The sequence below is a fragment of the Choloepus didactylus genome, chromosome 27 (genome assembly GCF_015220235.1).
Source record: "Choloepus didactylus isolate mChoDid1 chromosome 27, mChoDid1.pri, whole genome shotgun sequence".
In the NCBI taxonomy this organism is placed as follows: domain Eukaryota; kingdom Metazoa; phylum Chordata; class Mammalia; order Pilosa; family Megalonychidae; genus Choloepus; species Choloepus didactylus.
The window spans coordinates 4,442,657-4,514,745 of NC_051333.1; the positions used below are offsets into that span (position 1 = coordinate 4,442,657).

Below are 72,089 nucleotides of genomic sequence, written 5' to 3' on the forward strand. Positions count from 1 at the left end.
CACTCTACCCGCCTCTCATAGCACTGAATGTTGGATGCTCTGGGCTCAGGGAGGAGAAAACATCTCCACCAAGCTACTGTCTTCATATACATTTCATCATATAATCATTGTCCTTCTGCTTGAAACACTTTCTACTTATGAAGTGCTAGCCATACATTTGAGAGCCACATTTAATGCATGCACAGGTTTTAATAGTTATTAATTAATGTAATAGACAAATATTGAGCACCCACCTAATGTGAGATTCTTGAAGGCATAGAAATGAAGAACACATGCAAAGGCAAGTAGGGTTGAAAGGCTGGCATGCAGACAAACGGCAAACGGTGCACTGGAGTAGAAAAAGATCAAACAAAGTGTGGTCCCCCAAAGGAAGGTGGAACAATCTGTCAAGGAAGGGGTTACTGTCACAGAGAGGGGAGACTTCCAAGCAGAAAGAGGAATGTGTGTGAAGACCTAGATGCCCCAGTGTATCAGTTATGAGGGAAGAACTTCTTCTATGTCACTCTCATCTAGAGAGATAACTCTGGGGATTGGTCTGGAGAATTCTAGATCAGATCGAGAGGGGTCTTGAATATTGTCCTGAGGAATTTGGATGTGAGGGGAAGGACAGAACCACACATGCCTTTTGGAGAATTACTGGTGGCAAAGGAAAGAGTAGGGGGTGGGTGTGGATGGTCGGAGGGTGGGAAACAGACCAGGAAAGCTTTGAGGAGCCCCATGGAGGTAATAAATGTGCCACGTGATGAATGCCAGAAATCGAGAAGAGGACACTGGCTTGGGAGTTATTCCAGAGATAAGATCACAAGATGCCTGCAGGAGAGATGAGGGAGGGGAAGGAATGTAGGATGGCTCTGTCTCTGTGCCTGTCACTGGGTGGGGTCCTCATGGAGAGGGAAGGGAAGGCAGATGTGAGACATGGCACACGTGAGCATGAGAAGTTGGAAGTCAAGAAAGAGATCGGTCTTAGGAGTCCAGGATTTGTGAGTATAGCAAGAGGTGAATATTTTGCAGACCATTTTTCTATGTTTGTTTGCTTGTTGATGTTGTTATGTGACCAGAAAAGATGTGTAGTCTATTTTGAACCAGTTCAATCTGAATTATTTTCTTCTGTTCTCCGTGCTATCCACACGCATAAGATTCTACTCCCATCACACTGATACTGAACAAAAGTAGTGGGTTCTCTGCCCCATGAACATAACAGCTAATCTATGACGCTGGGGTTGCAAAGACAGAAGTTCATTGCTAGGGGTGAAGCAGGAGATAGGTGGTCTGTTGGCTCCCAAATCTGTCTCCCCCACTTTAAGGAGTTCAGGACTTTTATGAATTCAAACAAGGCGGGGATGGAGTTATTACCATTACAACAGTAAGCATATACAAGGTTGAGACTAGGTGAGAATAACACTAAAATAGCAAATGTAAACAGGGCTGAAACCAGGCTAAATAACCATTACATTAGTAAGTATGAACAAGGTGAGACTAGGCTAGAATAACCATTACAAAAGTATAAACAGGGCTGCGACTAGTTGAGTTTCAGTAATTTCAGGTATTAACTTCTGCCTATTCTACTATATAGAAAGAAAAACATCCATATAATGATTCAGTAATCATAATCGTTTGTTAATTCTCAATTTCTTGGTTACAGTTTGTCACTTTGTGTTAATGGTCTATGTGTGTATCTGTACGTGTATGTGTATGGACATGTATGTTTATACCTGTATGGATGGATGCATGTACACACACGCGTGTCTGTGTGTGTACTGCCATTAGTAGTTTAGGGACATTTCTGTGTCATTTTATGCCTCTATCATCTAGCGCAGGGCCAGCTGATTTGCAGTTCATCAATAAATGATTATTCAATAAATGAGTGATAGTGGATGAATTAGAGTATGAATGATGATGAACCAGTGACTATATGAATGGATGAATGAATTAATGAGAGAAGGAAAGAGGAGATTTCAGAGGGAATGAAAATTTAATGAATGACTGAAGCATTAATTTTCCAGGCTCGGACAATACTAGAGTCCCAGAGCTCCTTGAGACAACACCCCATTCCTTTCGATTAGAAACAAAAACAAAACAAAGCAAAACAAAAACACTCTTGTACAGCAGAAAGAGCCCTCCTCTGAGGGGTAAGACCAAGCTGGGTTTGAACCTTGGCTCTGCCATTCCTCATGTATGTGGTTTTGGGTTTTTATCTGGGGTCTCAGGTCTGGACTCGATCAGCTTCCCCTTTGTGAGTATTAGTTTTTTCCTCTCCAAAATGAGACTACCATCTTCTCTGCTCTTTCCATTAATGATCTGTGAAAAGCAAACAGATCTCGGATATGAAAATAGTTTGTAAATTTATACCATGTAAACATCCATGAGGATTATTAAAATAGTAACATCTTCTCACTCTGTTGACATGTTTCATTTCCATCGGTTCTAGCCAATGACAATTTATTATCACCCAAATCTGAAACAAGGTTTATTTGGCCCTGAACCTCCAGGTAACGAGGCTACCCTCGCCCAGCTCCGTGGGTCAGGCAGCCTGGGGACTCTCATGGCTTCAAAGAACCCCCCAAGGAAGCAATCATCAGCCCCCTCCACAGTCCCATTCCAATGCCTGCCATTAGCACCGGGCAGCTCTCCTCAATTCCTTCCTCTATGTCCCCAGCCCTCTCCCTCCTGCCGCCCCCCAGCCTCCCAGAGAACAGCCTGACTGACATCCACAAGGCAGGTAAGACGTTGATTTTACCTGGAATTTACACAGCCTCCTTTATCAACAAGGGGTCAAAGTTCTGATTCTGGAATTTTTCCAGAGAGGCATGGGATATGGAACATGGACAAAAGGAGATGGTAATCAACGAAATCAAAAAGGACAGAGGCAAAGAGAGGGACTGGAGAAGGAAAGAGACAGAGACACAAGGACAAAGAGACACTGAAAGAGAATCGCAGGGAGAACAAAGATTCAGATTGAGGAAGAGAGGCAAATGGAGAGAGAGAGAAAAGTCAGAATCAGTGAAGGAGAGAGAAAGCAAAGGAAACAATGAGGAAATTTAAGAGACAAAACAAGAAAAAATAAGATGAAGAAAGATAAAGGGAAAGAAAGACAGAAAAAGAGAAAATTAGAGATCAGAGAGCCATTATGAGAAAAAAAAGGAGATAAAAAGTGGGGGAGAAGGTCTTTGAGATCCTGGATAAGATCCAGTGGTCCCCAGAGCCACTCTAATTCCAGATTCCAGGTCACACCCCGAGTGGAGAAGTTGGGTTTCCTTCCTTCCTTCCAACTCCTCCTACCCCAAGAGGTGACAAGTGGGAGTTTGGCTCAGGCCTCAGGGACTCAGGAAACTTTGAAAACTCCTAATCATCCTTTAGAGACTGATTCACCCAACTTTTCTCAAACTCAGCTTTGCTTAAGGGAACTTACTTGGGGGCTAAAATTTTTGGAGAGATTCTTTTATTCTTCTGTATTTTGTTATTCCCCAGGAATGGACTACGACTAGACTGGATTCAATTCATTTTCAATTCTGCTTCTTGCTTTTCAACACAATATCAATCAAAATCACTGGACTAAGGGAGCTGTGATTATTTTTACCTCTTGCATCTCTAAGATTTATCCCTGTAATAATCACCTTAATCTTTACCATTGATTAAATAAATGCTATAGTTGACATATGTACATTTTTGGCTACCAAGTTCCATCTCCTCTTTGTAACAAAACCCTGATAAACATCTCTTGCAAATATGTGACAGAAACTGTTGACTCTCCCTCCCTACTTCTTTTCCCTCCAGGACTCTGTTTTGGCAGGGTCCATGGTACAAAGAATAAAGACTACATCTGTCAGCCCCTTTCGCAGGTATTCATGGCCACTTGACCAAGTTCTGGGCAATTGGATGTGGGCAGCAGGGAGTGTATAATTTCCAGGTCAAATCCTGAAAAGGAAAGGAAGAACTGTTTCCTTCCTTCTTTCCACTGCATTTCCATCAGGATTTCAGCTCGCTGATGGAATGTGGTCACGGTGGAAAGCCCTCAGGGATCACATCTGTCCACACCCACTTCTTCACTCCAATTTAGATGTATGGCTAGCTGATAAAGAGTCCAAATTATAAGAGCAGGGAAAAATTGCAAGACTTTGAAACAGACTAAAAATATTCGTAGGTGCCTTCAGTAGATAATAAGCACACATTCTGTATAGCTCTGTTATATTGTAGGAAACTGATAATAATGCAAAATATACTTGTCCATATTAATGGAAATGAATGGTGCTGGTGGAATGCAATTGATTATTTCTTTGTGGCTATATCAGTTTTGGGTGTATTTGGAAATTTATTTCAGCCTATATATATATGAGGTTTCTCTGAATACTCCTTAGAACTGATTATGCAATCTTAGTGGCTCCCTCATTAATCAAAGAGTTAAATACAATCTCTGACACGAGTTCAAATAAATTTGTAAGACAGTCATGATTTCATGTCTAAAATTTTTTCTTCAAGTTTTAAGAATAAGAATTAACCTTTGGATAATATTAATTGAGGGCATGAATATTCCAAAAGTGGCAGAGTAGCGTACTCTAAAATTCTGCCCCTCTCTAAAGCAATAAATAAGGTGGCAACAGATGTCAGAATCAACTTTTGCAGAACTCTGGAATCTAATTTCGAAACCTACCACAAAGAGAATGCTTATTGAAGAAAGAAGTTGCTGAATTTCAGCTTTTAAGGAACTCTCTGTAATTAGCAGCTGACCATCCTGTGCGTTTTCTTTTCACTCTCTTTCTGGTGTCCTTTGATGCCGATGCACAAAAGTTTTTAAGTTTAATGAAGTCCAATCACCTATTTTTTTTCTTTTGTTGCCTCTGCTTTTGATATCATATTTCAGAATCCATTGCCTAATACAAGGTCACAAAAATTTGTCCCTATGTTTCCTTTCAAGAAATTCTATAGTTTTAGCTTTTAAATTTAGGTCTTTGATCCATTTAAGTTAATTTCTGTACATGGAGTAAGGTAAGAGACCAAATTTCATGCTTTTGTATGTGGATACCCAGTTTTCCCAGCATCATTTTTTAAAAAATACAGCTTTATTGAGATATATTCACATACCCTACAGTCATCCACAGTGTACAATCAACTAGTCACAGTACCATCATATAGTTGTGCCTTCATCACCAGAATCAACTTTTGAACATTTTTCTCACTTCAAAACTAAAATAAAACAAAATAAAAATAAAAGTAAAAAAGAACACCCAAAACATTCCACCACCCCCACCACCACCCTATTTTTCATTTAGTTTTTGTCCCCATTTTTCTATTCATCTTCCATACACTGGACAAAGGGAGCTGGCATCATTTTTTTAACGTTCTTTTCCTTCTCCCTGTGAACGGTCTTTGCACTCTTGTTGAAAATCTGCTGACCATGATTTAAGCTCTCCTTCAGCATATAGTCCTCTACCTGGGGTGAAAGCAGCCCAGATTGCTGAAAGTTCTGCAGTTACTGAAGAAGGGGCACGTTCCAAATATGGGTACATTGTTTGGTGCAACTAATAGAAGTCATGTGGAAACTGGCTGAAGAGGAAAAGATGGTTTATTTTACACCAGCAGGAAGACAGGGGAAATTTTCCCAAATCTGCCTCTCCAAAGTGTTTCTCCAATTCGGTTTTATACCCAGGTTCAGAGACAAAGAGAGAGAATCATTCAGCTAACATGTAACAAGAGTGATAGACAAAAGGCTCAGTCTCCCAGTAATTTTTTAATTGGCTAAACCCATTAGAGACAAAGGGAGTCAACTATTTTAGTTAACATGTAACAGGTTTGGAGAACTTCAGTAATTTGTTATCTCCTATTTTCTAGGTGACACCTGGGAAAAGTGCAAAGGTTACATTTGCCTATGTTTGCAGACCTTACATTTACAAATTGCTCCTTTGTGAGAATAAGAGCTTGCATTATACCTGTTTCCAGTTTTGAAGGTTACATTTTACAATTATCTTTTTGCTTACAGTTTTAAAATTATATTTAAAAGGTTACTGTTACATTACTAGAGCTTGACAACCAGCCAAAGACTAATAAACATATATACAGAGAGCAGGTAATGGTAGTACCTGACTTTGGGACGCTTTGGAAACAAAGGGGGTTTCTCACCCAGTTGGAACCACCGCCAAAAACAGACAAGTTAAGGAACTATTGTTGTATGAGACGGTCAGAGCGCAGCCTCTGCCTTTCCCTGTGGCCCAGAAAGAAACCCTCTGCTCAGGACCGTGTTAGCCTGTCCTCCAGGAAGGGATGATGAATGCGGTTGTGCCTTCTGGGGAGGGCCTTGAGTATAACACCCGCCTATACCAATGGTGACCTGACACACTCCTCCTATCAGGCCTCCGGGGCCTGCAAACTGCCTGTCAGGACTGTAGGAGGAAAACAGAATTGCTGTGGTCAGTGTGGTACCCCCTGGTCCCCTAAACCTACTGAGCACTTCCAAATGGGCCTGGCTGGGCAGAAGAACGGAACTTCAAATTTTATTTAAATTTAATACATTGTACTTTAAACTGAAGAATGGAAACAGAGTAAAATTTTTCCCATGATGTAACTATTGTTCTGGTAGTATTACATTTCACTTCAACCATTGAAAATTTACCATCCAAATGAAGGTGCATTCTAAATGATTTCGAAGACTGAGTAACAATAAATAAATAAATAAAATCTCATTAGTAACTCACATTTATAATATGTTGAAAATGGTAATATTTTAATAAATTGTGTTAATATATATTAAATTTAATTTCCTCTCTTTCCGTTTTATTCTTTTAAATGTGGTTATTAGAAAATTTAAAAAATACATATATGACCTGCTGTAGGATAAAATTTCTGTTTCTCCTCAAGTTTATTTAAATATTTTTTCTATTCAAGTTTTACCTTAATACAATCTTTACCAAAATACAATTGATAAAAAGAAAAACTTTCCAAGCAATTTAAGACCTGACAGTTTTATTAAGTGATTCCTGAATTGGGCAGTATCCCATTCAGAAAGAAGGGAGTGGAAAGGGGAGAGACACCTAGGGTGGGCGGGAATCAGTGAGGAAATGTTCTGATTGGCTGGCATTAAGTTTCCATTTTACATGCCGGGGGCGGGGAGGGGGTGTCTTACAAAGTGGGAGCAGATACACGTTCATTAGTGTGGCCTGCTTGTCCAAACTGATAAGCTCTCTACTGGCCCAAAACAAGTTCTAAGACTTTTATCACCAGGTGATGCTTATCAGCAATCTTGTAGGTATGTTACATTTTCTTGGAAAACCCCTGCGGGCAATCGTTTTCGTCTTCCAAAAAGCCTTTCTGGGAAAGAGGCAACATCCAGTGCAAGGGGCCATTTTATTTTACCTACAGTTCATATACTGTAATATGATAATGCTGATGGTTTCCACTTGCTGGAGAGCTTCCAGTGTGCTTTATATATATTTACATATTTAATTTTCACATCTATGTTACAAGATGGTAATAATAACAGCTAATCTTATACAATGACTAGTATGTTCTGTGCATTTAGCTACATGTTTTAACACTATTAATTCTCAAAATATGGAGGTAGATACCTATTTTAACCCACATTTACACAGCTGATGAAACTGAGGCAGAGGTTAAAAGGGGAAATTTTCGGTTGTAGATTGTTACTAGAAAAAAAAAATTAAAAAAAAAACAATGAAACTGCACAGCACAAACAATGAACCCTAAATGAAACCATGGACTATATTTAATAGTACAACTATAAAAATGTGCTTTCAACAATTGTAACATTTTTTCCACACCAATGCAGGGTGTTAATAATAGGGTGATATTGGGGTTCCTGTATTTTATGCATGATTGTTCTGTGAACCCACAACTTCTAATAAAAATAAATAAGTAAATAAATAAATGAAATGGAAAACAAACAAAACCCAAATCACATGGATAATTTCAATAAATTTCTTAAGGTCACTGAGTACTCTTTTTCCAGAGTCCATGTGAAATTTATACATAAATATAGATTTGGTTTTGTCCAGAAGAAAACGTTTCTATTGATAAGGGAGTCTAATTGGTTTATAAAATGGGAACTGGGATGAGGAATGGGAGGTTGGGAATCTGGGATTTGAGGTCTAAGATGAAGCGTCTGCGTGATGCATTCATGGGCTCTGACTGACTCGCGTTTCCTTCCTCTACAAGGGGGACGCTGACGCGCTAAGGTGAGGTTGGGGGATGGAGGTGTTACCGGACTAAGGAGACGGAGTTTTTTGCCCAATGCGCTCAGATGACCAATTCCTGAGACTCCAAGTTTCAAAGAGAGAAACAGTTTATTGCTAGGCACGAAGCAGGAGCACAGATGGCTTAGTGCCCCAAAATCTGTCTCCCCAAACTGCAGTAATTCTAATATGGGCAGGTTTTAGGATAATGAGCACAATGGCCCCCAATGATGTAATTAGAAGTGATCTAATTATTAAGCATGTGCAGATTGATTACACGCTTAGTCACAGAATGTACGTAAGAAAGTGGCAGCCTTAATATGATGATGGGCATGATTGTTAGTATTATAATGAGGTATAGGTGACTTGTAGATTAAAGTCTAAATTACTGCACATGTCAGGTGGCCCCATTTTGGTTAGATCCAGCTTCAGTTATCAAGATAACTTTGGACTTGGGGTGGGTTAGTTCTGGGCTGACCCAAGGCCCTTCATTAATAAATATTAGGGACTATCGTAAGTGATCATAAGACTTTGAAGTAAAAAAACTGGATAAATAGGTACTAGTGAAGGTTAGTCCCAAGGTTTTCACAATCATTATCAGAGCTCAAGGCAGCTGGATTACAGTTCAGGTTTCAGGTATTTCCCTCTGTCTACTCTAACACATCAGAAAGTAAAAAGGAATATCTATATACTGATTCAGTCATCATAATCAGTCCTGAAGTCCTAACTTCTCCATTACAGATGGGCTTCAAAGAAACTGAAGGTTAAAGGAAGGGCAAAGAATGGATGAAGATCTAGATAATGGGGATTAGATTTTTGAGGCAAAAGTCTCCTAATTCCCTTTTCAGTCCTAAGAAAGGCTGGGAGGAAGCGTCTACCCCAAAAGATTTTTTTTTTTTTTTTTTTAAATCATCATTTTATTGAGATATATTCACATACCACGCAGTCATACAAAACAAATTGTACTTTCGATTGTTTACAGTACCATTACATAGTTGTACATTCATCACCTAAATCAATCCCTGACACCTTCATTAGCACACACACAAAAATAACAAGAATAATAATTAGAGTGAAAAAGAGCAATTGAAGTAAAAAAGAACACTGGGTACCTTTGTCTGTCTGTTTCCCTCCCCTACTTTTCTACACATCCATCCATAAACTAGACAAAGTGGTGTTTGGTCCTTATGGCTTTCCCAATCCCATTGTCACCCCTCATAAGCTACATTTTTATACAGCTGTCTTCGAGATTCATGGGTTCTGGGTTGTAGTTTGATAGTTTCAGGTATCCACCACCAGCTACCCCAATTCTTTAGAACCTAAAAAGGGTTGTCTAAAGTGTGCATAAGAGTGCCCACCAGAGTGACCTCTCGGCTCCTTTTGGAATCTCTCTGCCACTGAAGCTTATTTCATTTCCTTTCACATCCCCCTTTTGGTCAAGAAGATGTTCTCCGTCCCACGGTGCCAGGTCTACATTCCTCCCTGGGAGTCATATTCCACGTTGCCAGGGAGATTCACTTCCCTGGGTGTCTGATCCCACGTAGGGGGGAGGGCAGTGATTTCACCTTTCAAGTTGGCTTAGCCAGAGAGAGAGGGCCACATCTGAGCAACAAAGAGGCATTCAGGAGGAGACTCTTAGGCACAAATACAGGGAGGCCTAGCCTCTCCTTTGCAGCAACCGTCTTCCCAAGGGTAAAACTTATGGTAGAGGGCTCAACCCATCAAACCACCAGTCCCCTATGTCTGTGGTCATGTTAGCAACCATGGAGGTGGGGTAGGCGAATACCCCTGCATTCTCCACAGGCTCCTCAGGGGGGCACTACATCTTTTTTTTTTTTTTTTTTTTTTTCCCCTTGTTTGTCTTTTTTCTTTTTTTCTTTTTTTTTTTTTTTAACTTTCCCTTCTTTTTTCAAATCACCTGTATGAAAAAAAAGTTAAAAAGAAAACAAACATACAATAAAAGAGCATTTCAAAGAGACCATAGCAAGGGAGTAAGAAAAAGACAACTAACCTAAGATAACTGCTTAACTTCCAACATGTTCCTACTTTACCCCAAGAAAGTTACATAATATAGCAACATTTCAGTGAACTTGTTCCTACTACAACCATCAGAAATTAACAGACCATAGTCATTTCTGGGCATCCCCAGAACGTTAAATAGCTTATCTGTTCTTCCTGGATTATTGTTCCCCCTTCCTTAATTGCTCTCTACTGCTAGTTCCCCTACATTCTACATTATAAACCATTTGTTTTACATTTTTCAAAGTTCACATTAGTGGTAGCATATAATATTTCTCTTTTTGTGCCTGGCTTATTACGCTCAGCATTATGTCTTCAAGGTTCATCCATGTTGTCATATGTTTCACCAGATCGTTCCTTCTTACTGCCGCGTAGTATTCCATCGTGTGTATATACCACATTTTATTTATCCACTCATCTGTTGAAGGACATTTGGGTTGTTTCCATCTCTTGGCAATTGTGAATAATGCTGCTATGAACATTGGCGTGCAGATATCTGTTCGTGTCACTGCTTTCCGATCTTCCGGGTATATACCGAGGAGTGCAATCGCTGGATCGAATGGTAGCTCTATACCCCAAAAGATTTTAGTATCAAAAAGAGTTTAGAGCGATATGTAAATCATGGTGATTTAAATTTCTTATGAAGGTCAAAGATCCAAGAAGAAAAAAGGGGGGTGGGGAGAAGAATTTTCTGAGTGTTTACCAAAACGAACCTTTTTCTTAGTTTCTAAATTCCTTCCTGTAACATAGATTCAAACAAAAAATCCTTTAAATACACTCATTTACTCAACAACAAATGTATAGACAAATATAAATTGAGCACCTACAATTGCCGGGTTCAGCTAATGGGTAGTAAGCAAGGGAGACAGTCTCTCTGGAAGTCTATCAGGAATGAAACACAGCAAAGGACTAAGATGAGGATGAGGTGTTGAAGCAGGTAGAAGGCTTTTCTGAAGTAACTTCTGTCTAAGCAGAAGTTAGGGGGAGGAGGAGGTGGGGATTCTGAAGGTAGTTCTCCAAGTGGAGAAGATGGCACAGGGTGAGATGGTGCCCAAGCCACTGAGGTTCTGAAAGAAAGTATTAAGCTCCTTTGAGGACATTACACTGATTGGTGGTGTTAGGGAGAACTTCAGTTGGAGGTAGGGACTGAATTGCTTATGTGAATTCCAAAAGGGCAAGGAAGTTGCCTTACTCACTTCCCCAAGGCCTGGGGACATGCCTGACACATAACTGTTGCCCATTTAATATTTGTTAGATGAATGAATGAATGAATGAATGAATGGTCATTTGCTCTGCCTTGAAGATCTATGGAGCCCCACTGAATGGTTTTAAGGCATGGAGAGACTTAGAAAACATCCCTACTGTTCCCATTTTACAGATGGGCATGTGAGGTCCTTCACAGGGAGAACAGATGACCCCAACTCTCCCTATACACAGCTGGATTGAGAGGCAAGGCGGAAAATACTGGTGAAGAAAGAAGGCAACTGGGAAAACTAGAAATAAAGTAAAGTGAGAAGAATGTATGAATCATCTTGAACATTTTACACTTCCCCTACAGGATATACATCTTCGTGTGAGAAGTCACACTTAACGTGTGAAACTTGCACGTCATCACAGTCCTTCTGAAGCCTTGTTCAGTTGGCCTGAGCTGCTTCCGTGTTTGACTTCCCAGCAGTTTGGCAGCGCTTTGAGGACAGAGAGTTCTGAGTGCTTGGTATTGGCTGATCTGCCAATTAGGAAAACTAAAAAAAGTGCTCATTAAATAATAAACTCTGTGAATGAGTCTTGAAACAAGGAATCTGGGCAAGCTTGAGATTTGGTCACTGGGCTTGTTTCCAACTTATAATAGTAACAGTATTCTAATAATAAGTTAACATTTATTAGGCACTTACCACTACAGGCCAATTGCTTTCAATGGATTGTTTGACCTTCACACTAATCCTGACAAGTTGCTGATATTTTTACTCTCATTTTCAGATGAGAAACCCGAAGTTTAGAAATGGACTGAAACAGTATCCCCAATGGTATGTGACCATCCAGGTGGTGTAACTCCAGATCCAGAGTTCTTAGTCTCCGTTTAAATGGCACTGCTGTTCTTCATTCTTGTTCATGTGTCCCCTGCCCAAACTAAGCCTGACAGCAGAGAAGTCACTTGAAGAATTGTTGGGTAGAAACCTTTGGATTCAATGGTTCTCAATTGTAGCCTGTGTCCTTCCCTCAGGACTCGCCCTAGTGGCCGAGATAAATAGTGCATTTGTCCGATTTAGGGAGCCTATGGCTGAGGAATACAATCTTGTTCTGCTTATAAGAGATTTGCATTCCAGTCTACAGTTGCCAAATAAAATACAGGATGATCAGTTAAATTTGAATTTTTAAAATCACTTCTATGTATATATGTTATATTCTACAACTAAAAAATATGATTTTTAAAAAAAGGTAAGTATGCACCCAAAAATTGTATGGGGTATGTGTGTGTGTATGTATATATTCTAAACAATTCTTTTGTGGTCTATCTGAAGCTCAAATTTAAGCAGGCACCTGTATTTTTGCATGTTAAATCTGAAAACCCTGATCTAGTCACAACCACCCATAATGGAGCCCACCCTTTCCCCCTAACCCTTGGGTCACCATCTGGGTCTCTTGATCCCATCTCCTAAATATATTCCAATTTATAAAATTTTTCCATCACTGTTGTCAACATCCTGGAGTCATTTCTTGCTTGGCTGATGGCAAAGTCCCCCAACCCACTTTTCTACGGTCACTTTTGCACATCTAAGTCATTCTTCACATAGCGAGTAGAGTGTTATTTTCAAAATACAAAGTATTTCTTCAAACTTTATTATGAATGTTTCAAACTTCTAAAAAACAGAAGAGTATATGATTTACCAAACATACACATGTATTTATATATATGCCTGTAAACCTATGCACAATTTGTGAGGAGTGAAGAAATTTTTTTAATTTTTATTTTCAAGTTAAATGTGTTATAATGTAAAAAGTCTATGGTACATCATTATTACGAAAACCTGCAGTTTCTCGACAACTCCTACCCGCCCCCCCATTTTTTTTACCCTCACATTCTGATCATTACAAGCAAATGCTTTCAACTTTTCAGGTTTTGCATGGGTGTCTGTTTATTCCCCCTCTCTAAATAACACAATTCTATTTATACTTCTCAGTTTTTCAATTTGAGCATTTTCTAATAATTTCTCAACCTCAAACATTAACTAACACGCCCTACAACCTGCATTCACATTTCTCCCCTCCCATTCTCCTGAGAGAATATTATAATTTTGTATGGATTTACATTTCTTGTTCACATATGTAAATTTTAATAACTGCCAAGTTATTTAACAAACTATAATTATTTCATTTGGGAGACATAATGTTACCATTTTCTCTGAAGTTAATAATTATTTTGTTTGTTTGCTTAGTTTTCTGTGGTCTCATAATTCCTAAAATTTAAAACATCTATCCCCCAATTATCTAGAGCTCTCCTTGGTACATTCACACACATCAGGCTTCCTGTCAATTTTGTCTTCTTGAAGTCATAATTCTTGGAGCCTTGATTTGCCCCAGTGTAACATTGTTTTGGCCTGATGAACACCTGTAATTTGGCACCTTCTTTACCATATTCCTGGAGAATTCCCGGCCTCTAGGAATCCAGGATGAAAGATCCATCTGCCCACTGGCCCCGATGAACACTTTATGCCCTGCTGCCGTGGGAATTGGTGAGCAGAGACCCAGAAGACCGACCTCCAGTCTTGGAGGGTTTTTCAACCCTCCCAGCCAAAAGGCAGAGCCCTATTTACCTCTGAGTGAGCTGTAGCTCATTTTCTAGAGAAGAAATCCAGGACTCAAGATGGGACCAAAAGGGACCCACTGAAATCCAGGGAACCCTGCACAATATTATAGGGGAAATCAGGATCCTGCCTACAGAGGAAGAAAACCTGTTTTCCAAATACAAAGAAAACCCTCAACTGTGAAGAAAATCAAAAGCTCCCCATGAGGACTCAGCATCGTGGGATTGAGAATATCTTCTTGACCACAAGGGGGATGCAAAATGACACGAAATACTTTCAGTGGCTGAGAGATTCCAAATGGAGTCGAGAGGTCACTCTGGTGCACATTCTTATGCACTATATAGATAACACCTCTTAGGTTTTAATGTATTAGAATAGCTAGAAGTAAATACCTGAAACTACCAAACTCCAACCCAGTAATCTGGACTCCTGAAGACGATTGTATAATAATGTAGATTACAAGGGGTGACAGTGTGATTGTGAAGACCTTGTGGATCACACCCCCTTTATCTAGTGTGTGGATGGATGGGTAGAAAAGTGGGGACAAAAACTAAATGACAAATAGGGTGGGATGGGGGGGATGGTTTGGGTGTTCTTTTTTTACTTTTATTTTTTATTCTTATTCTGATTCTTTCTGATGTAAGGAAAATGTTCAGAAATAGATTGTGGTGATGAATGCATAACTAATGATTGTACTGTGAACAGTTGATTGTATACCATGGATGATTGTATGGTATGTGAATATATTTCAATAAAACTGAACTTAAAAAAACAAAAACAAAAAAACTCCCCATGAAACGCCCACCCAACCTCCAGCTCCACCTCCTCCCAGGCCCTCTCACACTAGAGAATTCATAATCTCTATAGATTGGAATAGATTGTGAATACAGAATTCATAATCCCTTCCAGAATGGCTTCAATCTTAATTAAAAATGACTTCATATGAGGACAAGAAATCCCAACGAATCACATAACTGATATCACACAGACCATATTTTCTGATGCAATGCATATAATAAAAATGCAATGCAACGCAATGAAAAATAAACACCAACTCCTGAAGATGTCCACCCCATTCATTTGGAAACTAAATGAAAATGAGAAACATAGGAACAAGTGACAGTGAAATATACATTAAAACTTGTGAGATACATTTAAAGCCTTCAACACATGTAAGTGATTAATTAAACAGGAAAGTAGGAAATGATAAAAATAAGACAAAAATTTTTAAAATACTATGAAAGGGTAAATAAAACAAGCTTTTTTCAGGGCTAATAAACATCTGTAAATATAGAACAAGAAAAAAGAAAATGCATGAATAAACTGTATTAGAAATTTTAAAAATAGACAGGTATATATCTCTAATATATAGAGATATATTAGAAATTATTAAGCATAAGAATTAAAACCTAAAAAGCCTTTTGGATAATAAATTTGAAAAAGATGAATTAGACAATTGGCTAGAAAAATATTAACTACTGTATCAAGTTTATTGATCTGTGATGAAACGGACAAGGGGTTGATAAACTTTCTGTCAAGAGCCAGAAGGCAAATATTATTGGTTTTGTGCTGTGGAAGCAAAAATTAAGTCATCCTTGCCTGTTTAACGTCATCAGTGCAGATATTCTTTGGCAGTTTTGCAGACTGAACCGTATGTGCCAGGACTACTGTATTAATTTGTCAAATACAAAAGCAGCCAACAGCTATATGTAAATGAACAGGCAACGTCATATTTGGACAGCTGTACTTCCTCAACCTCTGAAACAGGCAAACTAAATTGATTTCTAACTTTTGAAAGTAACTGTAGCAGTAATAAAAGGAAGACACCCTCAACTCATTTCTCCCGTCCCTGAGCATCACAATAGCTAGAAAGTGGTAGAGTTATTGAAACAGAAACAAAATCACCCAAAATTCATGAGCCTACTGTCACCTTGAAAATGTAGATTACTATGGAAAAGAAAATTATAGACAAACATATTTTTGAATGTACATTCAAAACAATAAGCAAAATTTTAGTTGAGCCCAGTGATAAATATTAACAAAAATAACAAATGTAATGACCCATAGTGTGCATATTCGCAATCGAAGACTGGTGAAGAGTTCACATCTTTATGATGTTGAGAGTCTATCAGAAGGGATGGGGGCATTGTATACTTAAATGTGGTTAAAATGGGAAATTCTTTGTTGTATCTATGTTACAAGAATAAAAAAAATTAAAAACACATAAAATTGTTCAATACAGAGTGAACCCCAGTGTGAGTTATATATAATATAAACTACAGACTTTAGTTAATAATCTAATTATAATATTATCAGTTGTAACAAATGTAACACACTAATGCAAAATGTCAATAATAGGGGAAACTGTGTATGGAGAGGGAGGTATATGGAAATTCTATTTTCTGCATGATTTTTCTGTAATCTTACAATTGATCTAAAAATTAATTTTAAAAAGTTTTTTTTTTTTTTTAAAGAAGAGATGTGAGATGTCCTTCCACCTGTTCAAGTCTTCGTTTGTTTCTTTCAGGGGGACTTTAAAGTTTTCATATACAGGTTTTGCAAATTTCTTGCCAAGTTTTTCCCAAAGTATTTTATCATTATTGCTCAGATAAATGGGGTTCTCTACCATTTTATTCTCTAATTTGTTATGGTTTGCATTTATGAAGGATATTGATTCCTGCATGTTAAATTTACATCCTGCTACCCTACTGAATCCTTTTATTGAAGGAGTTAGTTTCATCACTGATTCTCTAAGATTTCCCATGTATCTCTGTGAAACCAGAATTATAGTGGCTTCCTAAATCTGCATCTCCCCAATATATCTTCTAAAAGCAATTCAGAAGGAAAATAAATGAAACTAATAGAAAATCATGCCCTCAACATGGGGAATCTTATTGAAGTGAAGAAAAATGTTAGACAACCTAGTTATGGTAGTGGTTCCACCACTCAGTAAAGTTAACTGAATTTTACACTTGGCTGAATTTTATGATATATAAAATATACCTTAATAAAGTTGTTTTTTAAAAAAATCAACCTAAATTTGTCTCCACACTACTTATATGATCCATATGTGCCCATGTCATATGCATGCTAGCTTAAGTTAAATAACTTATTGATATTGATAATACTTGAAAAATATTTGCATGCCTCCAATACATCCTTTCAGTTTGGGAGATAGATGGAGAAAGGATATAGAAGATAGAAGGCAGAGGATGTCCAAACTTCAAATTGCCTGTAAGGAAAAGACCGACCAAATCCTACAGCCCCCCTTCTGAGCTTCTCAGCAAGCACATGCATCTCAGGAGAGATGCATACAAAAGATAAAAGATGAGCCAGCAGGAGTGCTAAGATTGATCTGAATCCACTGTCTGAAAAAGAAAGCCCACCCTCACTGTGAAAATGCAGAAAAAGTTTCCAAGTAGATGAGAGCACTGAGCACAGGGAAGGGACTTGCTAAACACACATCCCGGGATTGTCTTCAGGACACATTGCATCTGGGGGAGACACAGACCACAGGGTGGCAGAGGCACCTTTGGAGATTGAGTGCGGAGGGAAAAAGAAGTAAAAGGGAAAGAATAAATCCCTGCAAAACAAAGATCATCATCATCATCACCATCTTCCGAGGACCCAGAAGCCCTTCCCCGGTTACTTTGCTAGACTGACAGAAGGCGGCAGTATTACACTAGCAATCTTGGAAACTACCCCAAAACCACAAAAATGAGAAGCAAAACAGTAGCTTTGAACAACCTCAGTTTAACTTTATAAAATGTATACTTATGTAATGATTTAATTAAAACACATGCTTATGAATGGAAACAAATGCTTGTAAAAGTGGAACAAAATAAAAGAGTTTCATCAGTTTAGTAGATTAACAGAGGAAAATAATAATGTAACTCCACCTTTGTAGACGCAGAAAAAGCATTTGCTAACATTTGGTATCCCTTCGTGGCTTAAAATATTAATACATACTAAAAAATAAGTAAAATTAATAAAACCTGATAAAAGGAACTCTACCAAAAAGTTATAACAAGCAATTCACAGAATTGTTAAAATATCATGCATTTCCTTGAATAACAGGCACAAGACAGATTTCTACCATGGAGTCACAACCAAAAAGTGGGATAAAGGAAATTTGAGGGGAAAAAAGAACAAACTATATTTATTTGCAGATAATATTTGTCTACATTTTTTAAAAATCCAGAAAATTTACAATGTTATAGATTTCTCCAAGGCTTCTGGATAACAGATAAGTCTCCCACAAATCGAAGGAGAGCTATTCATTAGCAACAACTAATTTAAAAAGTGATTTCTTTTTAAAAGGGCCCACTCACAATAAGAAAAAAAGTCTCTAAGCCATTTAAGAATAAATCTGCCTTATAAAAATTGTAACAAATGTAACACACCAATGCAAGGTGTTAATAATAGGGTGGTATATGGGAACCCTGTGTTTGATGCATGATTTTTCCATAAACTCACAATCTCTATTTCAAAAAAAGAATAAATCTGCAAATAACTTCAAGTTATTTCTGCATAAAATGGTAAACCTTTATTGGAGGACATTAAATATATGAATATATGGAGAGATACAGCATGTTCATGGGTGAGAAAGCCTAATATGAAGATATTGATTCTTCTAAACTCATTTGTAAACTCTGAACACTTCTGATCAAAATGTTAACTGGGCTTTTTTTTGGGGGGGGGGGTTGGTAAAGTTTTTCCCAAAAGCCAAATCGAAGAATAATAAGAAAGAAATTCCCAACTATTCTAAAATTCATATGGAAGAATGAGGAGATTTTGAAAAACACGGAGGAAGGGCTCTCTCCTTTGGCCCATGAGACAGGCAAAATGATTAAAAGCTGGATAATGCCGAGGGTTGATGGGGTAAGGGCTAGAGGCCAGATATAGACTGGGGAGTCCACTCTGCTTTTTCTAATTAATTTAACACATTTAAAATTTAACTGAACAACCAGACTCCTAGGAATGGATGCTGGACCAAGCTGTCATACTGGTCAATGAGAGAGCATTGAGGAGGTGCATGGTACTAAGTACGGAAGGCAACCTGTGTGCATCGCTGGAGGAAAAGGACAGAAAACATGGGAGGTGTACATGACCGAGCAACGGTTGCAGCACTTAGAGCCAATGGGACAGAGGAGCACATTGCTACACAGATAAAAACAGGGGTGAGCAAAGAACAAACAGTGAGATGTAAAACACAATTCCATTCAGATATATTTAAAGTGTTTGTACCTACTATAATGGTATAATGTATATCATCCTGGAAAACAAGGAATAAAATGAATAAAAGAGCTCATACAAATCCGGGAATGAGCAGTTTTTGGAAATTGGAAGAGTTGTCTGTGGGATGGAGGGAGAATATGAGAGAGGGGAAGGGGATTTAAAGCAAATGAGAAAATAAAATGACTTGGAGCAAATCAACCCTAGCAGAATGACAGCTAAAAAGGTGGGGAGTTGTCTGGGGAGCCAAGCCGGGGCAGAGCTGCCAGACAGGACCCCCAGTTCCTGGGTAGCTGGATGTATTAGGGATGTCTTAGCATACCTGTTGCAGAGTGTAACTGGGATTCCACAGGAGGTTTAGCAGACAGGGTTATTTACGTCTAACTGAATGCCTGAGACTGTTAAGCTCAGGCAAGTACATGATGGTACTAGCTCATAATTACAGACAATATGCAAAATAATCCATCACATTTCACCTAATGCACTCCTATTTCTCAGGGAGAAACGGTCTCGAAGTCAGGATGTGATGAGTGACAGCCAATTGAGGATGTAGAAGCCCCAGATCTTCCTCGCAAGACATGTGACTGTAGAAAGTGGAAGACCTCGGGGTCCCTAAATATTCAGCAGGGGAGGTGGTCAAAAGGAGGGGAGTGCACTGAACGGGGAACCTTCTCTCTGGACCATTCATACTCTGCACTCCGACCTCACTGGTTCCTGAGATCCAGTGCACCTGATGGCTCTGGATTCCTGGTTGCATCAATGGACATGGCGGCAGCAGATGAAGGGGGAGCTCCTTCCCCAGGGGGTATGGAGAGCACCTGGGGACAGAGCACCCGCATTCCTTCTGGGGCCCTGGGGGTTACCTGGGGTCCCTGGGGGGATCGATGGTGTCCACGCTGTAAGACCACTGCTTGGCGGGACAAGAAACGGATTCCCAGGCAGGAGGATGCAGAGTTGTGCCACGTTCCAGTCCAACAAGACGGGACTTCTCAACAGGAACTCAAGAGCTGGGTTCCAGAGGTCAGAGAAAGGGCCCCCTGAGCGGGCACCGAGAGCAGGGCCGTGGGCCTCAGGGCCCGGAAAATCCGCTCCCAGGACGTCAGGGCGTGGAGACCCGTGAAGACGCGGGCGAGGACAGCAGCTCCGTGGGCGTCCCCGGCGAGGAGTCGGGCGAGAAGAGCGCGCTGGTGGGCGATGGAGACCCTGAGGCGGGTGACAGGGGTGGCGTCGGGGGCACCGGGGGTGTGGGGTCTGGTGAGGAGGCGGGTGTGGACGCGCCGAGCGGGGTCGGGGGCGTGGAGGGGAGCGAGGGGCCCTGCTTTGTGGGCGTGGACGCGCAGAGCGGGGTCGGAGGCGTGGAGGGGGGCGAGGACACCCGCCCCGAGACCTGCTCTGCGGCCGTGGCAGGTGAGGAGGGGGGCGAGGCGACTTCAGGGGGCTCAGGACGGACACCGGCTGCCTCTGCGGTCCACCCTGCCAACCTCTCCACTCGGGCCTCTGTCTCTTGGCTTTGACCTTGGTGACATTTCACGGTCTTTTCCTGCCGTTCTTGAACCAAATCTGGGGTGGAGATAAAATGTCAGATGGGTGAAGAATGGAAAAAGTTCCCAGGGGGGGCACCATTTTTCAAGAAAGAAGCTGCATTTGAAAATAGCAGCATTCCCGTCCCTTTTTCTGCTCCTAACTGGGGGACCAGCTCCTACCTGCAGCTATCACTCACGTTCCAAGGAGGGAGAAAAGGGATGGGGTGAGCGGGAGGTGGAAAAAGCCACAAGGGTTCAGGGACATTGTAGCGGCATTAGGGAAATCTGGGAAGTCCAGGATGGAATTGGCTGACTTTCCCACAAGAGAATCTGGGATTGGGGACAGGAAGGCCCTGGCTTAGGGACTGGTGGAAGTGGCTGACTTTTAGGTCCTTCCAGGGGTGTTTCTGGAAACATGAGTGGGCGTAAACAGCAGAACTGAATAAAACAGCCGCAGCAGACCATATTACAGTGATTATGCAGATTGAGTATTCAAGAGTTTCTTAAGTTGGGGAATGGTTAGGCACCAAGTCTTATTGAACATTAAGTCAACTATTTAGCTGGTCTGAATTGAAAACAGCTCTGGCTGGTGCTGCAAACTTTGCTGTCTTAGGGAAGGAGTGAAGCAGCAGATGAAGAAAACAGTTAGAACCACCCAAAACTCATGACTTGCTTTCCCTTTGTGCTGGGGCTGGAGACGAGCAGACTCAGTTACCAGGCACTGATGCTGTGCACGGCACAGCTAAATTCCATCTGTCCCAGCCTCTGCCCATTTCCTTTCCTCCTGGACACTGTAAGTCTCCCTCCCATCCCCCAAATAAAGGCATTCCCTTGCCAAATCTCTCCAGCCTGTTTGCTTTTAATTAAAATAGGAATATAAGGGTACTAGCTAACGTTCTTTGAGTCCTCACCACTTCTAAGCACGATCCTATAACCTTTCCATATGTTATCTCATTTAAACCATCACAACAAATTTATAGATTGGATGCTATTATTACTCCCAATTTCAGAGTAGGAAATTGAGGCAGAGAAATTACATAACAAGGATTCTTTCCTCTTTCATACTTTGTTAGATGCCCTTCTGGGAGATGTGTGTCCTCGTGTGTTCTGGTTAGCGTGACCACCTTTCCCAGTTTTAGCACTGAAAGTCCTGCATCCTGGAAAACCCCTCAGTCCTGGGCAAACTGGGGGAGTTGGTCGCCCTAATTCTAGACTGAATGTTGGCAATTATGGCCCATTGGCCAGCTCATTCTCTTCGCCTGTTTCAGTAGGGCCAGTGAGCTAAGGGAGATTTTTACAATTTTAGAAAGGTTGTAATAGAGAGAAGGATGAGGACAAGGACGATGGCCAGGACGAGGAGGTGGACCACAAGAAGGAGGTGAAGCAGGACGAGAGCAAAGTAGAGGTCAAGCAGGACGAGGAGGAGGATGATGGGGTGTGTGTAGAGAGCAGGTGCAGATAGAGGTCGAGGACAAGAATATGCAACACAGATTGTACGTGGCAGGCAAAGCTGAAATCATTTACTATATGGCTGTCTAAATAAAATGTTTATCTACTCCTGCTCTAGACTCTCTTGAGGTTAAAATTTGACTAGCCCCCTACTCAAAGAGCTCTAGAGCTGCCTTTGCTTGATGTGCCCACTCTTTCTGGGTGTGTGGGGGGGAGCAGAAAGCACCACACCATAAGGGTTCCTGACTGAGAAGAGGGGAGAACAAGTCAGGGGCAGTTCATACTCACTGGGAGATCTCGAGGACTTAGATGTTGTGTCCATCCTGAGAGCTGTAGAACCAAATGAGTTAGTGCAATCACCACAGTGGGCATCCATGAAACAGGTAAGTGCCCCCCACATCTGAGGACTGGATGATGGCGGCATGTGGGAGAGAGGGGCTGCTGGCTTTGTGGCTCATTCATTAGGAGGAATCATGGAGAGAACCCAGGGAATCTTGGGATCTAATTCCAGAACAACTACTCACCAGTTCGGTTTCTTTGGAATAATGAATAATGTCACTTTCCTGAGCCCCAGTTTCCCTCTTTTTTAGTGTGGGGATGATAATCACACTTTTCATTGAGAATCTCTGTTACTGCTGAAGCTGCTCTGTTGTGAGTCAATCCTCTCTTTAGGGCTCATTATTCCCATTTATCAGGTGAGAAAAATCAAGAGAGTGAGGGCTTACACCCAGTGCAGGAGGCCCGATGAAAACACGGGCATTGCTCGGCGGGGATCGGGCTCTTCTATCCTGGGAGCTCAAGTTGACAGTCCACACCTACCCTGGCTGGCTCCAGCCTTCAGATTCCTCTGCAGCCTTCCTCCTCCAGGCTCCTGCTCATGCCGGGGACTTCTGGGAATTTCTCCTTTACACCTGCTCCAGGAAGAATGAGTGTCTCTGGAGGCTTTGCACAAGCCTCCTGGGCTTTGACCCCAGTTTAAATGCAATCCTGGGCAAAGTTGTGCCCCATCTGCGCTCCGGGGTGCCTGACACTCCTTCGGGGCCCTGGTTCTTTCAGGAAGCACAGCTTTGTGCTTTCTCCAGAACCAGACGGACACACCCTGGGCGCACAAGACTCACATTCTGATGTATGAGACAGAGCCCTGGCGGGGAACACGGCAGGGAGAGAATTACAGGGAGTGCCGAGAGCTACGAGGGAAACAAGGGGTGAGTCTTAGGAGGCGGAAATGGGGAGACAACAGCTAGACAGGACCGTCAGGAAAGTCCTTTTAGGAGGCGTGATTATCATTCATCTTCCTAAATGCATAGAGAGGAGGAAAAGAGCAGCGAGGGAGAATTCGGGGCGAAAGGAAAAGAATGGCTGGAGGTGCTCAGTGGCATAGAGCTTGGTGTGTTTGGGACCTCCTTTTGGGGAGATAACATGATCCCTGAGAGCACACATTTCCTAGGCACACACAGAATTGAGAGGGATAATCCCAACAATTTGGACAATTATCCCCATTCACGAAGTGAGGAAATCAAGGCCAAGGGGTCTTAAGACCACGGTTTTCTAGGGGAGGAGGCTGCAAACCCAGGTTCTGGTGCCCCAAGTGTTCCTGGGCTCTGGGCTGTGAGTGAGCCCAGCACTGACCTTCCCTCTCTCCTCTCTGCAGCCTGAGGGTCTCGGTCTCCCCAATCCCGGCTGGCTGCAGCCCTCAGACCCTCTGAACCCCCAGACCCTACCCCTCCAGCTCACTCTGCGGAATCCCTCTGCAAATTTTTCCTTTTCATTTTCTCCAAGAAGCATGAGTATCTTGCTGGATGATTCAGGCTTTGCATCTTCGGGGCTTTGACCCTTGTTTAAATACAACCCAGGGTAAGGCATGCCCCCTCCTGGGGAACACTCAGAACCCAGGTCTGGGGATCTGGGGGTTTAACAAGCGCGCAGGTGTTTCCTATCATCAGGCAAATGTGGGAAACGCCGAGAGGGGAGGAACAGGATTTGATGTAATGGCTCTTATCGTGATAGCACTAGGAAATCAATTATTCAACCATTCTCTCTCCTCTCCTATTCTTTCCTTTTTCTTTCCTTTCTTTCTTTTTCTATTTTTTCATTCCTTCAAAACTATTTTTTAAACCCTCCTTTGTGACATGCACTATTCTGGGAACTGGGACAGAGGGGAGATCAAGACGAGGTCTCTGCTTACATTTAAGCTCACGCTCTAGAGTAAATATCCCAGGAAATCAATAAATACTCTGCGTTCAAAAAATATATAAAAATCCATGAATTCCAACTGAAACTGCAAACAAACAGAAAAAAAGAACTTGTTTTTCATCTTTGGAATAAAAAAGGACACAAATTCTTCACTCTAATCAAGAAAAGAATTTTTTATCTTATGAATTCCTGTATGAATTCTACTTCCTCATCATTATTTGTGATAGTTGATGAGGAAAGTTCTTAACAAGCAGAAGATATCTAATAATTGTGGTAGGAAAGATTGAATTATGTAATATTCATTTGTAACCCCTAATACATGTATGTTGCTTGGAGGCCCCTTCAATCAGCGTTGAGGCAGTAATTCGTAGACAACCAGAGAAATTTAAATATGGCCTAGGCATTAGATTTGTGGAAATAAATGGAGACCACCCAAGTGAGAACAAGCAAAAGCTATCAGGCTGTTGACAAGAGGAAAGCGGAGGCCAGCTGACTGCAAGGGGCACATCTGATGTGATTGGTTAATGGAGAATATTTAGCGTTCTCTGGTTGCCCCTAAGTTGATAAGGCAGAGGCAAAATTAGGGAAGCTGATAGTTACTGATCAAGTTCTGGCTGATTTAGGCCAGATTGCTACAGAGGTTGTAGTTTGGCTTCCCAGGCGGGTTGCTTCCGAGTTTGTGAGTCAGAGCTCGACTTGATACATGGTCTGGCCATTGACTTATATATTCAGTCTCTCGGATTATATAGGAGTTTTTCAACCCCTTTCTATTGACATTTGGGTCTGGGTAACTCTTTGTTGTGGGGGAGGGGTGCACTTTCCTGTGCATTATAAGCTATTTAACAGCATTCCTGGCTTTTACCCACTACCAGCCTGAGGCATCCCCCCGAGTCAAAATGCTCCCAGATAGAGCCAAATGTTGCGTGGGTGGGAGTGGGGGATTGTGGGATTGTGTGTGCATTTGTGTGTGTGTGTGCAAACTCACCCCAGGTTGAGAACCACTGGGTTATATCAAGGAATTTTTTTTTTAACCACTGTACTCTCAACAATATACATGAATCTTACCTATAAAATGGTGGAAGAAGTCACATCAAAAAGAGTTCAAATGCAATGATTCAACTCATGTGAAATTCATGCACAGGCAAAAGTCCAAACTGTAGCTCTTTCTGTGAGCTTACAGGTGACTGATGAGAGCGCATGTTATAACAACACACACAACATGAAACATGTCAGAATGGTTGTCTCTGTTGGGGAGGAGAATGAAGTAGAAAAAGAAATAGGTGAAAAAATAACTGACATTCTCTTAATTTCACTTCCACCCTAGTAGCCTCACAGCTGACTAAGAGGGGCTTGTTCTTGTCAGGGGAGACACGTAGTGCAGAGGGTTAGAGAGCGGGGAGGGCTGAGGCTCCTTGTGCATTGGAGCCCATCTTCAATTCCGAAGCTCCTGGGTGGATTGGAGATCCCAAAACATCAGCACTACAGAATGCCCTGGTGAGAAAGATGGACAGGGTGGTGCGCATCCACCCATTTGAAAGTTGAGCCCAGATGGAACATGGAGTGATGAGTATGTAGTCCTACCAGCTCACAATTACAGCCACAGTACACAGCTAATCAATCACATTTCACTTTATTCATAGATACTAAAAGGTCAGGGAGAGAGGGGTTAGTAGGAAGGAATCTGGGAGCCTGAGAACTTCCTTGGAAGGTGTTTCCATTGTCCAAAGAAGAGTGGAGGAGGAGGTTAAAAACAAACAAAAAACACTGAGTGACTCAGTGTGGAAGATCTTCCTTCAGTCGGCTGTTTATCAGCTTGAGCTCCGATCATCTTGATTCACAGAGTCTGGAGCACTTCTGTGGGCTGTGGTGTTCATCACTGGATCCAGGATTGTTTGCCACAGATCTCTGGCTGGACGCTGAGGTGAGCAACGGACATGGAACAATGTGTACTTGTGGAAAGGGAACGAGGGCAGGTTCTTTTCTTCCCAACTGGGACAGCCCGATGGACGTATATGAATCTATACTGTAGAAGTAGGGCTCAATACCCCTCTGTGGGGCAGGGGAAGGACCACAAGCTGAGGTCGGGAAAATTGGGAAACTGAGCGTTTCTGGTGGCTTCAAAATTAACTGGGTATCTTCATTTGGCCAACCAGGAGTTGCTCTCCAGGTGTAGACAATAGGTTCCCCTGGGTTCCGGGAGAGAGAAGATTTTGGTGAGGGCAGCTTAGGACACACGATAGAGACTATAGGCTGTTCCCGACACAGTATGTTTCTGGCTTGCTCCTCCAATATTTGACTTTGATAAGTTTGCTGTTTCGATATCTCCAATATCCTCTTCTTTTGGTAGAACCAATTCTGGGGGAAAGAGAAACTATGAATGGGAGTGAGGAATGAAAGGATTCCCAGGGTAATCACCCAGGAAGGAGACTGCACCTGAGAAGAAAGGCAACCTTCCCCTACTCGCTTTCTCCAGCTGATTCCAGGACCAGTCCTTCCTTTCTCTGTTCCAGAAGGTGAGAGAGAAAGAGAGTGCCTGAAGCCCATAATTGATCTGATGCTCACAGCTAAGCCTTGGTGTTCTCCCGTTGGATGTAAACAATCCCACAGAACATCTACTTCAAACAAGGTATTGCGCCATGCACAAAATGCCTGATACCCCCCTCTTGCTATGTGAGTGACCGCTGCTGCTTCTCTTTCACACTTATCCTATGGATTTATCGAGATACTCAATCACAGAATTACCTCTGTTTTCTGACAGCACCATGTGGTCTTTTCCTTTGAACCTGTCCCATATTAACCCAAGCAAATTTAAATCCTATAAAAGATTAATTTCTAACACCTTCTCACTGAGATGCCCCTCGATTCTCTATGGTGTGCTTTCTTCTTCACTGTGAGGAGTAATAAACCAAACTTGTTTAACTGTAAGTGTTCCTGGGGATCTTTGTGTGACGGGCATTGACAGAGGACAGGTTTCGAGGGGAAGAAGGCTTTATGAAGTATGCTAAGCCATCAGGGTCCAGGCTGCCCAAGGGGGAGATCTGGAAGGGTGGAAGGGCTCTTCTTCCACGAGGATTCTCTAGAACTCATAGAGATTTGGGGAGTCTGGGAAGTGGGTTCCAGTTCACATAAATGGGTAGGGACAGATCCAGGAGAGACTTTATCAGGGTGTGTTTCTGTATTGATAACTGTAGGACTGTGATAAAAGACTCTGAGGCTTAGCAAACCTGAACTATACGCAGAGGCAGTTTGAGTTTTTTGGCCATTTCTTGATATTGGGCAATTGTTGGGTCTTCATTCTTATAGAATAAATCTTCCAAAGAGTCCAATTGGTCCTCTGACAAAGTGCTTTCTGACGGGGGATTCCCCACATGTTGGCCTGGGGCTGAAAAGAAGAAACAGTGATGGGAATCCAGAACCCACCCCAAAACTCATCCCCAGACTGGGGTCTGTGACTAGCGCACTGGGCACCTGAAGCTAACATTGAATATACCTTTGTAGGTGTCAGTTTCCCACCCTTCTCCTACCTCTGGGTCATGGTTATCCCCCATAGAATAAGGGAGATCCTTTATCCAATCTCTCAGGCCTCAGTTTATCCTCTTTAAAAGTGGGAAAATAAGATCAACAGCTAACATTTATTAAACATTCACCATGTGCCATTCACCATCCTCAGCACTCAACCCACATTACATCTTTTAATTCTCTTCATGAATCTATGCATCAGGGATTATCACTATTTCCAGTTTCAGATGAGGAAACTGAGGTAATCAGTAAGAGGAATACTTCCTTCCCCAGTTCTCCACTGTGTGAGACCCCAGAAAAGGAAATCCCTGTTGACCTTTCTCAATGTTAAAAATGCTCCCTTTCTCTAGGCATCAAAGTCCAGGAACTCATGATGTTTAAACCCGTTCTTTTGTGGGGAGGGAGGAAGGAGCAGCTGGACTCACCAGGAGAATCCACGGATGGTGAAGTTGGGGTCGTTCTGGGACATCCAGAGGCACAGGGGCAAGGAAAGGGTCCAGGACAAGGCTCCATGGCCAGGCTGGTGTCCTCCGGAAGCTAGGATGGTAGGATCGGAACCCTTTGGGCCAGTAGGGCTGTTAGTTTGGCTTTTATTGAGCAAAGACAAGGTGGAAAGAGTTTGTGAAATCAAGCATCCCTGTTCTCTTCCCAGATCAGCCCATCCATGGTGGGTCCTTGCACAATTGATTTCACTTGTGTGAGCCTCCCAAGGCTCAGGGGCTCGGAGGTTTCTGGTTCATTCATTGAGGCAACATGGAGAGAACCTAAAAAATCCTACATCTTGGGATCTAATTCCAGACCAACCACTTACCAGTTCTATTCCCTTGGAAAAAGGTAACTCCCCTGAGTCCCACCTTCCCTCTTTTTAGTGTGCATCCCCACGCTTATAACACTTTTCAATGAGAATCTCCATTATTGCCCTTTCTTGCCCAGAGCAAACTGCTCTGTTCTGATTCAGTCCTCTCAGTAGGGCGCATTATTCCCATTTATCAAGTGAGAGAAATCAAGGGCAGGAGGCCCAATGCGGGCACAGGTATTACTTGCACATGATTTCAATCTTCTATCCTGGGAGTTCAGGTTCAGTCCACACCTACCTTCACAGCCATCCTCCTTCAGGCTTTGGCTCACTCAGCAGCTTCTCCAGGAAGAGTGAGTGTCTTTGGAGGCTTCAGGCTTTGCACGAGCCTCCTGGGCTTTGCCCCTTTTTAAATGCCATCCTGGATAGAGTCACACCCCTTCTGCCCTCCGGGGTGCCTGACACTCCTTTGGACTCTGGTTCTTTCATGAAAGCTTTGTGCTTTCTCAGGGGGATTCCACCAGAACCAGACAGACACACTCTTTGGGCTCACAGACTCACATTCTGATGTGTGAGACAGAGCCCGGGCCGGGGAACACCGCAGGAAAGGAATTACAGGGAGTGCTGAGAGCTACGAGGGAAACGAGGGGTGGGTCTCCATAGTCTGGAAATGGGGAGACAGAAGCCAGACAGGATGGTCAGGAAAGAACTCTCAGGATCAGGGGTTTCGATTAAATTTCAGGAAAGGGAGAAGAGCAGCGAGGAGAGAATTTTGGGAAATAGGGGGAAAATGGATGTAGAAGTTTGGGTGGGACACAGCTTGGTATAATTATAACACCAAATGAAACAAGTGAAGGGTGCCTGTATTTTCCCAAATGTTCCTGAGCATTCACACCACCTGTTTGCTTTTACACACACACAGTGACACTGTCGGTCCCTCTGCGGGGAAGGGTCCTAGATTGGGACTTAAGGACCAAGAAGCCCCCAGGTGATTCTCCTCATCAGGCGATCCTGGGAGACACTGGGTTAGTGTTGGGTGGGACGGGGTGGGGCAGGGTCTGATGCAAGAAAGGGCTCAGGGCACTAGGAAGTTATTCCTTCCAACCTGCTTTTTCTTTCTTTTAAGAATATTTTTCTGAAAACTGACTTTGTGACACTGTTCTGAGAACTGGGGAGAGAATGGGGGAAAAAACAAAGTCCCTATTAACATGACTTACACTTTGGAATAAGGTCCCAGGCAATAAATATTCTTCACTCTTGAAAACAAAAAGTCTAAGAAGAATCCCAAATAATATTTTTAAAAAGGTAAATGAATGTACTGATCACCATTGAAACAAACAAGGACACAAAGAGGAGAATTAGGTTTTCATCCTGTATTTCCTGTGTGAATTCTATTTCTTCATCAACTATCACTATTGTATTAGTAAGATATGAGGAAAAGTTCTTACTTTTGGATTCTTGGACTTTTCATTTTATATGTTAATAGGGACTTTGTCTTTCCCCCCATTCTCTCCCCAGTTCTTAGAAAATATTTCATAACTGTGGATGGAAAGATTGAATTAGGTATCATCCACTCCTAAGTCCTAATGTGATGACATTGCTTGGATATTGGTTTAAACAACCAACTTGAAGAAAGTATATTGGGGAATATGAGAGAAATGTATCACCTGGTATTAAGTCATACTAAGGAATCTTTTTTATTTAAAGAGTGTTTACTCACACTAGGGTTGTACATGGGAATCCTGTATTTTATGCATAATAGTTCTGTGAACCACAACTTCTCTAAAATAAACAAATAAAAAGTAGAGTCCCAATTAACGTGAATGAATGTGACCCGTGAAATGGTGGGTAAAAGAAGTCAGATGCGTAAGTGCTCATAAGTTATGATTCAATTTTTCTGAAGTTCAACAACAGGCAAAACTAATCAATGATGACAAGACCAAATAACTACTTGGGGAGATAAAGACTTGAGAGCACACATTTTAAAATATTGTGGTAGCATGTATACAATGTAACATTTCCTATTTTAAACACTTTCAGGTACATGCAACCAATTCAGTGGTTTAATTACCTCCACAATGTTACCATCACCACCATCCATTACTGGAACTTTCTCATCACCCCGAACAGAAACTCTGTACCATTAAGCCTTTTTGTCTCCCAGTCCACACCCGGAGCCTACCAACTAGCTTTATTTTTTCCTGGACCCCACAAACTGGCAGCAAAAGTTGGACCACAGTGAAGTTATCAGTGAATGCTGGGAGGAGGTGGGCAAGGTGTCAAGTGTCCCCTGGCTGTTAGCACTTCCTGAATGATTCAATAAAATTTCATATTTAGCTGTCAGGCTTCCATGAGCAGAAGTCAGTTCTTGGAGCTGGAGAGAAGGGAAGGCAGGATAGAGACCATTTCTCTGTTCTTAAGGGGCATCACCTAGGGATTTGCTGAACTTCACAGATGGATTGAAGTTTGGGGATTTTCCAAGCAGATGATACACTTCTCTGTCTACCTGGCTGGTGGACAGGTGGCCTGAATCCCCAGCTGTAGCAGGCACAGAGAACCACACACCTGACAGGGGTGCTGGTCCAGGTAGGTAGGTGCATTTTCATTTAAATTCACAGCCACTTCAATTTTTGTTCTTTTCTACCATCATCTTTTCTTATTCCTTGGGAATTATTTGCTGCACCCCACCCTAATTTTTAGAGCTATAGACTGACTTACATCACTGATTATCAGCGTTTATTTTTTTCTAACACATGCAATTAAGACTGGAAAATTCTCTCTCAACTTGGCTCTGGCTTTGTTTTGGTTTACTGGGACTTCTACGACAAATACTGCAGGCTGGTTGGCTTAAACAACAGGGATTTATTATCTCACAGTTCTGGAGGTTGGACGTTGGAAATCAAGGTACGGCAGTTTGTGCTTTCTCTGAGGTCTGTGGTTTTCTGATGGTGGCTTGTGTGCCCCTGTCACCTGGTGATCTGTCTTCCTTGGTCTCCTCCTGGGGCTTTACTTTCATGTCCAAATTTCTTTTGTGCATAAGGACTCCAGTCATAATCAAAGACCTCTCTGATATAATTTGGCCTCATCTTAATAGAATCTCTGAAGACCCTATTCACAAATGACTTGGAAAAGTCTTGTAGGGGACACCATTCAATTCCCAAACAGGCTGCATACCTGTGATATATGATCTTCTAAAAAAAATTATCTTTTAGTGGATATGTTCTAGCCTGACTATCCTGAAAGCAGAGCCTAAAGATGAACTTTCTATTTGGGGATAATTTTAGATTTACAGAAAAGTGGCAATGGAGAGAACATAAAATGCCATTTAAGTTCTTTGTAGAGATGAAGAGACAAAAGAATTAGAATCTAAGCTTGGGGGGGGAATTTGGGGTTCAAAAATGGGATGCAGGAAGTATATGTTAGGGTCTTGGCAGCAGCCAAAATGGACTATTTTGTGGCCAACAGAGTGGTCTGCCGGGACTCTGAAGTTGGGACAAATGCTAAGTTGGAAGGAGGGTGCTGGATGATCTGTGTAAACCAAGGAGGCAGGACAAACACCCGCAGGGGCTCTGTGTGACGTGTCCGTGTTTCTCTTGGAAGGGCTGGTCTTGACTCCTTCCTCGGGTAGTTGCTGTTGTTGAGCTCCTTGCTGTTTCTGCTGAATGTGCTTGTACTTTGCTTTCTTGAGTTTCGCTCTATGGTTCTTGAACCAAACCTGAGGAGAAAAGAAGAGAAATGGGTTGGCGAATGGGGAGCAATCCTGAAGATGTTCGTCTTACCCAAGAATATGGATAATTGTAAGTGAGGACAGGGAGCTCCACACACCTCCCGGTTATCTCCTATTTGTGGGGCCGCTCCCAGTCTGCTCCCAGGAAAGGGTAGAGATTCCATGGAGTGGGGATGGGAAGTGAGACATGGATCAGAGATCCCAAAGCAGGAAATAGAAGACAAAGAGGTGACTCCCAGGGAATCCTCTAGGGCAGGGGTCAGCAGTCTAAGGCCTGTGGGCCAAATCCAAATCCAATACACCCATTTTTTTTTCTACATTTTTAAATGGCTGAAAAAATAGGAATGATATTTTGTGATACATGAAAATTATGAAATCCAAATGTCAGTGTTTGTAAAGTTTTACTGGAATGCAGACACACCCATTTGTTTACATATGGGATATGGCTGCTTTGGGGCTACAGTGAGTGGTTGAGTAGTTGGGGTGTAGTAGTTGCATGGCCCTAAAGCCTGAGGTATTTACTATCTGGTCCTTTAAAGAAAAAGTTTGCTGACCCCAGCTCTGGGGATTCAAGCAGAGGATTATGAGGTATGGGGAGGAGAGTGTGAGTCTTTGGGAAGTCTCAGGAATTCTTTGGGAAGTCTCAGGAATTATCCTGTAGGGTCTCTGAATGCGGGAATTCTTTGGGAAGTCTCAGGAATTCTTTGGGAAGTCTCAGGAATTATCCTGTAGGGTCTCTGAGTTTAGGATAGTCCAGGGAGGTAGCTTAGCAAGCTGTGGCACTGTTTGCTCACCTGCAGCACTGTTGGACGTATACCCATTTTAAAGGCCATTTCTTTCTGAAGACCAGTGTTTGGGTACGGGTTCTTATTGAACAAGATCTTCAAATCTTCTAGTTGTTTTTCAGTGAACATAGTTCGTTTCCTTTGTGGATGCCTCTGGTGCTTGCCTGGGGAGAAGGAGGAGAAGACACAAATGGGGTGCTAAGGCAATTCCATTCTTGAAGCCCTGAACTTACCTCCTTTCCACAGAGGTCAAGCCTGGCAAATCAAGAGATTGAGGTCCCAGATGTTGACACACTGTGTGCATGCCTTTTCTGCTAGTTTTCCTAAGCCTCATTTTGTCACGGTCACTACTCCATATTCCCACCATAGAAATTTTTCCCTTGGTTCTTTGGTCTTTTGTTATCAGTTAAATATGGGGTCCCTTTTGCCTCAACTATGGAATTCAATTTTCTTTGTGTAGAAAATAGGCAACTGAATACAATGTGGCACAAGCGTGATTTTATGCTTATTCATTCAATTAATTATTGAGTACCTACTATAGGTCAGGTATTATTTTAGGACTACAATAGTGAACCAAACAGAAAAAAATCACTGCTTTCAGGGATACCATATTTTATTGGAGATACACACAAACTAAGAGTTAAAATGCACATTAAGTTGTGGAGAGAAAAAAATGTTCGCAAAGGGGGATAGGGAATTTGACCAGAGGGTTTCAATTTAAATGATTTTTTAAAAATACAGTTTTATTGAGATACATTCACACACCCTACAGTCATCGACACTGTACAATCAGTTGTTCACAGCACCATCATATAGTTGTGCATTCATCATCAAAATCAAGTTTTGAACATTTTCATTATTCCAAAAAAATAGAAAGAATACAAATCAAAGTAAAAAAAGAACACCCAAATCATTCCATCCCCCCCATCCCACACTATTTTTCATTTAATGTTTTTCTCCATTTTTCTACTCATCTGTCCATACACTGGATAAAGAGAGTGTGAGCCACAAGGTTTTCACAATCACACAGTCAAACTGTGCAAGCCACATAGTTATACAATCGTCTTCAAGAATCAAGGTCACTGGGTTGCAGTTCAACAGTTTCAGGTATTTTCCTCTAGGCATTCCAACACACTAAAAATAAAAAGGGGTATCTATATAGCACATGAGAATACCTTCCAGAGTGACCTCTGGACTCTGTAAGTTAAATGACTTTCGAGAAAAGGCCTGCCTGGAGGAGGTGAGGGACAAAGCCATGGATGTGCATATTTAAAGGAAGAGAATTTCAGACTGAGGAAAAACAAGCACAAAATCCCTGAGGAAATAGAGGAGATGAATAGGGCTGGAGCAGAGAAAGTGAGTGGGGGAGGTATTAAAAAAGGAGGTCCCAGTTGCGGGTCTGGTCATGGAGGGCCCTCCCAGGGAGGTGGGCAGAGTGGGCTGTATTTACATGGGCTGGGTCTTGGAGCATCGGTCACTTTCTGGGTTTTTCCAGGCTTAAGAAGTTAGCAGAAATAGAGACAGTCATAGGGGCACTTGGGTCTGCAAAGTCTGGAGTAATAGTTCTGTGAGATAAGAGATTTTTGGATGAGATCATTCGATGACAGCGATGTAGTGGACATAGAAAGACTCCAAGTGGAGAAGTGGAGGGGTCTGGGTTTGATCCTACCGCAGCAACTGACCTTGAACACATGCGTTTGCTCTTTCAGATTTCAGATGTCTCCCATGTAATTGGTGATGATTTAATCCCTCTTTCACAGGGCTATTGGGGATTCCATTACATCATGTCTGTAGGATGCAGTACTTGACATATTGTGAGTCGTGAAGGAATAACACTGAATGACTCTCTCTTGTTCTCTCTCTCTCATGCATATCTATGTTGTTCTCCAAGGCATATGGTTCTTCCAAGGGGGTGACCAAGGATCCTCACCTCTTGGTATTCACATCTTTGTGTAGTTCCTCCAACACTGTACAGGGTTGTTCATGTGGCCAACAGAATGTGGCAGAAATGATGGGATGATACTTCTGATATGAGGTTATAAAAGACACTGTGATTCCCATTTTGGGAATGCTGTCTCAGATTACTTGTTCTAGGGGAAGCCATGTTGAGCAGACCTATGTAAGACCCTCGTGTCAAGGAACTGAGGTCTTCTGACAGCAGCCAGCCAGGAACCAAGGCTCTTTCCAAAAGTTGTGCGAATGAGCCATCTTGGAAGTGGATTGCCCACACACGGTTAAGCTTTAGACCACTGCAGCTTTTGTTGACAGCTTGACCACAACCTCATAAAAGACCCCGACTCAGGATTACCCAGCCTGGCCACTCCTGGATTTATGACCCTCAGAAAATGTGTGAGATAATATGTTAAAAAGCTAAGTTGTGGGGTAATTGGTTACACACCAATAAATAACTAATACATTCTCTAATACATTTATCTATTTTATTGTTGGTGAACCTTTGAATGACTGCATTTTTCTATCATGAACAGTCCTGTTATAAATATTATTTTATGTGTCTTGTTGTGGGGTGCACACTTATACTAGATTTTCCTTAGTTTACACTTAGGAATAGAACTTATTTTTAGGAACTCAGCTTTAACATCCTTTCCTCAGACAGGACTTCCCTGGACCAAATGGAGTCTATCCTTTAAGTTCTCAGAGATGTTCCATGTCTTGTTCTCAACAGAAGATATTTATTTAATATTGTTGTTTCCCCTAACCTGTCAGGTTCAGAGGACAGAATCTGGGCTGTTTTGTTCACCCCTGGGTTCTTCATGCCCAATCTAAGATCTAATAGTTAATCATGATTTAAGTTCTCAGATTTGATAGGCCTAAGTCTGAGGGCTGACTCTTCTGTTTCCATGCTGTGTTACCTTGGGCAAAGTTCTCTGACCTTCTGTGTCTTATGTCTTTGTATGAAATTTAGGTGCTTACTGGTATCCTCTTCAAGGGACTATTGGAAGAATTAAATGGTGTTTCAAAAGTTCTTAGCACAAAGATGGGCACAGGTATAGGCTTAGGTAAGGAAGGACAGGTTGGCTAATCATGAGTTCTCTCACCAGCTACAATATGGAAGATTGTCCTCATTTGGCAGGTGATAAAATAAAGGCATATGTGATTTCAGAGAACACAAGTAGAGCAAGAGCTTTGATTCATACTCAGGATTGGGTTGCCCTACTCTCTATCCATTGCATTGGGCAATGAAGGGAGGAAAATGGCCTGAAGGAAACAAGGATCTCTATAAATTCCATGTACTTGACAATAGAAAAAGTTTGCTGCTGGTAGAAGAATCTGTCTTGCTGGCCCAGGGTAGATATGAGATGTTCACATGAAGTACTTAGAATGATTGTCTTCGTAAGACTCTGAAGCTTCTTTACCCTCCACTGGGACAAAGCCTCAGGATAGAGAGTCCTGGGTCCCAAATGTTGACATTCTGTATGGCTCAGGTGGGATTTCTTTGTCCTAGACACCCCAGTCACTCCTCTCTACACCACCCTAGGAAAAAACTGCTTAAGTAATTCTGACTAAAGATAGAAAATAGGAAAGGAAAGCCTTCATAATTCAGAGGCCTGGAGCCTATTACCAGTTCTGCCATTGACTTGTATAAAATTGGGTAAACAACTATTCCTGTTAAGATCCAGTAACTTCATCTCTGAAATAAGGATAATGGTAGCATCTACCTTAACTATGGTGAAGAGCAAATTAAAAAGTGCCTGAAAAGTCCTTAACTTCTTGGAAGAACATAACAGACTAGATACAGTTGAAGAAAGATTTAGTAAACTGGAAGATAGGCCAGAATAAAGGAGACAGACTAGAGGATCAAAAGAGAAAGAGGGTAAAAGAAGTAGTAGGTATCATGAGATGCAATTATATATGTATAATTTGTGTCTCTGAAGGAGAGGAGTGAGAAAACTTGGCAGAACCAATATTTGAGTAGATAATATTTGAAAATTTTCTTTAAGATGTCAAGACACTTATCTATAGATTCAAGATTCCCTACAAACTCCAAGCAAAATAAATAAAAGAAAACCATACGTGAATATATTATGGTAAAACTACTGAAAACCAAAGGAATAGAGAAAATGTTGGAAACAGCCAAAGACAAATTAACTTCAATGGAGCAACAATTCAACTAAAAGCTCACTTCCCATCAGAAATGATGGAAGTCAGAAAATATTTCAGTGATATCTTCAAAGGGCTGAAGGGGGAAAAAACTGGCAACTTATAATTCTATAAACAGAAAAAAAAAAGATCTTGATTAATGAAGATGAAAAAATATTTTCAGATGAACAGAATGTATCAGCATCAGACTCAAACTAAAGGAAATACAAAAGTAAGTTCTATAGGCAGAAGTTCACTTTGAAAAATATTTTGGCAGTTTCTTCGCAAGTTAAGCAAACATTCAACACACAGCCAAACAATGCCACTTCTAGATGTACACCCAAGAGACATGAAACCATGTCCACACGAAGGTTTGCATGTGGATATTCTCAAGTGCTTTTTCATAATGCCCCCAAATTAGAAAAAACCTATGATGGTTCATCAGCACATAATGGATAGCCAAACCATGTTACAATCACACAATGGGATAGCATTCAGCTATTAAAAGGAATGAACTACTGATACATCATGAATGCATCTCAAAAACATTATTCTGAGAAAAAGAAGCCATATACAAAGGAGCACACACTGTACATGTATATACTAGGCAGGCAAAACTAATCTACAGGGCGAGAAAGCAGATCACCATTCAGAGGGGCAGTGGTGGTGGTGTGTATGTGTGTATGTTTGTGTGCGTGTGTATGTTGTGGGGTAAGGGGTGAGGACCACAATGGGGTATGAAGGAATTTTTTGACATGATGGAAATATTCTAAATTTTGACTGAGATGGTGGTCACACAGGCATTTTTATTAGTCAAAACTTACTGAACTGCATACTTAAAATGGGTAGACTTTGTAAGTTATCAATAAAGTTGATATCTTATCGATTAAAGTTGATTTTTTAATTGAAAAAAGAAAATAAATTGGGGAATAAATCACCTTGCCTTACTTTGTTAAAGTAATATACCAGAACTTTCTGGGAAATATTATACTTGGTGGAAAATCATTAGCTGTTTTCCCTTTATGATCAGGAACATGGAGAGGCCATCCACTAGCATTGTGAGAGTTTAACCTAGTGCTGCTATAAGGCAAAAATGTCTGAGACTGGAGAAGAAGAGATAAAACTGATTAGGTGTGGATAATATGATTATCTATTAGAAAAGCTAACAGAATCAAGAGTTAAGCACCAGCAATAACCCTTGAACTAAAGCCAGATAAGGACATCACAAGAGAAAATTACCGACCAATTTCCCTTACAAATTTAGATGCAAAAGTCCTCAACAAAATTTCACAAAACTAATCCAACAGCACATTAAGAGGACTATACCCCTTGACCATGTAAGATTTATCCTCGGAATCTAAGGGTGGCTCAGTATTAGAAAACCAATCAATTAATACATCATATTAACAGGACAAAGGGAAGAAAAGCACATGATCATCTCAACTGATACAGAAAAGGCATTTGGAAAAATCCAGCACCGTTTCTGATAAAAAAGCTCAGAAAACTAGTAATTGGGGGGAGGGTCCTTTCCCAATGTTGATAAAGGGCCTATATGAAGAACCCACAGCTAACATCACACTCAGTAGAAGGCTGAGAGGTTTCCACTTAAGATCAGGACAAAGACAAGGATGCCCGCTGCCACCACTGGTGAAAGAAGAAGGCAGCTCCCCAACTCATTGTGTGAACAACCAGCAATTTTTGCCAGTGGCACAGATTAACTGCTAACTGCAGGATGATGTACCTTTGCAATGCCAAGCTCTGGCAGACAACACCTCGATCGAGTGGTTAAAAGTCACATCACTAGCCTCGGTGGCAGGAGGATACCTGTCATGGCACATCTCCTGATGTGATGGGAGAGGAGCACCTGTCAAAAAAAAAGAAAGAGTTAAGCAAGTTTCCTACTTAAAAGATCATTTCTTTATACCACCTACATTCAACTTGATATAAAACAGAAAAACAAACAAACAAACAAACATATTCACAAAAGCAACCAAAGCCTCCAAGGCATCTAGCTAGGAATTAAGTTACCTGAGAATGCACAAGACTCCAGGGACTTGAACAGGAAAGGCAAAACACTGAAACCCTTAGAGGATTATCTCGGAGAATATGCAAATATCTTTATGAGCTCGGAGTAGGAAAGGAATTTTAAATTAGACACCAAATGAGCAAATCATTAAAGAAAACCCGTGGATACATTTGAATACATTATAATTAGAAAAACTGTTCATTCAAAGATTCCATAAAGAGAGTGAAAAGACAAGCTACAAATTGGGAGAAGATGCTTGCAATGCGTAGACTCTCAGCCACAGTTCTGTGAACGAAACGATGAAACTCACGAATCAATGAGAAAAAGGCAACTGCAGAAGAAAAGGCTATGTACTACTTATTTCACCATTACAAAATTAAAGTTTTATGTGTTTTTTCCCTCCATTGTTGCTTATAAAATTGGGCTCTACAAGCCTCTATATGCTGATAACTAATTGAATTCCAGAATATAAATCCTGGTCCTGGGCAACACATAGTTCTGGTAATATTTGTAACTGCCCCAGAATATACTCATCTCTGTTAACACAAATCCATGCATGAACATATAATTTGAAAAAGGAAAATGTTAAGACACAAGATGTTACAGAAGTATTGCAATGGACTGTGAAATTAACTCCCAGAAGAAATCTGTTGTTAAGTGGTTGTCTTGTTTGATATTTTTTTGGCCTGGTACTAATGTTGCAATTTACATTTTGACCCTAAATTTTTATTTTTTTTAAGGGATTTTTTTTTTTTTTTTTTTTGCCTGTAAACTTTATAATTTTAGGATTACTTCACCTAACCAGAGCAGAGTGGGGCAGGGACACTTTTATTATTATTATTATTATTTTTTTGAATGTCCCTTTTTCATGCACCCCTTATTTTGGGGGGGGGGAGGGGAGGCTTTTTTTTCCTACAGTTTTTTTGTTTTTTATTTTTGTTCTGTCTTACCCTGATGTCTGTCTCTTTCCCACTCTGTGTTCCACTCTTCCACGTTCTCTCTTCTTGGCACATTTCTCTCCATTTTGGAGGGGAGCACTTTTTTTTTCTAATTTTCCTTCCTTCTTTTTATTTTTTTATGTTTTTAATTGCCTTTGTTACATTTAGTGGAAGCATATTACAATGTTACTGTTAACTATAGACTCCAGATTGCATTGATTATATTTTTTCCCCAATACTATCCCTTTTTCAACCTTGCAAGGTTGACATCCATTTGTTCTCCCACATGTAAAAAACATTTTTATATTTGTACATTAAGTCACCATCATTGACCACTCTACCTTCCTTCCTTCTTGTCTTCTTTCTTTCTTTCTTTCTCTTTTTTTGGCTTGCCCCTTTTTCCTTCTCTCTTCTCCTTCATTCCTTCCTTCTTTCCTTCCTTTCTTACTCATTCTTCCTGTATGTCTGTTTTGTCCTTGTTTTTATCCCCCTTCCTACTTTCTTGCACTTTTTTTCTCCTCACTTCTCCACACCTCCCTTGCTGAACCATTGTTTTGGGGGAGGTCCCTATCTTTTTTTGGGGGGTGGGGATGGGGGTTGGGAGGATGTTACTTCCTGTTTGTTATTTTGACAATGAATTATGTACAAGAGCGTTATTGTGTTCCAATCAGTGGGGTTTATAGCTGCGGAATTACCGACCACAACCCAAAGATCCATGAGCAGTGGGATGGATGGATGCATGCTGTGTGTCACACAGTGGGTTGGAGCCTTCTTCTTCAGTGGCTCTCCCGTGCCTGGCAGAGAGATGCGGTGGAGGAGAAACCAGAGCTCTCGTCCCGAACTCCACATGCTGTGCAGTGAGCAGCTGCAGAAGCAGTTTCGGTCTAGCACAGTGTGGACACATTGCAAGCCCTAGAGTTGTTCTAGTGTTGCTCTGACACTCTGACTTGCCCCTATTCACTAACTCTCTGGCCTTGAGCTAGTGACTTAAACTCTCTGCCTCAGTTTCCTCATTTGTAAAATGGGACACTCTTATGAGGATTTCCTGCATTTGGAGCAGTACCTGGTACATAGTAAAACCTATGTAAGTGCTTGTTAAATAGGAGAAAACTAGCAAGGCAGACTTACAGAGGCAGACACAAAATCTTTCCCAAGATTTAATGTGTGCCAAGCCCTGTTTTAAGTGCTTTCAAATATTAGCCCATTTGGTTCTCATTATTCTCGGTGAGGGAGGTACAGGATGGGCAACAGGGAGATGAGGTGCCCTTTTTGAGACTGTGCCGTACCCTGGTGACCAGCACATACTTAACAGTGTAGGAGTTTTCTGAATTGGGCTCAAACGTTAACAAGAGTGTGCCAGCCTTCCTGCTTGCTTGCTCTGACACTTTGGACCTGGCATTTCTTCTCTCTAGTGACTTTACCTATAAAATTGAGACTTCTAATCATAACCCTTTAAAAGACTTTAATGGTCAAATCAAATTAGGCCAGAAAGTGGCTTAGCACAAGCTCTCTATCTAGTAAATGATCATTAAAATGATGAGATTTCCAGATTGGTTAAGCCTGTATTCAATGATTTAATCATCTTGATAGGAATCAAAGCCCACATTTCCTGAGGAAGGACATCAAGGATCTGAGAAATTATAGCCCAATTAACAAGGGGAAGATCTGGAATTCAATGGGTTTGCCCTCAGGTGACAGCCTCTAAGCAAAGTTTCTACCACCCAAGTTGACGAAGCTCACAATTTGTCAGTGTAGATTCCTCGCCTGAATCACACCGAGTCCCACACTCATTAATCTGTCCCAACTTCACATGTCTTTCCTTCAGATGCCATCCCTCCAGCTTACCTTTAGGAAGATCCTCTGAGTCTGTCATCTTTTAATATTGGTCTGTTCAGCTGCAGTGACAAGAACTGGCAACGGTGGCATCAGCACTTAAATACTGTCCTCAAGAGCCACACCCCGTCCCTCCCTCTCCATCGCCTTCTTCCCCACCCACCAATCTGATCCCTGGGTCCCCAGAGACCCTGGACCTCTCCTAATTCTGTCATCTGTCTACTGTTTGTTGAGCCTAGACTCCCCCTCACCACTCAAAGCGGGGACCACAAACCAGCCGCTCACATCACCTGGGAGCTTGTGAGCTGCAGCATCTCATCCCACCCCAGACCTGCCGAACCTGAACCTGCGTTTTAACAAGAGCCCCCGGTGATTCACATGCACAGTAAAGTTTGGCATAGACTGCTGTAACCAGTGGGTCTCAAGAGTAAATTATTTAGTTCTCTCAACGATCTTCTTTACAGATGAAGAAATGGAAAAAAAAAAACAAAAACAAAAGCAAAAAAAAAAGGGAGGGGTATAATTGACTTGTCCAATGTCCCACAACTAGTAAGTGGCAGAAGTGGTTAGTAAACCTGCACTTTAACCACAGAGCTGCTATTGCCCCTCTGTCCAGTGGGGGAGCTAGAGAGCCCACAGGTAACAAACCAAACAATGAATTAGGGGCTAGTAAGGAAAGAAACAAACATGACAAGATAAAGAGGGCACGTGCTGTCATCAATTGTTACAAATGGTCCACACCAATGCAGGGTGTTGGTGATGGTGTGGCGTGTGGTAATCCTGCATGTTATGCATGATTGTTTCGTAAGCCCACAACTTTTCTTAAAACAAACAAACAAAAAAAGATAGAGGGGAGGCTACTGTAGAAATAGTACTTCCAGTCAGTCAAGAAGTAGATTTCTTCCTACCTTTGTCTTGAATTTTGTATCCTAGACCACAATGCATCCCACCAATTCAATAACATCTCAGCCATAAAAAAAAATTGCCAACCATGGGGAGACATCTTCCCAGAAATGACCCTTAATCAGCATAACAAGTAAGTATCTGAGAGGCCAGCAAAAAATAAAATATCTTTGGAAGTGACTCAGACACATGAAACATGAAACAACAATTTATAATATTTTAGGGCTGATGGTTGAACATATTTCATTCTCTGATCATGTCAGAGACCAACTTAAAAAGAGCCACTAAGAAGGGTCAAATAAAATTATCAGAGACACAAAGATCTGCTTTTCCTCAAGTCATTAGCATCAGCCCAGTCAAAGGTGCTGAATCCATAGTTTGCTTACTTCTCTCTTTCAGTGTAACTCTTCTCCCTTTCTCAGGGTTGGGGATTATAAGTGATATGATTCTAGACTGACCTCAGGACAGGCTAAATACTATAGAAAATATTTTGTTTTTAAAAGAAAAGAGAATCTCTTCTCCCAAGTCCTTTTCCAGATAGCTCACTGCTTCCTCTTTTTTTTTTTTTCTTAAATTTCATTGTGGATATATATATATATATACACACACATTGTAAAATTTTCCATTTTAGCCACTTCTAAGTGTACAATTCAGAGCCATTAATTATGTTCACAATCCTGTGCAACCATCACCACCATCTATTTTCAAAACTTTATCATCACCCCAAACAGAAACTCTGTACCCATGAAGTAGTAACTCCCCATTTTCCCCTCTGCCCAGCTCCTGGTAACCTGTAATCTACTTTTTGTCTCTATTAATTTTCCTATTCTAGATATTTCACATAGTGGTATCATATGATATTTGTCCAATTGTGTCTGGCTTATTTCATTCAACATGATATTTTCAAGGTTCATCCATGCCGTAGCATATAGCATGTTGCATGCCTTTTTACGGTCAAATCCTATTCCATTTTATGTTGTGAGGTAGGGATCCAATTTCATTCCTTTGCACGTGGATATCCAGTTTTCTTAGTACTATTTTTAAATACATCTTTAAATTACAAAATTTAACATATATACATAACAGTGATAACTTTCAAAGTATGATTTAACAAGTAGCTATAGAGCCAATTTCAAAGAATATTATGGATTATAGTTCCACCATTTCAGTTATTTAATTCTAGCTATTGTAATACCCTAGCATCTAAAAAAAAGTTATATAAATATTCAGTATTCATGATCCTTTGTTAAATCCTATCTTGTCTATTGCTTTCCCTTCCTCTCATTTAATCGCTTTCTCGAGCTTCAGGGGTGTCTAGTCAGTGACCACCCTAACTTGTTCATATTGAAAAGGGGTGTTGACATTATGGGGAAGGGGGCTGCATCTGGTTATTGTTCTTAAAGGGGCTGTTGTTTCTGGATTTTAGGACTTGTCTGGCCTAGGAACACTCTGGTGGATTTAAGATTTCTGAGAGAAACTTAGTGAGTTAGCACTATTTCTTGAAGAGACTATTCTTTCCCCATTCAGTGGACTTGGTCTCCTCCTGTTTGTGGAGACCCCACTAAACTTTTAAAAATTAAATGATCTCAGAAATGCTTATCCAAACCTGAGAAAGCACACCTTAAGGTTAAGCCTGCAGTTTGAGGGAGAGCAAAGAAGTCATGAATGAGCAACACTTCTGAGTCTTTGTTTTGGTTTTCAATCTCTGCTGTACATTATAATCCTCTGATGAGTTAAACATAAATGCCCAGGGCTCTACCCCAGGGTCAATCAATTTGATTCTCTGTGGGTGGGGCCCAAGTATAAGGATTTGCCAGCAATTCTCAGGTAAGTCTAGTGCACAGTAGGGTTGGAAACCGCTGGCTCAGTCACCATCATTAGAAGGTTTAGTTGGTGTCCTGAGGAGTTCCTGGTTTGGGGCCTTGGGGAATAAAATTGTGCAGTTGCCCAGAGTGCTTCAGACAACGTCTGAGAGCATCATTTCCTGATGAACACTCACTGCCTGCCCTGGAGACCGGTCCCAAGGGGGCTGCCCGCCTCTCCCAAGGTATCGGTGGGATTAATCGGATCATTGCCTGGGCTGCTAGCTCTAATCTCATTTTAGTTCTAAAAGCTTTATAATTTTAGATAATCTCCTGCCATGCTCTACCTGAAAGCCGTTTCCCCATGCCCACTGGAATCCGTGGTTTAATCTGAACCATTCCACTAGCATTCAGCCCTCTTCTCGGAATAATCCCTCAGCCTTCTGCTATAAAACGCCCACAGAGGCTGTTCTCCCTCCCAAGTGAGTGGGGTGTGTTTGCACGTGGACATCCCACTGACCCAGGAGGAGGCTCCTGCACTCCAGTGCTACACTCCAGTGACCTTTGTTCGTCTCTCATCCTTAAACAAATCCAGATGACTTGAAACATACGTCCTTAGTCTGCACATCTGCTGTCCTTTGACCAGAGTTTCTCCACCAGGGGCAATTTTGCCCTCCAGTGGGCATTTGGTAATACCTGGGGACATTTTTGATTGTCACAACCGGGGTGGCGTGCTGCTGGTGATCTGGGGGGTAGGAAGCCAAGGGGGCTGCTCTACATTGTGCAATGCACGGGACAGTCCCCACCACAAAGAATTATCAGGTTCAGTGTGTCAACAGTGACGAGGCTGAGAAACCCTGCTTTCAAAAGCACCATCCACCGCCTTTCCTTGTGGACATCCTCTACCCATCTCTTGGTTACACCCTCTTACAGGCAGAACATCGAGATGCTTTTCCACCAGAGTCATGTGGCTCCCCTCTCACCTCAAGTCTCTGCCACTTCCTCAAAACAAATCAACGTAAAACCAAAACAGACAGGAAAACCAAGCCAAAGCAAGATGAGAAAACCTGTCCTTGGGCGTCTTATCTTAAAAAGCATCCATCACGCTCTGTCCTTTTGCTCTGCCTTGTTTTTCTTCAGTGTATTTATCAGTACTTGACATTTCATTATATATCTTTTGACTGTCTGTCTCTTCTACTAGATGTAACAACTATAAAATCAGAGTCTCTTTTGTTCACTACTGAATTCATTTATTTATTCAACAAATATAAACTGACTGCCTATGCCAGACACTGTTCTAGGTAACAGGGATCTAGAAGACACAAACAAGTCTAAATGAATTTATAGTCTAGGGAGATTAAATCATATTTTAGGTAACATGAAATGGTTTAAGACTGTGACACGATTCAAGCAATCGAGTAATTAACTCATTCATTTAATCTTCAGAATTTTGTTGAGCTTCTAGTATCTTGTTTCTGGGGATACAGGAATGAAAGAAGGAGTCCCTGCCTTCATGGAGGGTTTTTTTCCCCTGGAAGGACAATCTAGTAAGTTAGTAAATACACACACACAGATGAATGTTTTTAGATACTGATGAATGCTGAGGAGAATAAAAGCAGAATAAAGTGATGGAGAGTGCCTAGTAGTGAGTGTTGGGTCAGAGAAATATTCTATTGATGCTGGTTGTGCCAGTTTGAATGTACTGTGTCCCCCAAATGCCATTTGTCAAAATGCATCAAACCGTCACATGTAAAATGGGTGAATCTTATTTTATATACGTTATACCACAATAAAGTTGTTTTTTAAGAAAAAATATTGTTAAAATGGCAAATTTTGTTATATATATTTTACCACAATAAAATTTTAAAAAATCAGATAGATCAACAGAAGGACAAATAAAACCACTCACTGCTCACAACTATAGCTTAATAAATGGATACTGACCCTATCTCATCTCACACATGAAAATCAAATATAAATGAATCACAGATCTAAAATCAGCAAATACAACAATACAGTATTTAGAAGGCAACATGGAAGAGCATTTTTATGATATAGGAGTAGGTTAAGATTTACTAAACAGGCCACAAAACTCATATCATGAAGAAAAAATATGTAACTATATTAAGATTAAGAACTCTTTTCCTTCAAAAGACAGCACTAAGAAAGCAGAAAGGCAACCCACAGAGTGGAAAAGATAAACAACCAAGGATTCATATTCAGAATAAACACTCTTAAAAACCAATTTTTTAAAATTACAAAAAAAAAAAAAAAGGCATACAACTCCAAAGAGAAGTGGGCAAAAGACTGGCACAGATATTTTACAAAGAGTATATGCACCTGACTAATAAACATAGTGATTTTGAACAAAAACATAGATTTGTTGCCCGATGAGCTCAATGGCGGATTTGGAGACACCAGGATTTCAACGAGAGAAAGAGCCTTTATTGCCAATGTGCAGCAAAAGAACAGGAGATTTGTGTCTCCCGAGCTGCAGAAGCTTGGAGACTTCTATAGTCTTCAAACAGAGGCAGGCAGGCTTAGGGTAATGAGCAAGGTGATTAATTCTGGGCTGACTCATGTTACTTCGTTAGTAATTATTAAGGGTGCTACCTGCAGGCACACCATCTCTCAGGGTTGTAAAATAAGATAAGTGGATATAAGCAGGGGCCACTCACCAGTTGTCTTGTTACTGGCCCAGTTACACAAATTGGCATGGGGGTTCTGGCAGAGGTAGTCATGCGTTACAATGTGATGTGTCATTATCTGAGCATTCAGGCATCTGGGTTATAGTTCAGTGCCTTACAACAATTACAAGTATTTGCTACTTCAAAGGTTAACAGACATTAAGGCAAGATAGGGGGTAACTGGCAGAGCCTGCAAGTCTTTAAGAAACGTTACATTTACAGGTAAGGTTTTGTACAGTTATGCAATAAAGCATTATTATCAAAACATCCGGGCCTCTGGGTTACAGCCCAGCACCTGAACGGTAGCCACAGGTTTTTGCTGCGTTAGATACATTTGGGTTACAATTCAATTCATCCGAGATTTGACTATTCTGCTATATATCAGAATATGACTGGAATAAAAGCTAGTTTTATAAAGTAATCCAGTTGGTAGGAATAAAAGCTGGTTTAAAGTAGTTCAGTTGCTGCAGTTAATACACAGTTTCAATAGGAGGGAAACAGCCTCAATAGCTTCTGAGAAATGGAAATTAAGAACATTTGGGTGGGGTCACTGGGGGCCCCATTAGAGACCAGCTCCCACACCCCCTGCTAAACCATCATAAGGACATTCCCGGTCTTGAAAATATGTGAAAAGAAAAAAAGTCGCTTGGTTTAGTTTATATTCAGGACTCAACAATGGTTGGCTTGTTATTTTTACAGCCCCTTTCTAGCCCCTTCTGGTCAGACCACATTCACGATTCTAAGGTATTGATGGACCCTGGCGTCCCCGCTGCTGCAGAAGCCAAATCCGTGGCTTCCCAACAGGGAGCTGGGCCAGGAGCTCAACCCAGAGATCAGGCCCCTTATGCGGAGAGGCATCATCCTGCCACTGCACGTCTCCCTGGACTTCAGCTGGAAGACCATCTCCAGGAAACAGGTGAGCTGGCTCATCAACTGGCTGCTGGCGCTATAAGACTTGCTGCCATCCGACTGCTCGTGGGTCATCTCAGGGCTCTGCAGCTCCAGCTGTCTGGCTCCAGACCCTGGATAGCCAGGGGTTAAAAAAAAAAAAAAAAAAAGGACTGAAGTATGTCCAGATGCGGGCTTTCCTGTCAGTGCTCACAGATAACAGGCTGGGGCAGCTGGACAGTGGGAGCAAGTCTGGGAACGTTGTGGAGCTGCGCCCGGCAAGCCTGGACAGCACCGAGGCCTCCCTGCGGACATCCTCAGCCACAGGCCCCCTCCGTCCAGCCCCACGTTAGTTCCTGTCACCATGTGCCAAACTAGTCCATCAGCTGCTTACGGCCCTGGACCATCCGGAACATCTTAACTGAAATCCACCTGTTGGACAGCAAAAAAGTCACCTGTTGGGTGCCTGCCCTTCTTCAAATGCTCTGGAAATATCTGTCATGTTGGTCTAAGGTACTGAAGTAAGTCATCAAGGAAGGCTGTGAGCAGTTCACAAACTGCATATCCAGTTTGGGCAAATGGAAGAAAAACGGCAAAAACTGAGTTAGTCCAAGGACAAGTGTGAGAGTGGGCAAGTGGTAGGAGGGAACCTGGTGAGGGTGGGGGAAAAGACCACAAAAATTAGGATTTTATTTTCAATCTGGAGCTTGGAACAACAGATCAAAGAATGATCCCATTTTACAAGTCCCGGCAAGGAAAATCACATTCAACCACACATTTTAAAAATGAACAAGCTGGACCCTTTCCTTCGGTCTTTTTGAAGCATAACTGCACTGCTTTAAAATGTGTTTAAGAAAAACACATTCTCATTGGAGAGGAGAACGGTCTTTGGAGAAATTCTCTTATTTAAGCATGAGGTTAGGAGTTTTGGTGGTGGTGCGTTTTTGTTTTTGGACGCCTCATACCTTATAACTCCAAGACTTTTTTTTTTCTATTTTCTTTTTCAGTAAAGTCAACCATTTAAGCAGTTTTTATTCATTCATATTCATAAATACAGCAGTTTTCATTGGAGGTTTCCGTTTTCCTCTTCATTTTGAATGTGGAGTATTAGGAGAACCTTTTGCATGTCAAGGTACAGAAAGCAGAGACCACCCTGCATTGCTTCCACATTTTCATGCTAGAAGTAAACACTAGTTAAGCGGAAATGATTATCATATGTATTTTCTCTCTTCCATTTGAATGTACGCAATGTAACAAGAGAGACAGACCTGAAATTACAATCACCAAACAAACCCAAGATACTTGTCCACTTTCATTGGCAAATATAGCACAGAGGACCTTGACTGCCAATCTGGATGGCACCAAAGAGGAGATGGGGGGGCTCATTTCCTTTATTACTCTTTTAAATTTAGGTTTTCTAAAGCAACATCTAAAGGCATAGTATCAACACAGCCCGTAGCACCCACATGTGCCATCTGCCCCGTCCATCCTTGTCTGAGAACAAGCTCTATTCACACACTCAAGTGGACAGAAGGAGCTCTTGGACAAACAGGCTGCGGTGTGCACGCTGGCTTCCCACAACTGGCGCTGTTTCAGATGTTTTAAGGTCGCTTGACCTCGTCAACAGAAATGGTGAATTCTGGAGAGTCTGCAGGCTGCTCTGTGTATCAGCTGTGTTGGTTGTATCTGGGGAGTGTGTGATTGTAGTGGTGACACTGCTTGTGTTAGTGTGTGGGGTTGCATGGCCTGGGGTCTCCAGTCGCTGCAGTGCTGCCTGGACGTGCAGCCAGTTCTGGCTGTGGCTGCAGCTGCAGCGGCTGTAACTGAGAAGCAGAAGACCCTGTAGAATTAATCTGCCGTCCTGCAGAAAGCCTCACTCCTGATAACTGAGACAAAAGCCCAGCTAGAGTATCCGTGGCTTCCCTACTGCTTGGAGAAGAGGAACTAGGAGAAGAAAATCAACCAGCAGACCTGCTAGTAAAGTGCATGTCTGCTCCACCAGTACGAGAACCTCCCGGCCGGGGTGAAACATTCTGGGTTCATATGGAACCCCACTCGAGGCGTCCAAATCTCTAGGGGCTGTGGGTTCCAGTGTAAGATGAGCTGCAACGTCGCAAAGTCGTCCGGGACATGATTAGGCTTGCGCCCAGGCGATGCCGCACAGATGAGACAAATCACTGCGTGTTCAGAAATAACATGTTCTTGAAGAGATGCCTCCGAATAGCCCATTTCCCCACAACAGGGTCAAGTGCAAGACGGTGGCTGTTCTGCAGAAAAAGCTTCTCCACCACGGTACAAATCAAAATGCACCCCTGTTCCTACACAGCGCAGCGGGCGTCAGCTGAATGCTTTGTTGTCCTGGCACCGCTCTCATAACAAGATGCGCACAGACCGTGACCGGAGCAAACTAAACTCGAAAATGCCCTTTTAAACGTGCATCGCAGCTGAAACCGTCACGTCGGGACACCCTAGTTCAGATGGTGGGCGCCCCCCACCCCCGGGCTCCGGCTGCAGTGTCCCCCCGGCCTGGGGGCGGGGCGCGCGGGGAGCGCGGGGGGCGCGGGGAGCTCCTCCAGCAGGCGAGACCCCCTGCGGCCCGCGGGCTCCCGGCCGATCGCGCTCCTCCCAGCCCCTCGGCTCGCGGCCGCCGCCAGCCCTGGAGGCCCCGCAGCAGGCCTGGAGGAAGAGCTCCCAGGCCTTTGGTGTCTTCATAATGCCGACCGCACCCCGCATTCCTGCTGCCCTCTTGACAGCTTTTTGTTTGTTTGTTTGTTTGATTCTGTGACATCTTACATTATGCAGAACCATTCTCGTGCCCCTTGTTTCAGTTATTTGCACAAGCTTTCAATGCATGCCAGTGTTTTTGCTGTTTTGAGATTGTCGACTTTGATAGTTCCCTTAAAGTAGGAGAGAATTTAGTCTACTTCATCACAGAAAGAATCCATCTATCCATGTGCCCAGACCTGACCAAGAGGGTTACAGTCTTCCATTTAAATGAATTTATAGCCTGCTTTGTAGGTCAAGAAATTGCATAAGCGTGGAATGGAAATATGTAAATTATAGTTGAGTACAACACCTTGCCAAGTTTTTTCTGCATAGGGTTCATCTTTTTCTCAAAGTTTTAAAAATCAGACTTCAGCCCTTACCCTCAGGAAGTCTTCACTCTGGCATGAGCTCTTGTACTAACTTATATAATGGTTCAAGGAGTTGGATAAATGACCCAAGGTAACCTTTATTTTCCTTTTTTCTCTCCTTTGGACTGTGAGTTGACTTCTTATTTAAGTTTTATTGCATGAAGCTAAGTATTCGCGAGGCGGGACAGAATAGGGCGTTGTGGTCTTCTACTCAGCTTCAAAAGAGTTAAGGCAAACCTGCAAAGCTTCAGCTGCAGACTTCATGGAGCCAAAATTTCTGCTAAAGCTCTGACGGCTCCACAAACTATAAAAGCTTATAAAATCATGGGTCCAAAGCAAACTCTTAGTTAGCAACAAAAAGCATGGGGTCATAAAGATTGTTAAACATCTGCCATAGACAGATTTTGGGTAGGTGAGGGCAAGCCACCAGTCCTGTTGGCTATCTCCTTCGAGAACAAAGAAGATACCTGGTAAATGCAAACCACGATTAATACAAACCTTGTAAGCCCCTGGTGTTCAAAGGTTACTACCGAAACCTGCCACCAGCAAAACTTCCCGATATAACAAGCCAACCCACTCCCCTTCAGTGCATGTTTCCCTCCAACATGCCCACACTCTTCAGTGTGATTTCTTTCTCTTTTTCTTTAATAAACTTCACTACTTATTCCTACTGGCTCCTCTCATCTCTGAATTCTTCCCATAGTGAGAGTCCATCCTGAACTTGGAACGGGGTTCTGCCTGGCATGGCTGCCAGCAGGGCGCCAGTTACATTCATAAAGTGCTGTCATTGTAAGGTAGTGTTTTCCTAGACCTTCCCTGATGCAGTTTTTTGTTGTTGTTGTTAGTAAAACAATATTTATTTATAAAACAATATTTATTGTAAAACAGGACCTGTTGTATAAAATGGCACACAATCAAGTTATACAAAAATACAAAATTTCTTTCTGATTACAGTTCTAGTTGCAAATGATAATTAGAAAGCATTCCCAGTGGCTTCCAAATAGTGGCCATTGTGAGCATGGCAGCAATAGTCCATGACGCTGGGACATCCAAATGAGTAGAACCTAATTTCCAAATTCAAGACTTCCATCAGGCCATTCTGAAGGGGTACCACCTAAAATAGCTAGCTCCTGGAATGTCTTCTGTTTTGATACTCATCTTCCAGAATTTTGCCAACCCTAAATGTAGTCCCCAGTATTTCTCCTGATGCAGTTTTATCTTTGTTGAATTTGTATAAACAGCTGTACCAAAAAAAATGAGAAAACATTTACAAAAGGAAGAAGGTAAAATACAAATATTCAATGGTCAGATGCTGAGGTCTCAGAAGAAGACACTGACTTTAAGATAGCGCTCTCAAAGACTTTAGCAAAGCAAAAGAAAATAATTCTCTTCCATTTAAACCTTCTGAGACCTACTCTGTTTTTTTTTATGGTTGCATAACTCTTAAGTTTATTAAAAAGCATTGCATTACACAATTGAAATGAGTTTTTTTTTTCCATTTGATCTTTTTTTTTAATCTTCATTTTATTGAGATATATTCACATACCACACAGTCATACAAAACAAATCGTACATTCGATTGTTCACAGTACCATTACATGGTTGTACATTCATCACCTAAATCAATCCCTGGCACCTTCATTAGCACACACACAAAAATAACAAGAATAATAATTAAAGTGAAAAAGAGCAATTGAAGTAAAAAAGAACACTGGGTACCTTTGTCTGTTTGTTTGTTTGTTTCCTTCCCCTATTTTTCTACTCATCCATCCATAAACCAGACAAAGTGGAGTGTGGTCCTTATGGCTTTCCCAATCCCATTGTCACCCCTCATAAGCTACATTTTTATACAATTGTCTTCGAGATTCATGGGTTCTGGATTGTAGGTTGATAGTTTCAGGTATCATCCACCAGCTACCCCAATTCTTTAGAACCTAAAAAGGGTTGTCTAAATTGTGCATAAGAGTGCCCACCAGAGTGACCTCTCAGCTCCTTTTGGAATCTCTCTGCCACTGAAGCTTATTTCATTTCCTTTCACATCCCCCTTTTGGTCAAGAAGATGTTCTCCGTTCCACGATGCCAGGTCTACATTCCTCCCCGGGAGTCATATTCCAAGTTGCCAGGGAGATTCACTCCCCTGGATGAGACCTACTCTTCTCGGCCTTTTTCTCTCCATAAAGGTTTCTCTTTATGTCTCTCACCCCTCATCACCCCCCACACATACCCTTCTCTTCTTTGTGTAAACTCCTATATAACCAACCCATTTCTTGGAGTTTTTCTAAGGAAAGCAACAACCACTGCACAATGAATGCTTAAAATTGACAGACTGAGAAGGTTGATCTGTGGAAGTTAAATTTAAACCCTGGGAGAGAGCTGAGTTAAAAGCTATAATTAAAGATTTTCTGAAACCTCAAGAAGGCAGACAAAAATTGGCTGCAGGATTCAGGATTTTGTTAGATATTTATTGCCCTCCAGTATTGGCTCTCACTAAAAAATTCACTTAATTGTTACTCTCATTCATGGGAAGATGCCTAAAGAAGAAGACAATGCGAAGATTAAAATAACCCAACTGTGCCTAATTCAAAACTTGGCTTTGAGAGGGCAAGAATAGGAAATATGCTAGATAAGAGCACTTCAGAGATCTATACCTTAAGGGTAGATTGGACAAAGATTCATTCAATTGCAAATACAAAAAAGATAGACCAATAAGTGACTTTAAAAATAGACTTCAAGAAACTTTTAAACAATAGTCTAGGATAGGACAAACTGTTAACAAGAAAAAAAGTCTTTTTTTTTTTAATAGTTTCAAATGAGAAATAGAGAACTTATTCAGAAAAAATAAACTGGAATTGATAGCTGCCAAAATAAAGGACTCCAGTATGTGGATGAACATGTACAAAGAACCCAACCCCACAAGGTAGAAAAAGCAGGAAATGAAGACAAACTCCTGGTTCTCCAGATAAAACAAATCCCATAGTAAACACAAGAACAATAGAATCCTCTAGCATCTGAGAACTGAGAGACTAGAAGAATGGACGCTGTAGATTTTAGAAGTCTGAAGGGTTATCAGAAGAACCAATGTCCCACATTAGATACGAAACAGAAGGACAACTGTCCAAAATCTGCTTGATAATTCTGCTCTTGCGAAGGCACACAATTCCCTGTCCTTCCTCCAACCCCACAAGGAGAATTGTCAGCAAATAGACATGGGCGACAGGTAGCTTTTTGGTTGATACGGGTGGCATTCTACCTACCACTAATTCCAACAGTACATCACATCCCTCAGAGAAGTAAAAACATGCGAGTAGTGGGAATTTCTAATAATTCAAAATCATTTCCCATGTCGCAAACTGTAACTGCTCCTTTGGGACCATTATCAGAAAAATGTTCCTTTCTTGTTTGAGACAAAAACCCCACAAACTTAGTCGCCATGGAAGTGTTTTGCAAATGGAACTTCCAGACAAATTGTACCAAAGAGGATGATTTTAAAAGCATTCTCTGACACACAACTTATGGTTGATATGTAATATCAATATCCCTACACTTTCTGGGATTTAAGAAATAACTAAAAAAAAAAAAAAAAAGAAAAAAATTGCCCAATGGGCAAAAGACTCTGTTAACTTAGCCAAAATAATTGGAAGAGTCCGTAAGAGTCCAGATTGATTCTTCAAAACTTTCACTTAAACTTCCCCAATACCCTCTTAAAACTGAAGCCAAAGAAGATTTTAGACAAACTGTGACCAGTTTAAAAGAAAAAAAAATTAATAGTCTCTAGAACCAGTTTCTGCTTTAGACTAGTTTTACCTCTTAAAAAAACTAACAGTCTAGGACAAAAGTTCTGCAAGCAATTAAAAAATTTTACCTCACTTCCCAATAGTGCCTAACCTCAAAACCTACCTCTCATCAGTTATAACTGAAGCCAAATTCTTTACTGGGGTACATTTATGATCAGTTTTCTTTAGTGTCCAAGATGATAAAGGTAGCCAGTTTGACTAAATGTGGGAAAATCAATTCACTATGACTGTCACACCCTAGGAATCATGAAAGCTCCTATCAATTTCTCAAGTCTTAAATCCAAATTCCCAAGATTTCCTTGTAGTCTGTTCCAATCCAAGATGATCTCCTCTTCTGTTCCATGTATCTGAATATCTCTAAGACCAAATTTATATATCTACTCACTGAGCCAGCTAAAAAGGGACATAAAGCTTCTCAGGAGATACTGCAATTCTGCAAAAATAACAATTCATTATCTAGACCAACAGTTCTCAAACTTCTGTGGTTTTAGGACCCCTTTACATAATTAAAATATTCTAAGGACCCAGAAGCGCTTTTATTTATGTGGGTTATTTCTAGCAATATTTATCATTTTGGGGAAGTGTTTTAATTTTTATTATTAATTAATTAAAAAAATGAATCCATTACATTTTAGTATAAATAATATATTTTTTGTGAAAAAATAATGACATTTTCCAAAACAAAAAAAAATTAATGAGAAAAGTGGCATTGTTTTACATTTTTGCAAATCTTTTTAATGTTTGGCTTGATAAAAGGTTGCTGGATTCTCATATGTGGTTCTGTATTTGATATGTTGCAATATGTTGTTTTGGCTGAAGTGTATCACAATCCAGTCTTATAGATACAGAAATGAAAAAGAGAAGAGTATTTTAAAGGCTTTTAAAGGTAATTGTAGACATTTTCCTTTTATTGTATATGAAAACTCAACAAATCGTAGTTACCTAAAGATTAGTTGCATGGAGGTACCTGAGACCCATATCAATGAATATTTCATATTCTGTAGCATTAAAATCCATTGGTCTATCTTTACATTTTGAAATATTTTTTACCCATTCCTGATTTTGTAACACTAAGCATTTGGATTTGGAAAAAAAAAAATTGCATTCATCAGAAAAGTCTTTAAATATTGGGAAGCTATCAATCTCATGGCCACAGGTAAGTTTTCCAATATTCTAACTTTCACTTGAAAGCTGAAATTTTAACATTGACAACACTTAGTGTCATTTGCTTTCCTTCAAGTGGCAGGTTTACTTTTATTTTGGAGAATATTTCTGCCAAGTGCCCAAATCTGAATAACCATAGTTTATTTGTCAACCATTCTTGTAAGTAAAAGTGGTTTCCCTTGAAGATATCAGACATTTTAGCTTGCAACTCAAACAATCACACAAAGGCTTTTCCTTGAACAACCATCATAGTTTGGTATGCAGTAAAGGGTCTTTAGAAATTAAAAGGGGTTGTACAAATGGGTACCAAACTTTTGTGAATTAGGAAAGTATCTATATGATTTGACTAAATCAAACCACTTAAACCACTCCCATGGAATACAGAGCCTCAAAAAACCTTCAATAATTTCAAAATATCTCTTCAACTACCACTTACTCTAGGGTCCCACCCAGATTATCATAAACCTTTCTCTGTCTCTATACATAGAAGATTTAGCACACTTTGAAGACCTATTATAGTCACTCCTTGAGTCAGCATCCAAAACTTATCCTTGGAGACTTTGTAGTTGCCTCAGAGACTCTGTAGTTGAAGCATCTTCAGATCTTGTACTAGGATCATCTTTATACCTGATAGGACCACAAGCAGTATAATCCCCTCTGCTTACTGAACACACCCAACATTTTTCTGCTGGGTTATTAGTTAATTAGGAAATCTTGTTTTTCTGTTTTCTATATCACCACACACAACTGATACACTCTCAGTCCAGTGAGTTTGTTTTTCTAATCCAAGGAAGGATAATCTCATGTTTTCATTTTTGTAGTATGAAAACTATCCATATCTAGAACAGATATTTTGGATACTTCCACTCCAAATCCTGATTTAATATTGTTTATTGATGAGTTATCATAAGCCAAATCAACTCAGATGCTGAACTTAAGGTCTTTGATAGCATATGTCACATTGTTAAAAATTAAATAGTAAATATACTCACTGATAGCCAATATGCTTGGTTTCTTAACCTCGTCAGCTTTCTCTGGGCAACAATTACATGATTTATTTGATGCCTTGATGCTCTCAGAGGAAACTGCTGTTGAATGAGTGAAAGTCCACAGTAAAAGATACGGTTTAAAAGTCAGAGAAAATGCTTTAACTGAGCATAATGCTAAACAGGGTGTTCTGATTAAACTCATCACACAAAGTCTTCTTATAGAACAGAAAGACCAAACCATAGACAAGTTAAAGAACTACATCATAGATACAACTTTATGATGGAATTATGATTATAAATAGTAGAAACAATCAGATTGTGAGATACATAAGGGTAAGATATACCAAAGCCAAGAAGATACCACGTAACTTCAAACAGACACTTTGGAAAATCCCCCATGAGATGACCCATCATAGTTGGAACAAATTTACCACAATATTATACAAGCACTGGCAGTGAAGATTTTCTAGTATGTGAGAGTATGTGGCCATTTTATGACTTATCCAAAATAACAATCCTGGAAAACTGTAAAGGTGGAGCATGGAATGGGACCATACCGTAAAAGATCTTTTAAGCATCTTCAAATACATTTTTTACAGTTACCTGTCTCCATGGGTTATGAATATGTACTAGTAATAGTTTGCTTATTTTCCAGATGGATTGAAGCATTTCCCTACTGAAAAGGCTCAGCACTCACAGTGGCTAAGAAATAATTAGGAAAAAAAAAATAGAAATAATTAGGGATATTCTAATGGTAGAGGAACATATTTTATGGGACAATTATTGCTATACATGCAAGGCTTTGCCCCTTACTAAAAAAAAAATCACTGTCCTTACCACTCCCAATCTCCTGGAATAGCAGAAAGGATAAATGGAATTAAAAATGAAATATGCTACAATATCATATATACTTGAACTCCCATGGCCTGAAGTACTACCACTAGCTCTTATGGCTTTACACATGTCCTCCTCAGAAACTCAAGGATTGTTTCCTAGTTAGGAATATCTTCACCCACACTTTTACAAGCTGATCAAGCTAAATATGTTGGGGACTAATGTAATATACGCAGTCATTAACAGGTACTGGATGCTTTTTCTCACCTGTCATCTATCAGCTCCCTATGACCTAAAACCAGGTGATCAAATGAGCTGGAAAAGACTTCAGGTAAATACTGTCCTCAAGCCTCACTGGAAAGGACCTTCTCAGTTTTTCAGAACTAACAACACAGCACTTAAATTATAAGGAATTAATTCTTGGATACATGCTTCCAACTAGAATGGCACCAGCTATCTGACAAGAATTGCAAAGTTGGTTCCAGTATGATCTTAAACTGAGATTCTCCAAGGAACCTCCAGAAGCAGATGGTTTATGTAAGAGGACTGCCAACTCAAGATCCTCAGAACAAGCTGACAACCACACAAAATAGACAGTTTCCACCCCACACCATCAGAAGAAGATTCTTCCTTGTATCTATTCTGACTTATTTCATCATGTTCCCCTTAGTGATAATAATGATTTACTTATCAGAAGTAATATTTATAACTACCTTAATATAGTGTTTATACTATACTCATAATAATACAGTAATAACTTACTTATAATAAGTTATTATTTAGGCTCCATTGAACAGCAGTCATCACCCTAACTCTTCCAAGTTACTGCTACTACAGCCAGTTTAAAAGACTGTTGGTTAAGTATAGAATTACATATGACCTGGCAATTCCATTTCTAGGTATATAACCCAAAGAACTGAAAGCAGGGGCTTGAACAGATATTTGCACATTAATATTCATAGCAGCATTATTCAATTACCAAAAGATGGAAGCAACCCAAGTGTCCATCAACCAATGAATGGATAAACAAAGCGTGGTGTATATATATGTACAATGGAATATTATTAAGCCATAAAAAAGAATGAAGTCCTGACATGCTACAACATGGATGAACCTTGAAGACATCATATGGAGTGAAATAAGTCAGTCGCAAAATGACAAATATTGTATGATCTCACTTATATGAAATAATTTCAATATGCAAATTCATAGAGTCGGAAACTAGAATACAAGTTACCAGAGGCTGGGGTGGGGGTAGAGAATGGGGAGTTAATGCTTAATTGGTTCAGAGTTTCTGTTTGGGGTGATGGAAAAATTTTGGTAACAGATGGCGGTGATGGTAGTACAACATTGCGAACATAATTAGCACCACTGAATTGCATATTTGAAAGTGGTTAAAATGGAAAATTCTAGGTTGTACATGTTACCAGAATAAAAATTTAAAAATCCAAAGAACTATACAACACAGTGAACCCTAATGTAAACTATGAACTATAGTTAATAGTATAATTATAATATTATTGTTTCATCAACTGCAACAAATGTACCACACTAGTGCAAAGGGAAAACTGTGTATGGATGGGGAGAGGGGTATATAGGAACTGCATACCTTCTGCATGATTTTTCTGTAAACCTATACCTTCCCTAAGTAAAAAAAAAGACTGTTGGAAATATCACTCCCTAACAACTCCTGGAAAACCCTAAGTAACACCCATAATTGTGATTCATACTACAGAAGTTAACTTTGATCAAGGATAAGAATTTCTAATCAACAAATAACTTTGAGATTTGTTAGACTAACATCTGTCAATGAACATTAGAAAGTTGCTATAACTCTTTACTTATGTGACGGCCATGACTCAACTTTACCAGCTGAGCTGGTCTGTCCCTCAGCCCCTGTGCTGGTTTTCCATGGTGTCTCCCTAGCAGTAACCACAAGATCAAGTTCCAAAAGGATTCAAAGATATAAACTTTGAATTATTTCTATAAATTGGTGAAGTATTACACTAACCTTATCAATAATGATCATCTTTGTAGAGAACACATAAATGAAGAAAAAATGTTCTTGTGCTGGAAGAAGGGGATGTATGTACCAGGCCCTAACCGAGGGCTTGGGACTTCAGTGCTTAAGATCTTAAGTCCCCCCTCTTCCTGGCTACAGGACATTTGAGTGTCTCAGGAAAGCCGAGGAGGGTAAAAAGCCTGAAGGGAGGAGGGCTGTGAGTGGGATCCCATCAAATGGAATAAAATGTTTCAAAATTTTAGAACTGACCACAGAGCGGAACTATGGAGTAATACCTTCAAGGAGCAAGGCAATCTCTCAAGGTGTGCTCGGCCCCTCCCCACCCCCGCCCTACCTCCCAGGTACTTAGGAGGAGTTATTTGTGTGAGGGGCTCCTGGCTGCTGTTCAGCAGATCCCTCAGCCCCAGCCCAACTCGGCTTAAACAGAACCTCATTCACTCCGATCCGTCCAGTGCTCCAGGACTCGGGACCGCAGTCCGAGTAAGTACTCGGGTAACCTCTTGTCTGTCGAATTGGGTACTTGGGGCCAGCTACTCCTCGGAGATCCAAGCATGCCGCTGTGTCACCCTGGTCTGGGGATGAGGGTGGGGAGATCCAGGCCCCGAAGCCAGGGCTCCGAGTCCCAGGCTCAGTTTTCCAAGGAGCAGGGAGCCAAGTGGGCTGTCGGAGCGTGGCATGTGTCTGTTGGAGTAGGGGATGTTGGACGAGCGGGTGGAGGCTCCCAGATTTGCTTCCTGGTCTGTTTCCAAACAATATAAACAGTTAAGCCCTACATAGGGTTTATGATGTTTGGGGCATTGATTTATGGTGATTGGTTTACTACACACATCCAACCACTGCTGGAGACTGCCTCTATTATTGTATGTTATCGTGGACAGCATATTAAAGATTAAGAAAACCAAGTCCAGAGAAGTGAATGCCCTGCTCAGAGACATATAAAGACGTGGTGCAGCCAGGATTTTAATCAAGGTTCCCGACTCCTAATCCTTGCCCTTAACCCAAACGGAGAACTTACACCAGAATTTCAGGGGCTGAAGCCATCCTGAGTAACTGGGTTTGTTGGGCCAGCCTCGCCCTGCAGGGCAGCGGAGCAAGGGGACATTCCATTCCTCCAAAGAAGTCGGAAACAAGATTCCATCGCCATTTCTGCCTCAGGATGAGGGCTGGTTGTTTTCTCCCGGCAGTTGGGAGGCCCCTGATGCCTGACCGCCTAGGGTGAGAACTAAATGGCTCTGTACTGGGCTGGGCAAGGGTTTCTCCCTAAGAATTCCATCCTGGCTCCGAATTCCAGTTACATTTCATTCCACAAGCAGGGAAACGGAAAGACTGAAAATTCCAGGGACCTTGGTTTGGATATGTGTGTAGTATAAACTCTCTCCATGGTCTCCGAGCCAAAGAAAAAGTCAATGCGCACATATCAAGGAATGGAAGGAATAATGAAGATAATATAATCATTTTTCCTGTTTTATAAATGAGGGAAGGGCAAGGAGTGGTAAGTGACCTGTGCAAAATCTGACAGCTGATAAGTGGTAGAGCTGGATTTGAATCCGAGTAATTAGCTTCAAAGGCAGCTCTCTAACCCACTCTACTATCAATCAAGCACCTACTCCTGTAGAAGGGGTGCTTCCCAAATCTGGGTTACTTGCTCGGCGTGGCCAGTAGAAGTCACACCAAACCAGGCTGAGGAAAATGTTTATTTATGCTGGTGAGAGGACAGGGGAAGATAGATTTCCCAAATCAGCCTCTCCAAAGTGATTTTTCAATTGGCTTTTGTACCCATCAGAGACAAAAAGAGGTAACCATCTTAGTAAACTGGTGACAGTCTGGACAATTTCACTAATTTAGTTATTTCTCATTTCAGGTGACACCTGGGGAAGGTGCCTCAGGGTGTCCAGGGAGATAGATGAAAAGGCTTTATTTATATCTGGGAGGTCTGGGGACCACAGATGAATGCTTATTTAAATTTGGGTGCAGACTTTACATTTACATTTTGCTCCTTTGTGAGGCAAGAGTTCTTACCCCCTGCCTACTTCCTGTTTTAAAGTCACATTTTAAAAGCTGTTTTTTTTTTTAATACAGTATTTTATGTACTTTTTAAAAAAAGATTTACATTTTCATATACATTTTATGAAAGCAAATTCTCTGTACAAAATCTTGTGTACAGAGTTTTTTTTTTTTTTTTTTCATTTTTATTGAGATTGTTCAGATACCATACAATTATCCAAAGATCCAAAGTGTACAATCACTTGCCCCTGGGTACCCTCATACAGCTGTGCATCCATCACACTTAATTTTTGTTCAATTTTTAGAAACTTTTCATTACTCCAGACAAGAAATAAATTGAAAGATGAAAAAAGAAAAAACGAAAAGGAAACTCTAAACCTCCCCTATCCCTAACCAACCCCCCTCAATTGTTGACTCCTAGTATTGATATAGTATGTTTGTTACTGTTTATGAAAAAAATGTTGAAATACTACTAACTGTAGTATATAGTTTGTAATAGGTATATAGTTCTTCCCTATATGCCCCTCTATTATTAACTTCTAATTGTATTGTCATACATTTGTTCTGGTTCATGAAGTGATTTCTAGTATTTGTACAGTTGATCCTGGACATTGCCCACCATAGGATTCAGTTTTATACATTTCCATCTTTTGACCTCCAACTTTCCTTCTGGTGACATATATGACTCTGAGCTTCCCCTTTCCACCTCATTCACACACCATTCGGCGCTGTTAGTTATTCTCCCATCTTGCTACCAACACCCCTGTTCATTTCCAAACATTTAAGTTCATCCTAATTGAACATTCTGCTCATACTAAGCAAGAGCATCTACATTTCTTCCACAAGGCAGGAGGGAGAGTCAAAGAAGGTAGAGAGGCAAAAGAAAGAGGAAACAAAAAAATGACAGCTAGGAAGCAGCAAAAGGAAAAATAACTTTAAATCAAAGTAGAATAAAGAATCAGACAATACCACCAATGGCAAGTGTCTAACACGCCTCCCCTATCCCCCCCTCTTATCTGCATTCACCTTGGTATATCACCTTTGTTACATTAAAGGAAGCATAATACAATGATTCTATTAGTTACAGTCTCTAGAGTTTATGCTGATTGCATCCCTCCCCCAATGCCTCCCCATTTTTAACACCTTGCAAGGTTGACATTTGCTTGTTCTCCCTCGTAAAAGAACATATTTGTACATTTTATCACAATTGTTGAATACTCTAGATTTCCCAAGTTACACAGTCCCAGTCTTTATCTTTCCTTCTTTCTTGTGGTGTCTCACATGCTCCCCACCTTCCTCTCTCAACCATATTCAGTTACCTTTGTTCAGTGTACTTACATTGTTGAGCTACCATCTCCCAAAATTGTGTTCCAAACCACACACTCCTGTCTTCTATCACCCTGTAGTGCCCCCTTTAGTATTTCCTGTAGGGCAGGTGTCTTGTTCACAAAGTCTCTCATTGTCTGTTTGTCAGAAAATATTTTGAGTTCTCCCTCATATTTGAAGGACAGCTTTTCTGGATACCGGATTCTTGGTTGGTGGTTTTTCTCTTTGAGTATCTTAAATATATCACACCACTTCCTTCTTGCCTGCATGGTTTCTGCTGAGAGATCCGCACATAGTCTTATTAAGCTTCCTTTGTACGTAATGGATTGCTTTTCTCTTGCTGCTTTCAGGATTCTCTCTCTGTCTTTGACATTTGATAATCTGATTATTAAGTGTCTTGGCGTAGGCCTATTCATATCTCTTCTGTTTGGAGTACGCTGCGCTTCTTGGATCCGTAATTTTATGTCTTTCATAAGAGATGGGAAATTTTCATTAATTATTTCCTCTATTATTGCTTCTGCCCCCTTTCCCTTCTCTTCTCCTTCTGGGACACCAATGATACGTACATTATTGTACTTTGTTTCATCCTTGAGTTCCTGGAGACATTGCTCATATTTTTTCATTCTTTTCTCCATCTGCTCCTTTGCGTGTAGGCTTTCAGGTGTTTTGTTCTCCAGTTCCTGAGTGTTTTCTTCTGCCTCTTGAGATCTGCTGTTGTATGTTTCCATTGTGTCTTTCATCTCTTGTGTTGTGCCTTTCATTTCCATAGATTCTACTAGTAGGTATTTTTAACTTTTGATTTCTGCCGTATACATGTCCAGTGCTTCCTTTACAGCCTCTATCTCTTTTGCAATATCTTCTCTAAACTTTTTGAATTGATTTAGCATTAGTTGTTTAAATTCCTGTATCTCAGTTGAAGTGTACGTTTGTTCCTTTGACTGGGCCATAACTTTGTTTTTCTTAGTGTAGGTTGTAATTTTCTGTTGTCTAGGCATGGTTTCCTTGGTTATCCAAATCAGGTTTTCCCAGACCAGAACAGGCTCAGGTCCCAGAGGGAAGAAATATTCAGTATCTGGTTTCCCTGAGGGTGTGTCTTAGAAAATTGCTCCACCCTTTGATGCCTTGGGTCACTGTGCTTTTCTGCCCAGCAGGTGACGCCTGTTAGCCTATAATTCTTGACTGGTGTGAGGAGGTATGGCCGTGTTCCCCCAGGCTCTGGGGTCTGGTTCTGAATGGAAAGGGCCCCACCCCTTTCCTCCTAGAGAAGACAGACCCCTCAGGTGGAGGTCATTAGCATTTCAATGGTCTCACTCTCTGCTTGTGGTGTCTCCACCCTTCCCAGAGTCACAGCCCTGGAAACTGAAAATGACTAGGGCTTTCTCCACTGAGCCAAAAAAGAAACAGATAGTCCCCTTCAGACCCAGTCCAAGGCAACCCTCCGGCTCTCCCAGGTCAGTCATTACCCAAAGCCCCTGTCTGTTTTTTGGGGCTGCGTACCTGTAGTGAGCAGTTCACACTCGCTACTTAAAACCCCAGTTGGAGCTCAGCTGAGCTGTATTCGCTTGCTGGGAGAGAGCTTCTCTCTGGCACCACGCGGCTCTGCAGCTCGGGCTATGAGGGAGGGGATCTCCCGACCTGGTTCCGCAGGTTTTACTTACAGATTTTATGCTGTGTTCTCGGGCATTCCTCCCAATTCAGGTTGGTGTATGATGAATGGATGGTCTCGTTTGTCCCCCCGCAGTTATTCTGGATTATTTACTAGTTGTTTCTGGTTTTTTGTAGTTGTTCCGGGGGACAACTTAGCTTCCACTCCTCTCTATGCCGCCATCTTGCCCGAGTGCTGTGTACAGAGTTTATATAATCCCATTCTTATGGCTATCCCACCACAAAGATGCTTAAAACTTTAATACTATAAACACTTTTAAACTTGATATTCAATCTTGGCATATGCATGTATATATATACTTTTATATATGTATATATATATGTGTGTGTATATATATATATACTAATACCATTATTTATGAAATGTGACTACAAAGGAATTAAAACCCAATCATGCAGATGTTTCTTTTAATATAAGAAACATATAACATTTAATATGGAAAATGTACTACTAATCAACATTTATCAATCCCATAGTTACCTAGCTCTGTTCAGCTTCCGGTACTGCTTTCCTACAGGTGCCTGCACAACTAGCAGGTCGTGGACTGTTTTAATGACACATTAAAAAGAATACTATGTCATTAGCAATGCAACTAACAGCCCTAACCCGTCGATTATTTCTGTGAACACTGTTTTAAAGGTTACATTTTAAGGCTACTTTACAATTCCCTGCCTGCTTACGGTTTCCAGATTGTATTTAGAAAGTCACTGTTACACTACGTGTCAGGAACTGCCCTGGAAGCTTTTCCTTGCTTCTCTTCAGGTGATGGTTCCAGTAACACTGCAAAGTACTAAAATCCTCGTTCACGTCTGAAGAAACTGAGGGTCGGAGGAGAACTCGCTCGGCACGGCCGTGCACCCTGGCCAGGTCGCCACCCCGCCTGACGGACTCCGTTTCCCCGGCAGGTCTGGGCCCCCCGCGCCGCGCCGAGGATGCTGCGGCCGGAAGTGCGCCATCTTGGCCGGAAGCTGCTCCGGCGGCGGCCCCTGGAGGCGGGCGCGGGCCCGGGCCGCCTGGCGCGCTGCCTGCGCACCTTCGACCTGGTGGCCCTGGGCGTGGGCAGCACCCTGGGCGCGGGCGTGTACGTCCTGGCCGGCGAGGTGGCCAACGGCAGAGCCGGGCCGGCCGCCGTCGTCTGCTTCCTCATCGCCGGCCTGTGCGCCGTGCTGGCCGGGCTCTGCTTCGCCGAGTTCGGGGCGCGCGTGCCCTGCTCGCGCTCCGCCTACCTCTACAGCTACGTCACGGTGGGCGAGGTGTGGGCCTTCATCACCGGCTGGACCCTCATTCTCTCCTACAACATAGGTGAGGTGACGGGGCGGGGAGGCGCGGGGCTGGGGGAGCTGGCTGGCTGCACCCTCGCCCTGGGCACGCTGCTCGCCATCACGCCTGGGAGGGTGGGGGTGGTGCTGGTTGTGCAGGACTTCATTCTGCCGGGCTCTGTCCGGCTCTCCTCAAATGATGAAACAAAGGCCTGGGAACAGATGGGAATTCAGAGGTGAGGAAGGGTTCCTGCAGGTGGTGGGGAGACGTGTCCCACGAGGCTCTCCCCCTCACTGTTCTGAAGTCTTTGCACAACTGGCGCCTTGGTGAGATTTGCCGACCACCCGACTTAAAATTTCGCCCCTCATCTCCCAGGCCTTCCCCCTCCACTTCCTGTTTTCTTTCCATGCATAGCATTTATCTCCTAACACACTAAATAGTTTACTTATTTTATTAATCATCTTTTCTCGTGAGACTAAGCCCCTCAAGATTAGGTAATTTGGCTTTTTTTTGTTTGTTTGTTTTAAATCCCCAGTAATATATCCCATGGCACAATGGGGTTCATTTTTTGTTTCTAAATGAATGTCCCGCCTTCTGCCACTGCAGGTTCTGCTGCTGTCGCCAGGGCCTGGAGCTCTGTCATTGACAACCTGATTGGAAACCACATCTCTCGGGTGCTGGAGGGCAGTTTCCCAGTGTATGTGCCCCACGTCTTGGCCAAGTACCCAGACTTCTTCGCTCTGGGCCTAATTCTGCTGCTTACTGGTATGCAGGGGCCAAAGATAGGATGGGAAGAGCTGGGTGTGTAGGGACAGCTGGGGTGGGAAAGGCTTGGAGGAGTGTGTGTGAAAATGGCAGGAAATCAGAAACTGGGAAAGAAGGATCTGCAACACAAGAGCCAGAAAGTCAAGGCTACACCAATGTTTCCCAGCCTTGGCACTACTGATTTTCTGGGCCAGGTCATTCTTTGTTGTGGAGGGCTCTCCTGTGCATTGTAGGATGGATAGCAGGATTCCTGAACTCTCCCCACTAATTGCCAATGACACCTGCCACCCCATCCCAAATTAGGATGCTTGAAAATGTTTCCAGACACTCTCAAAGGTTCCTTTGGGGGGGTGGAAGTTTTGCCTCCAGCTGAGAACCACTAACTTAGAGACTGATAAGTTGCTTCCTCTACACTGAAACCAAGGTTCTTTTATTATTATTATTATTATTATTATTATTCCATCATCCTTGCAGGACTGCTGGCGCTGGGAGCTAGAGAGTCATCCCTTGTTACCAACATGTTCACAAGTGTGAACATTTTGGTTCTCAGCTTTGTCATCCTCACCGGCTTCATTAAGGGGGATCTGCACAACTGGCAGCTCACAGAATGGGACTACAACCTGGCCATGAATGGATCCAATGGCACCCAAAGGTCAGAAGGAGCTCCCTTGGCCCTAGTGGTAGGGGCTGCAGAGCTGGGTATATGGTGGGAAGTAGGGGTTTCTGGGCTAAGGGGTCCAGATGGAGGGTGGGGTGGGGATTGGTAGCCCAATGTTTGTGTCATTCACTGAGCAGTCCAGCAGAGAAAACAGAACATACCTCATGTTTGTTTTTCCCTGTTCCTTTCTTACAATAGCTTGGGCCCTCTGGGCTCTGGAGGGTTTATGCCTTTTGGTCTGGATGGGATTCTCCGTGGAGCAGCTACATGTTTCTTTGCATTTGTTGGTTTTGATACCATTGCCACGACAGGTAATGTGGTCATTCTCTCCCACCAGGGGTTTGGGCCCAGTTTGGGCTACGCTTGGGCATAGGGTTGGTAGAAGACTAGCCTGTTGTGGGGTAGAGGGTGGGGATAAGAGGAAAGAGGATTTCATGCCTCAATGTGTTTCCCCATCCTGCAGGGGAAGAAGCCATCAATCCTCAGAGGTCCATCCCCTTGGGCATCGTCATCTCTCTCTTCATCTGCTCTTTGGCATATTTTGGTGTCTCGGCATCACTCACCCTCATGATGCCCTACTATCGGATTCATCCCCAGAGCCCCTTGCCAGAGGCTTTTCTCCACATTGGATGGGCCCCTGCCATTTACACAGTGGCTTCTGGCTCCCTCTGTGCCCTTACTTCCAGGTCAGTGCCAGCATCCTCCCCATCTCCTGTTAGAGTCCCAGCTGTCCCAGCCCTCAGGATTATGGGGTGAGAGGTGGGGACACCTTACCTCACACAGGCTGGGGAGCAGAAGCTTCCGCCTGTCCCCATTGCCTTCCCCATTCTCTTCTCCAGCCTCCTGGGCTGCATGTTCTCCATGCCTCGGGTGATCTACGCAATGGCAGAAGACGGGCTCCTTTTCCGCAGCCTTGCCCGGATCCATGCCCGCACACAGACCCCCGTCATAGCCACTGTCATCTCTGGAGTCCTTGCTGGTGAACACGCAAAATCCACAGCCTTAAGTAAATTTCCTCGACTTGGGTATTTCCAATCATTTCTCATCTCCCCTACTTTTTTGTCCCCTGGTTCCAGCGATCATGGCCTTCCTCTTTGAGCTTGCCGACCTTGTGGACCTCATGTCGGTTGGGACCCTGCTTTCTTACTCGCTGGTCGCCTTCTCCGTTCTCGTCCTCAGGTGAGACACCATGACGCCTTAATCAGGGGTCTGGGACTCGGGGACTGACGAGGCGCTAGTCCTCCCTCTGCGCCCGGCTGCCTCCTAAGTGCACTACCACACTCGGCATGGGGGATGCATGGGCCGTCCGTGTGGGATGAGTATGGGGCTGTGTTAATACTGCCTTAGCACCTCTAATACAGGTACCGGCCAGACCAGGATGTAAGCAAGAACGAGCAGACGGAGGCGGAAACACTTGAGATGAAGTCTGCATCGGAGGCCAACCTGTTGGAATCCGTACCTGAAGCCCAAGCCTCTAAGATTCTAAAATGTCTGTTTAACCCCACCACCACCACCCCTACTCTGAAATCTGGCAGAATCGTCAATGTTTGTGCCGTACTGCTTGGTAAGCTGTGGGATTTCCCTTTGGGGTGTTGTGAAATTAACAGGAAGGAGTGGGAGTGTGTGGTCTTTGATTACCAAGGAGAAGTCTTGGAGAAATGATGTCCTTTCTCAATCTGGGATATTTTGAGGTGAGACGTGGCCCAAGCTTTTAACATTTGGCTTTTGGGGTTAAACTTGATCTTCTCCCACCTTGACTCTCACAGCCGTGCTGCTGACTGTCCTATGCCTGATACTGGCCCAGTGGCCCGAGCGTCTGTTCTCTGGGGACCCAGTTTATACGACAGTGACGGCTCTGCTGCTGGTGCTTATTGCCCTGATCACGTCCATCATCTGGAGGCAGCCCCAGAACCCCACCCCTCTTCACTTCAAGGTAAAAGGCCTTTACTGTGCCCCCTAACCACTCACCTCAAGTGAATCAACTCTGTGTGCCCTGAGTTGATAAACCTCTTTATTGGACTAGGGGAGGGAAAGGAGAGTGACTGAAACCAATGTGGATTATTCCCTCATCCCCACTTAGTACTTTATAGTTCCATTTCTCAGTAATTGTTTTTTTCTGGAGCATTCAACGGGACACCCAATTGAATAGGTGCTAAATAGCCTGAGTATGGTTGGAGTCTTATTCCCCCAAAGTGGGGCAGGGAACCTCCTTTTCAGACTTCTCTGGAGTCTTCAGGGATGAATTGACTTTTCCCACAGGTCCCTGCTGTGCCTGTCCTCCCATTGGTGAGCATCTTCATAAATGTTTACTTGACGATGGAAATGACCGTTAAGACCTGGATCCAGTTTGGAGTCTGGATGGTGATAGGTAAGTGGCTCTCTGGGGAAAAGATGCCTCTCGCATGACTGAGCCCAACCTCTTCTCACCACCTTCCCCTAAAACTATCCCAGACACCGTAAGGAGGAGGCCTGCTGGGCATTTATGGGTGGGAGGAGTGACTCCACCTCATTTCCCTGCTAGGGTTTGCTATCTATTTTGGATATGGGATCCGCCACAGCCTGGAGAAGAAGAGTGATCAACAGCCACCAGCCTCAAGCTCCCAGACTCTTGAAAACGTCCAGAGTGCTCAAGTGTCCTAACCACAGAGCGGCTGCTGTGGGAAATCCCTCCACCACACCGGAGGGTTTTTCTGGCGCAAGGGGAAGTTTGGTGGAAGGCAGATGCATATGAGCCCTGTATGGACTGCCAGTGAGCAAAATGGAATTGAAGTTGTGTAGTTGTTAACATAAACTTTTAAAAGTATAACAAACATACAGAAAAGTGCGTTCTTTATAAGTGTATATAGTAAGGTGGATTTTCACAAGTAAATACAGCAATGTAACAGCACTTGGAGTAACTGCACACAAGAACCCCTCGGGGCTTGCTTCCAGTTACTGTCTTCGGAGGTAACTGTTACCCTGACTTCTGAACTGTTGAGAGTTGGATGGTGTGTTTTGAATTCCATGTAAATGGGATTATAACATTGTATACTCTTTTTCAGTGTAATGGGATTCATCAGTGTTTCAAGTAATTGAAGTTCTAGGTCTGTTTTTTGGCTGCTAAGAGTAATGCTTCCCCTTAGTATAGAACTGCCATATGATCTGACAGTCCTGCTACTGTATACCCAGAACTGAAAGCAGGGCCACGAACAGGCATTTTCATACTGATGGTCATTGTGGCATTATTCACAATTGCCAAAAGAGAAGTAACCCAAGTATCAATCAGCCTATGAATGGATAAACAAAATGTGGTGTATATATACGATGGAATATTCAGCTGTAAGAAGGAATGAAGTCTTGATGCATGTGACAACAGGGATGAACCTGAAGGGCTTTATGTTGAGTGGAGTAAGCAAGACACAAAAGGACAAATATGGACAAATATAATATGGACTAAATATAATGAACAAACTCATGGAGTTAATATCTAGAATGTAGAATATCTGGTATAGTCAATACTAGAATATAGAATGAGGATAGAGAATGGGGAACTGATGCTTAATTTGTGCAGCAGCTTTTTAAAAGTTTGATTATAAATGTCTGGAAATGGGCAGAGGTGATGGTAGCACATTATCATGTGTGTAAATAGCAGCTCTGACTTGTGGTGACTGTGGTTGAAAAGGGAAGTTTAGGGTTGTGCTTGTCACCAGAAGGAAAGCCAGAGGATGAAACGTGGGCTGTATAACACAGTGAACTGTGTTATGGATGATGAAGGTGGTATAATAGTACAAATATGAGAATGTTCTTCCACAAATCAGAGCAAATCTATGTCACAGCTACAAGGTGTTAATAACAGGGTGATATATGGGGGAAAATGCACCTAATGCAAACTATGGACTATAGTTAAAAGTAGTATCTTAGTGTTTTTCCATCATTTGTAACAAAGGTACCGGCTGAAGCTAAGTGTCAATAATTGTGAGGTGTAAGGGGCACGGGTGTGTCAATTACGTGGTGTAAGGGGCACGGGGTTTTCTTCTTGGAGCTATGAAAATGCTAAAATTGATTGTGGTGATGAAAAAACAGCTCTGA

General features: G+C 41.9%; 2 protein-coding genes and 1 pseudogene across 2 annotated transcripts in view; 1 reads left to right on the top strand and 2 right to left on the bottom strand.

Annotated features, from left to right (window-relative positions):
* Positions 1-32,042: 32,042 nt before the first annotated feature.
* Positions 32,043-45,195, bottom strand: DPRX (divergent-paired related homeobox). The gene is made up of 3 exons (XM_037820527.1): positions 45,177-45,195; positions 33,239-33,393; positions 32,043-32,432 (listed from the first exon to the last, which is right to left on the bottom strand). The coding sequence occupies exons 1-3, from the start codon at positions 45,193-45,195 to the stop codon at positions 32,043-32,045; spliced, it is 564 nt and encodes a 187-aa protein (XP_037676455.1).
* Positions 45,196-48,236: 3,041 nt separating this feature from the next.
* On the bottom strand, positions 48,237-51,137 carry LOC119521860 (annotated as a pseudogene).
* A 15,133-nt stretch (positions 51,138-66,270) lies between these two features.
* Positions 66,271-72,089, top strand: part of LOC119521423 (cationic amino acid transporter 3-like) — a 6,225-nt gene continuing 406 nt past the window's right edge. Inside the window, exons 1-11 of the mRNA XM_037819659.1 lie at positions 66,271-66,640; positions 67,205-67,363; positions 67,838-68,015; positions 68,220-68,332; positions 68,485-68,707; positions 68,861-69,000; positions 69,098-69,200; positions 69,383-69,585; positions 69,788-69,954; positions 70,281-70,389; positions 70,543-72,089. The exon at positions 70,543-72,089 is cut by the window's right edge and continues 406 nt beyond it. Coding sequence (XP_037675587.1) covers positions 66,271-66,640; positions 67,205-67,363; positions 67,838-68,015; positions 68,220-68,332; positions 68,485-68,707; positions 68,861-69,000; positions 69,098-69,200; positions 69,383-69,585; positions 69,788-69,954; positions 70,281-70,389; positions 70,543-70,661 — 1,884 coding nt within the window. The 3' untranslated portion in view covers positions 70,662-72,089. The remainder of the gene's footprint in view (positions 66,641-67,204; positions 67,364-67,837; positions 68,016-68,219; positions 68,333-68,484; positions 68,708-68,860; positions 69,001-69,097; positions 69,201-69,382; positions 69,586-69,787; positions 69,955-70,280; positions 70,390-70,542) is intronic.

Coding starts and splice junctions, on each gene's coding strand:
- DPRX (XM_037820527.1), bottom strand. Junction 32,433..33,238: donor TACGTCCAACAGTGCTGCAG/GTGAGCAAACAG, acceptor TTTTCTCCTCAG/GTTTGGTTCAAGAACCATAG.